Source organism: Rhipicephalus sanguineus, chromosome 7, assembly GCF_013339695.2.
Source record: "Rhipicephalus sanguineus isolate Rsan-2018 chromosome 7, BIME_Rsan_1.4, whole genome shotgun sequence".
NCBI classification, from domain to species: Eukaryota; Metazoa; Arthropoda; class Arachnida; order Ixodida; family Ixodidae; genus Rhipicephalus; species Rhipicephalus sanguineus.
Window position 1 is genome coordinate 138,218,969 of NC_051182.1, and position 72,089 is coordinate 138,291,057.

A 72,089-nucleotide genomic window follows, 5' to 3' on the forward strand; every position below is an offset into this window, starting at 1 on the left:
TCAAAGTAGGATTTGGCATTGTTAGTTGCCTAGTTTCTGAAGGAAGAAAAAAACTGGAAAGGGTGAGTTCCTGGACTCCAATCTCGAAGGTGATGCTTTACCTCCATGCAAATTCATCGACGTTCGAAAAAAAAAAGACAAATTCGCTTAAGATCTGCATATTTTTGTTGGAATCCTTCGGTATTACTTTTCATGTTAACTAGTTTATTTGTATAGGGAAACACTGCTCAATTACCTTGTCTGGAATCGGTGCACTGAGTTTGTGTGCTATGCTTAATTTGGCAGTTGCAGGGTGGTAAGGCATAGCCTTTCAGATAGCAGACTTGTCTACCATCTTTCTGGTGCTCCTGCCACGGGCTGAAGCCAATTAAATCCTTGTGAAATGTTTGCCGAAGGTTCAACGGTGTGCACACTAGCATGTCCCAACCGATCAGGACAGAAGATAGTCAACAAGTTTGGAGAAAATGTGCAAATTCTGCACGGTGCATTCACATTCCAGTGGACATTTGCTGGCTGGCGCATCCTCTTGCCAAAGTCCACTAAACACCAAGCGATGTCTGCCAAGGTGTCGAGCTTTCAAAGTGCAAAGAGAGAGTAAGCTTGCTCTAACAAACGTAGCAGTGGTTATGATAATGATAATGTGCATTTGTAAGTACATACTCTCATAGTGCGCTCAGTACAAAACAAGTAACCAACTAAAGCATGCAGAGTTTTAAATAGCATAGGTGTATTATGTCCGGTACCGCCTCACACAAGAAACGCCTGCTGGTGTGCCATACCCTTCTACCTATGAACTTGCAGCAGTTGGGGACTGTAAGGAGTCGGGTTCGGCGGGTCTCGTTACGGTAGCTGGCTCCCGCCGTCCGTTCCCATAGCCGAAGGTTCCCAGTGAGGAGGCGCGTTCTTTCAAGAAGGAACGTAGATTTATTTACATGGTTAAGAGATTGAAGTGAAAAGAGAGAGCAGAGCAGAGAAATAACGTCAAATGTCTTCGGCTTTTATAGCCCCGAAACCGTCACTGCAGAAGCACAGGCAAACCGGTGTCAGCGTCTCCCGCCAATCCGGTGACCCTGTCGTCCTGGCGTCCGGCCTCCCGAAAGGAGGCAAAGAGTCACACAATACACTCGCCACGCCCCGAAGACTCGTAGGTGAGAAGGTCGGCGGGAGGAGTTTCCAGTCCAAACGGGAAAGGGCCCGATGACCTCCGCTTCCACTGCCAGTAATACTTGGAAGAAGCGTTGAATGATGGCTGCCACGGGTGAAGGCCCCACCTGGGTTGATGGGAGCGTCTTCAACGGCGCAGTCCCACGCTGACCAAAACGCACGATAAAGCGGGTGTGTCGAATTCCGGAAAACACGCAGACCGCTCCCTCCGGCACGGGTTAATTTTCCCTGCTGCGGTAGGGTAGAAGGCAGATTGTGGCTGGGTGAGAAACTCTCCCGCGGTGCTATCTCACGCAGAGAACAACAAGCCAAAAAGGGGTCTCCGAATTCCGACGTCCTTTTTCTGGGAAATCCGTCCACGGCGACCTGCTCGCTCGCTCGGCATAAGCTCCTCCATGAAGAATCAGCGTTCCTCCCTGCCTCCGTTTGAGCGCCGATACGGGGGGAAGACAGCATTCTGGCAGACAGCTGCACCTCAATGGCGTCTGCCTCGATGAATTTTAAGGCGTGCCTCGAAATTTTAAGGCATTGCAGAAGTTAATTGCACTAAAGTTGGGGACCGTATTAATTGCCGTGTGACTTTCTTTCTAGAACAAATGGCTCGGCAGCTACAAAAGTGGGCTTGCTACGAAACCATATAATGCAGGGGCACTGGTACACTTTCATCGGTACTAAAGGTTTTGAAAACGCGCAAATACTTCACAAGCTTGCCCTCGGATGCGTGAACATTTCTAAAGACACCGTGTTTTCACTTATAAGGATTTGTGCACTTATAAGGTGGTATAAATAACATGGTATAAATAACGCATCGCAGAAAGTGTCAAAAACATGCTTGGAAAATGTTCCGATTTGTCGTAATTTCTGAAACATAGGGTAAGCTGCTGCATGCATATGTTTGACTGACTTCATTGTGCGTTTTGCATGCAGGACGAAATTAGCATTCTGGTAATTCCATAACCAGGTCACAATTGTGAGACATACTGTTGTGGAGGAACTCGTTGATTTTGCCTACCCGGGATTCCATAAAACACCTAAATTTAATTGCACTGTGTGGGACAATATCAACTGTTCAGTTGCACCTGCTTTTGGCTGTTACAAGTTTAGTGCTGTTTACCAATGTTTCGCTGCTGCGCTTATGTGTATTTTGTGGTTGAAATTGCTTTAATTTTAAAGGAGTACTGACACGATTTTGAGACATCGCAAAAGGACATTTTTGGTTTCCTTGGTATGCAGTGTCAACGATGTCCACACACCGGAGTCGGAGAACGCGTATCAAATATTTTAATTTGACTTTGAAGTTTTCGTCGCTGAGCATCTGCAAGCCAGCCACAGTGCAATGGACATTATCCTGGATGAGTCAAGACAGTTCCCCCGAGTTTGCAAGTTCTGCATCCTGCATGCAGCCTATATCGTAGAAATCACTGTCAGGGTCACTGGACGACAATTAACTTATCGTTGTTTATGTGCACCACGGCAGATGATGGATTTGCCGCAAGTACGTCGCGAGTTTCTGTATCCCCGTGACATCACACTGCTATGAAACATCATCGAGAAGCCGCCCCCTCGATATCGAAACCAAAAGTGTCTTTTTAAGGTAGCGATAAATAAAATATATACGATGCATTCCAGGCACCACAATACTCGTTTTAGGTTTTCTCGACACCAGTATTTTTATTTAGAGCATCAATCCGAAAATTTTTAAATTCATGTCAGTACTCCTTTAACATACCTTTTTTCCTGTCTGTACTCATAAGTAACCTCAACTCACTTGGTAAGAATCTTTAGCACATAAGCGACACAAGGACGAAAAGGGAGGGACAACGTCTGCACTAACTTTCAACGAAATGGTTTATTGCACACAAGGCACTAATAGACACAGTGGTGGTGCCCTAGCACTTCACCAAGATGCCATGCAGAGAGATATGTCTTTTTCTGTTTTATTTTGACAAAATATGTGGCACACTATAATCACTTCGCGCGCGAACTACTACACATTCAATACAATCAATTCTTTATTCGAGAAGGATAGTTGCGGAGTGCTAACACAATTGGTACCCACTTTTACAATTTTTGCAGCTTCTATCATCAGTCTCGTTAGTTCAACTCTATTAGCTGATGAAACCTTTGTGTCCTGAAAGAAAGGTTCATACTCTCATGCGCTACACTGTGACGCCAGCCATCCATCGTTGCATTTGTTCACAAGATTACAGTGCTCTCTTAACCTATCATTCATGCAGTGGCCCATTTCCTGACATACCACTTACCACATGAAAGAGGTATCTGATAAACGACAGCTTCTCAGCATGTCCTATGTCGTTTTGTGCAAGCAATTGTCTTCTTTGGTGCTTGACTACTAATTCTGCAAATCGATTTCAGCTTGCATGGAGCTGAAAAACTACTTGTACATTAGCACGTGATGCCATCCTTTCCATAACTGTAGTTGGATAGCGTAACAACTCAACAGGACACACAGCACATGGGAAAGGTTCACACACAACGCGTCGCACAAACAGAAGCGTAAGTCGTAAAAGGCTTAAATTAGGAAGTACCACTCCATTGCTCTAGTTGGCTGGTCCAACAGTGATGTCGCTCAAAAAAGAATAGCTGATGTGCCATACTTGCACAAAATTTAGCATTACATAATAAGGTTGGTGTCACATACAAATGTGGAAATAGTTTTCCAGCTCTATGAAAGCTGAAATCAATTTGCAGAATTTGCAGTCAAGCACGGAAGAAAACTGCTTGTAAAAAACGGTATAGGTGTGGTTTGCGGAATGTAGACAAGCTGTTGCTTATCTGATACCTCTTTTCTGCAGTAAGCAGTATGCTGGGCAAACAAGCAGCTGCATGAATGATAGGTTAAGCAGCATTGTAATGTGTGAACCTTTCTTGCAGAACACAAAGGTTTTGTCAACCAACAGAGCTGAACTAACGAGATTTATAATACTATTAGCTGCAGGAATTGCAGAAATTGGGTACCAATCGTGTTAGCACTCTGTCCCTGTCCTTTTCGGATAAAGAATCTGCTTTCTTGATTGTGCAATAGTTCGTTAGTTGATTAGTGTTACGTATGTCTTGTAAAATGAAGCGGAAAAATACAAATCTCTGTGCATGGCTTCTTGGTGCAGTGTGAGGGCACCAACACTGTATAAATGTTTGACTCGTGTGCAATAAATGATTTTGTTTAAAGTTAGCGCATGTGTTGTCTCTCCATTTTTCTCCTCGTGTTGCTTATGTGCAAAAAATTCTTAGTATGTTGCCAACTAGGCTGAATTTTTCCCTAAACCTCTGTCACCCTGTGCTGCATCGTCTGTTGTCTTTTGACCAAACTATAGCCTCTTGTTTGTTTTTTTTTTGTATGCAGGCGTATGTGCATGCTTGACTGAAACATTTTTTAAATTTAATATGCCTTTTGTGTGCAAGATGAAATTAGAATTCCAGATATTCCCTAAACCACAATATGATTATCACACACAGTGCTGTGGAGGAGCTCGTTAATTTTGCCTACCCTAGATTCTTTAGCATATCTAGATTTACTTCATTAAGTGAGACAATCAGCTGTTCAACCGCCACTGCTTTCGGCATTTACAAATGTTCGACAATTCGACAAAGTATTGCTGCTGTGCTTTGTGCGTTTGCCAAGTCAGCCTTCCGATTTTTGTTGTGGTGAATGGTGATACATGCCTGCTCGATGGAGACACCTTGTACTTATTGTGCCTTTTGCGTGCAGGTTTTGGACAAAGTCATCAATTCCATTGCTCTTCCTATGCCAAGTGGCCAGGATAATGGCTGAAATTGCTACAATAAAGGTTATGATCAACAACATTTGTTGTTGGAAGCGCAGTATAACGCATTCCATGCAACATTACTAATGAAAATGAGTCGACTTAAAATGCTTATGTTGTCTGGAGCGCAATGGATTAAGCGAGTGCCATGTCGGAATAAACAGCATTAACTCATTCTTTGGACAAAAGAACACCGATTTTGCTGATATGAAAAATTATTGTACACGGGGTGATGCTGGAGCTGTTTCGACAAGCGTACTTGTCGTCTTCGTGGCTGCAACTTTGAGACAAGTCTTGTCGAAATGTTGGCTCCAGTGACACCCTAGTCAAAGCGTTGTACCATGCCAGCATTTCACAATCAAAAGTTTTAGCTGTTCACTGTTAGCCTGTTGCACCCCAGTGGCACAATGTCTTTCTTTATGCCTCAACATAACTTCTATCAAAAGTGATAACTAAAGGGAAGTCTGCATAATTGGCATCGGATTAATTTCTGGAGCTTCTCTAGCCAGCAAATTGAGAACTCTTTCTGTGCTACTCTGTCCTTCTTTCCTATGTTCGCGCGCTGCAAAAACCCTGCCAGTATGATAATACAAAAACGGCAGAAGTTCAGGGGAAGATGGAGGCTTGAAAAGGTGAAAAATTCTTGGACATGGAGTGTCGCTGGAGTCAGCGTTTCGACAAGCAGTCTTGTCTTCTCAAGGTAAAGATTGCTGCTGAATGAAAGAATTCGATGCAGAAACCACTATTTGACACCTTTATTTTAGCCAAATGGCGCAAGAGTGTTTTTAAAATACAGCAAAATCCCCATATCTCCCGTGGAGCAAAGTTCTCTCGATTTTCTTTTCAGGCTGTTGCTAGGGTTACGTCCAGACGTAACTGTAGTCACCGCTATCGTTACGTCCAGACTAAAGTCCCTAGATTTTTCCCTGTTGAAGAGCAGGGAAAATCTAGGGGACTCTAGTCATGTGGCTTTCCACAAACGTGAGTACATTATTTTCCTGTTGCTCAGTGAAGGCCCTCTGGCCCTTCGGGCGCGGCAACCTAATCGTGGCTTCGCCCTCGCCTTCGCGAGTGCGGCCATTTCGCTAAACGCTCAGTGGCCGGTTGGCAGGGTCACGGTCACGCGCTACTGGCCGCTGTCGCGGCCACGCGCTGTTTAGCCCGCGCAGCCTGCCCTTCGGGGCAGGCGGAGGCGTACGTAACCCAAGAGCCGCGTCGCGCTTCTCTGGCAACAGACTTCAGCAACACCTGAGACAAAAAAAAAAAAAAGGCAGTGTCTCGTACGTCTCGTACGCCCAGGCACGGCCGGGCTAGACTGCACGCGCGCTCGCTTCTTACGGCATGCGCATCGGTGGTAGTACATGCCTCTCGCCGCTGCTTTGAGGGGGCGCTGCGACCCTGACCCTCCTCCGCCGCTCCGTGCATAGGCTCCGTGCAGCGCGCGCAACGCCGGCACATGAGTTCGGGCGCGCTTCTTCACTCACCGCGCGTTGAAAAACAAGCTGCCTAATCGTGATGACGCACAAATGGTTTATTTTGACTTCTTATATGCGCAACGTGCATCGAGCTTAAGCTTATCGAATAACGTATAAATGCAAGAGTCCGGGAGTACAGCTCTCCGCATCACAACGTGTAGACATTCTGAGGTTTAGAAATAAATATTTATTGCTCTGGGGGGGGGGGGGGGGGGGGAAGCACTCGCAAATAGTTGAACCCTTTCAAGTGAAAACTTTTCCGGACTTCACAAATTTCACAACCCTAAAATGCTTAATAGTCGCTTGTGTGCTAGGTGGAAGGCTGTGTCGTTTGCGTCAGTCAGTTGGTTTAAGTGATTGACGAGGAAAAGTCTTGGGAATTTTCGGCTATGAGATCTGCGGATCGTCGGGAGTGGCTTGTCGTCAACGCCTTCAGGGCAGCTTAAGATGGGAGCGCGTTGCAAGTAGGCTGGACTGCGGTTTCCAAAACTTCTAGCACATTCCTGCGTGGCAGGTGTTCAGAGGCCTTATCGAAAGAAGACCACTATCTTGACCAAAAGAGCTAGAAAACTCAGGCCTCGGTATGTAGTTCGTTCCTGTCTTGTGCTCGCAGTACTTGTACAGCTGATGCTGCCTGTTGTTGGTCGTCAGCAGCGCAGCGTAAGAGTCACATCCGAGGTATGTAATAATAAGTAAGCGACGAGGAGAGTCTGGAAAAGTGGCGAGCGATATGAGCGGTTGTGCGTTTGAGCGGTGCGAGAGCGGTTGTGCGTTGTTAGTAGTGCGATTTGAGTGAATATGCGTATGGACTTTGTGTTATGAGTTGTCACGTTGTAACCAAGTTGTTGAGAATTAAATGTAAAACTTCTTTCTCCCTTTTAATTGTGTGTCGTGCGTTGCGTGTTCTATTGTGTCCTATTTTACGGCCCAGCCATCCTGACGCTAACAAAAGGAACGCGAAAGAGCTCGGGTTCCCGCAATAATGTTTTCCAGGTGGTGTTAACACCTTGACAATGCACACCACCACTCTCGGGGCGTGCCGTCCGTAGGGTTATTCAGCAGCAAGAGTCCTCTCTTGTTTTTTTTACTTTCTTTCTCCCTATACGCAGTTATTTTCAACCTTAGAGATACAACTCACGTACGTGTTTCAAAGAGCTGTCAAGCTGCAGACTGCAGCTTTTAGCCCTGAAAACCACTCCAATATATTTGGAAAAACAAAGAATAGAAAATAAGGGGAAGGCTGTGCTCGTCAATTTATGTAAGCGACCTCTCTTAATTGCGGCCTCGTTGTCCAACGAGACCAAGGGCCAAAGGTATTTGATGCTCTCTGCTGCAGAATCAGGTGCACCGTTGTTTATCTCTCTCTCTGTCGTTTGCCAGTGCTCATGCCTCCTGCGTTATGCCCATGATGGTTAGCGCAAACGCAACACGGACGTAAAGAAGAAAAAACGACCGACACAAGCGCTATCTAACAACTGAATGTTTATTGGAAAAATCACAAATATGTATGTCTAAGAAAGAGAACTGCGTGAGCTGCCCTTCTATCGCTTTGATTGATGAGGAAGTGTCTTTCCTGGAATGGGCTAGTTTTGTTAGCATACACGTTTTTATCTGTCAATTATCTTTGGCGCATGTGCGGGTTTGTTGTTTTTTCTCTTTCTTTACATATATATATTTGTGATTTTTCCAATAAACATTCAGTTGTCAGATAGCGCTTGTGTCGTCGTTTTTTTCTTCTTTTCGTCCGTGTTGCGGTTGCGCGTAACCATCATGAGCATTTTCCAACTCGCCCATTCGCTACCCTCCTGCATTATGCCTCGTTAGCCGATTAGTCCACAGTCCACGGGCACATGCATAACTACACTATATGCGGCGAGCCGTCTGATAACATTAGTTTTTTTTTTAAGGAGACGATCCTCCCTCTACCACCCGACTTCCTGAATAAATCCTCTCCCCCCTCTCCGTCGAGAACCCCCATTTCGCGGTTTCACAATCGAGCAACGCTCTTGTGCCGAGTGCGCGGCGCAGGAGATGCACGGTCTAGAGTGCCTCGATGCGCTCGATCGCCTCCGCTCCGCGCGCGCATCGAGGCACTCTAGCACGGTCAGGGGTCGCAAGCGCCCCTACCGCCGACGGGGCGGCGAAACATACTGAGAAACTCTCCCATTGCTTTCGCGGCGGGTGAGAAGGGGAGCGACCTAAAAAGGCCACCAAAACATGCCCGCGTTGCCAGACCACTTTTTGGTGCTGTCCCTAGGAAATTCCAAGCGAGATGTACCTAGCCTAGTCCCGTGGCTCTACGTGCGTGCGAGACGTTGATCATGCGATTTAACCATGGAAATGCAGGTTGGCTTGATTTGATGGACGCACGAATAAGGTGCAACACTTGCTGCTTTCTTTGGGAAGGGCCACTTTTTGACTAAGGGGCACGCAGTTCGCAAAGTAGGAGGAATCAGTTTTGTTTCAGCTCAATGAGATCACTGCGCAGGCAATAGCCGCACAGTACATTAGGTTACATTTTTGTGTTAACCTTGCTGGCGTATCAAGCGCATGTAGTTTACGAAGCTGGGTTCTTTTTGGACCACGAAGTTTGAGACATGATCGGAACAGCTAGCGTGCTATATATTCATATGAGCTGCTGTTTGGGCCTTGTTTGTGGTTCCAGAAAAAGCCAGCTTTTCCCAAAAGGTGGCTTAGAAAGAGTTTAGCTTTAATATTCCGTGATAGTCGCCGAATAATCAATATTATTGCTTGTTTTAAAACGAATGCTTGTGGCGATCGAGCCACCACGCGAACGAGCGTCACGCCGAAGCTGGCCTCCCTACTTGGAGTACAGTATGTGTGTACTAGGGGCAGCGATGCAGATTGCTTATTATCTATCAGTGGGAGTTCCCGGTGCCTACGGAACACGTACATCGTGGTGATGATAGCCACCCTCAACGATATATGTCGCATATGCATGCATGGCTCCCAATCGCATGCGTACGGTGTCAAGCCGATATATGAAACAACATTAATTGTGAATAACTCTGTTGACAAGCTGTTGTTTATGAAATATTTTTTTTCTCATTGCTGTGCTTTTCACATATCCTATCATCAGTAAAAAGGAGTAGCCGGTGCTATACAGAAGCACCAGCATCTCCTAAATATCACATAATGAAAAAAAGTATTTGTTTACGCCAGGAAAATCAATATCAAAGGGCATCGCTAAATAGTTCGATATACCATAAATAAAAATGCATAAAATGCCTGTCTGAGCTTAATATAGTTGGTACATGTCTTGATATATCTCCAGTATGTGCAGCTCAATGAAACGAAGATTGTGCTGCACATACTCAGTAAATATCAATAAATATTCATGCGTCTCAGACTGTCCCTCGAGACAATTGTTCGTTCTAAATCTGCTGTGAAGCCGTTAAGTTTTCCCATTACTTATTATCATCAACCTGCCCGTGTGAAACGTGTACGTATCGGACGTCCTGACAACACTTTGCGCCACTGAAGCAACCTGGCGATACATCTTTCCAGCAACTAATTACAGCCACCAGGTAGCAAGCTTCACAGCGTGGCATTTAGTTTTCGTCGCATTACACCCTGTGTAGCGGTAAAACTTACAAGGCAATTCCTTCATTGTGGAGCGCAAAGAAATCTGTGCTGCGCACACGGCCCATGTTTTTGACTCGTACCCTGCTTGTTTACGCCATGTTTGCACTGCCCTTGTATTCAATGCACTATATATATAATTTACATTATATACGTGCTACAAGACGACAGATTCACTATAGTCAGCTTTATGGCATTGCAGTTGTGTATGCCACAAAGCAGGTACTGTGCATTGACGATTCGTTGTGCAGCGAAGCCCACCAGCAGAGAAATCGTAACTGCCACATACGTTACCTGATGCTTGTCTTCTTTAATTACAAAAAAAGGCGCCCACGCAGTCTACAGTCACAGTACCAGCACCCAAAACGTCTAATAAATGCGCAAGTGCATAGCAAAGGTTTCTTCAATTCTTCTACCACGCAAACGAATTGGCATGCAGCAAACCTCTACATTAGGGAACAGACCAAGCCATAGTGTCATGGAGAAACTTAATTATGCAACAGAGATTATTACAAAATACCATGAATCAGGTGGCCTGAATCGTTATCGCATAGTGAACTTGCTGCCAATTGCGACGAGGCGCCGCTACGGATGTCTACTTCAAACACCAGCTGCTACATTTCAGGTCAAATAATAAATGGCGCAGATCAAGGAGGTTAAAATCTCCTTGGCGCAAATGATGGATTTCTTAGCGCTGCTGATAGTCTTAGCAATCTGTATCAATTCAAGCGAACACTCTCGACCCAATGGACAACGAATATCCTGACGACGTCCGAAGAAGAGCCTAACGTCCGCGTCCCAGAACGGCGGTTCACGGGGCGTGCAGCGGACGTCGCGTTTTGGATGTCCCAAAAAGGTCTTCCGACAGACGCCAAGAATATATAGCACGTGGACGTTTTCAATAATCCAGGCGTGGATATCAAGAGGACGTCGACAGGAGATGGCCGTGCGGACATTTCAAAGCTGTTTGGATGCAAACCGCTACACGCTAGTTCATCTGACAATGCGTGAAACTGATTTTGCAACATATGGAAACCGCCGCTGATTTTTATCTTTCGGAAAATATGTGATTGAGGAAATAATTCATGGATAATTGTGCGAGCATGTATGCATTGCATTCGTGGCATTTCTCGCGATTATTTACGTGCTTAGGAGAAAGGTGAATGGGTGACGCACATACGTAAACGTGACTGCAGTTTCTTCCCACGAAACACAAAACCTCTAAAAAACGTCTTAGTTTACGAGGAAGACCAAAAATATATGCATTTTTTAAATATAGCATTAATTCGCCCTCAAATGTGCTTGCGTACTTTTTATTAGCATGTTCAACAGCTACGGCATACCCAGAGTCTATTTTGCCAAAGAAGTTCATAACGCCTAGTTCGAGACATTTTTCAGACATTTTGTCTGAAAGTACGAGTGCACAACGACTATCTCAATGATTCTTCGAATGTTTTCTCGAGAAGGCCAATATACAAAAACGGCATGTCAAAGAGCGGTTACCGTCGGTTTTACGCAAACAAATGACGCAGAACCATACCCCCAAAATAATTTGTTTCACAACGATGCCTCTAACAGCACACTCGCACAGCAGCGACAGACAACAGTAGTAAAACCGGCAAAACGCAGGCACGCACGCAGCGCACCCGGCGCACCATGCGGCGCACCGTGCAATCAGCTTCGGCGGTACTCATGTTGAAACGTGGCCTTCGCGATCGTGCTGTGCACCGGTGACTGCGGAGACGCCGTTGGCGTCGTCGCGTCGTTTTGCGTTGGCAAGCAGCTCGGCTGTCATCGTTTCGCATTTTGTGTAGCGTGCCAGCTTTCTGTACGGTTCACTGGCTGTTATCTGGCATGAAGTAACTGTGCTCATGCCATTTGCCGCATATTTTCCATCAGTGATTCGTGAAACAAGCTCTACTGTGTGTTTTCGCCGACGGTCCCTTACAACAATGGCCTGATCTGCTCGCCACCTTCGTTGCAGCTAGCAAGCAGCTATTCGGATAACCTACTTCTTTCGGTAAGTGAAATTAAGTGTGCCTGACTTTTCGTCATTACTGCTAGAACTTTTGACAGTTCTTGCTGGTGGTTGAATCTTGATCGAACGCGAAACTATATACGGAGACGCGCCGTTGCGAATCGTAAGCCAGACTTACTCGCCCTATTCCAGGTCGGTCATCTGTTCTTCTGCGGGTTACAGCTCGTGTGTGGGTGGGTGTATGCATGGGTGTATGCGTGCGAGCGAGTGTTTGCTTGCTTGCTTGCTTGCTTGCTTGCTTGCTTACAAACCATGCCGGCCTGTCGCTGACAAATAGTGCAACGATTCTACAACAGGTTGCCTCGCTTTGTGAGTAGTTATGATTGTCGTTAATAAATACATGACAGCATTTGTGCACATCTGTAATTCGAAATCTGTCTTTAGAATGACTTGATACTCAGTTATTTGTTGTAAATTATACCTAGCTTGCTTGCTTCTTCTTGTATGCAGCTTTTCTTCACCGCTGTTTGTACAAGACATGAGGCCCGAGACCACGCCAGCTTGTGTGAAAGCCAGCGCAGTTTCTTTGACGGGACCTGGAGTGCATTCATGCAGAACTTGAATTTATGTTGCTGCTGCGTCAATCAGCTTCACCTTGTGCGGTCACCTTCTGTCGTATTTTGTGCCACATTCGGTGCGCTTTATTCATTAATAAAGCCGCTTTTACAGATCATTGGATAATTATTGTTTCTGATAAGCATGATTATTTGTGCGCCATACACTAAACGTCATTTATGAAGTACGTGTTCATCCTCTGCATGTTCAGATTTATTATTTGTTCAGTAGTAAACCGATGTGAATATGGAAATTGGATATAAGTGGTGTGTAGAAGAAAAGTAAGGACACAAAGAAGCGCTTGTTTGTGTCCTTACTTCTATTGTCTGCGTCTCGATTTTTGAGCTGTATTTACAATGAGGCTTTTGGTCATATAGTGAGGCTTTTGGTCATTATCACGTCCAGAGCTGTACTTTCTGTGGATTTTTGGGCACCTTCGTGCCAAAAATACACAGAAAGTCCAGCTCTGCACGTGATAATGACCAAAAGCCTCAATGTGTCCAGCATATGGGTCATTCCACGGACGTTTTCTGGACGTCGGGTAAGATTTTTACTGAATTTGCATACGTCCAAGCACGTCCGAATATCCGGTTTTGACGCCCGGTGGGATTAACTCGGGATGTTCAATTCCTTTGCGCCATATAGTCCTGCGGACGTCCCGTTGAACGTCCCACGGTATTTGTCGTGCATCCGCCGGATGTACGTAATGTCCAGTAAAGTGGTCCGATAGACGTCCCAAAGTTATTGGTTGCCCATTGGGGAGGTAACATAATTAAAGCAGGGCATACACAGACATTTTAACGCAACGCACGCTCTCGAGTGCCTCAAGTTTCACCTCACAAGACCGTCGGACACATCGGATTCGAAGGAGATCGCGAAATATTCGATATATTCATTATTACAAATCGAAAATACACCTGTAAGCTTTAATATTCACACGTCTCGGACAGTCCCATAAGATGACTGATTCCTTTAAGTTGCTTCGAAGCCGTAAATGTTTTAAATCAACCACTTTGCGGCAGCGAACCCTTCTCGGCCACGAAGGGCTAGAGCTCAGCATGACGTTAAGTTTTCTTCGCATAACGCCACTGTGCAGCGGTGAAGCTTAACAAGGCAAATCACTCATTCTGGAGCGCACCGAGTTATACCAGGCGCTTACGATCGGAACACCGCTGATACCTCGAAGAGTGAAGTTGTTGGCTAGTTGGTTCAACATAACTTAAGGGAGCAGCGCGAAAGACAGGGACAGAAAAGGCACACATACACCCACACGTAGCGCTGTATGAGTGGTAGTATATGCGTATATGTGTGCCTTTTCTTTCGCGCTTCATCCAAACTGACAGCAGAGTAGCTGCTGGTAGTCTTAGCAATCTCAGTCACTTCTAAGCGAACACTCGCGAGGGAACACAACAAAGCATGACCAAAGGAGGCGCTGGCATGACACAGGTACACAAAATCTTTAAAGACGACACGCCATCAAGATGCCATCAAGTAACTTGTTTCAACTCGGCCTCTCGTGCTCTCGTCAACTGACCTAGGGAATTTCTGGGTACACCACGGCGCTAGTTTTGCTCGGCAGCACATGGTAGCCACCTGAAAAATGCTTACACCGCTAACATTGGCGATGTTTAGCGGCCGTATAATGTACTTTTATTCCGTGTTCCGTATTCCGTTTCCCTGTTACGTCACGCTTGAGGCGCCGCCCACGCCGGAAGCCGCGACGTTTTTCGAATTTAGCCAATAAAAGCGCTCGTAGCCGCCCATAGCTTGTTCGAGAAAGACAAGTGCGGCAGTTGGCGTTTTTTACGTAAAATTCTGGGGAAATCCCTAGTATTTTTTAGGTATTTTCGGGGGGGAAATTTAGGGGCTTCAGTGACTTTTGGGCTGAGGGCCGCAAAGGGGCCGTATAACTCTTTTATTTCGTCCGCGACGTGTGACAAAAGGAATAATTGTACGTAATGAAAAATAAATTTGTTTTATATGAGCTTTCTGATGCTAAGGTCAATGAAGCGTTATGCGAATAAAACGCAACAGAGACACAACGTATTGTGAAGAGGTCGTAGCCACATGGGTGTCACTTTTCATCAATCCAAGTCGCTAAAGGCGGCCAGTTGCGAGAGAAACACGTGATCGTCTCTGCGAGCCGTGTTTTTCCTGTTCTGTCACTCTATAAGCTGCGAAAAGAATGTGATCGTGACTACCGGGGAGTATTTTCTGGTCGCAGAGGGACATATCGGAAGCTGCGGAGAGCAAGGAAAACGTGGAATTCTAGCTGCAGTGTGAGTGACCAATGCCGAGCATGCCGTTTACCGCGTTATGCTTACTTGCTTTGGTTCTTACGGTAATCCAAAAAAAAAAAAATCGGTTATCAACTGGGGAAGCCTGTACTTCTATCGTCTGATATCTAGTAAGCTTCACCTTTTGATTTCGTGACGATGTGCGGTGAGCGAGCGTAGTTACAGCGTACATGGACGGGCACATTCAGTTGTTTCCCCTGTGCATTTTACGTACTACATTTCTGCTGAATCGAACCTGCACAGAAGGAAACGTGTTGCGTAAACATTTGTGTTAACATGCACACCACGGTGTTTCATTTGTGATGATATAACGAATAATTGATAAGTATAATTGTTGTAGACCGGCAAAGAACTGTATATATGCTGCATTGGTTTACCGCGTTGCGGCGAGAACTCTGAAAAAAAAAAAAGAGGGGAAAATTTACGGGAGCCACCTATCAGGCTGTTCCAGCAACGGCGGGCTGTTTGGTGTGTGTGGCTAGAAGTGCTACGAGTTTTTCGCCAAGTTCCGAAGTTTTTTTTTTTTTCCACGTAAAGGAGGCTCAAGTGTGGGGATTTTAACGATGCTACTTAAAGTGCTTGTACCGAGGTTAGGAAGAAGCGGAGTCAATTGGGGGTCACATTTTCATGGAACAAAAATAAGTGAAACCAACTCTTCAAATATATTTGACTTCTTGTGGTTGGGCCCTGGTTAAACGTATAATAACAAAGAATGGTTGGATTTTTTCTTCAGCTCAATGACAATTCCTTGTCATCGCTGCCTATCCGAATGAAACCGATGGAGCATTAGTTTGGTTTCCTGTGTGTTCTTGCATTAAGTGGCCTGTAGTACATTATGTGAATTTCTCTAGCTGCAGCATCCGGAGCTTGTCGATGGAGTGAGGGGCATGCGTTCGGCTACCTAATGCATCGCAGGCACCCTCTAACATCTCCTAGGCTGCCAGTGGGCCTGGAGTTCCCCAGTCTTCACTGCTGCTGTAGCCACCTCGTCGGCCATGAACATTAAGACTTTCTTGCCGTTTTAACTTGTCTTCATTTTTCTGTTCTTTGTTTCGCGTTTCTTTACTTGCGTGTCATCTTTTTGGTGTGAAAAGTGTAGTGCGTAAGTGTTTTTAAATCGATACTCCTCTTTCTTGGGGAAGTGTGAGCACGTCTGCACAAGTTGCTTTGACATGTGATCGTCAGCCTTCTGAAATGATGCACACAACACATATCATGTGGCGTCATTTCATGCGGCAAGCCTGTAAGCATAGCCTTTCTCTCCAGTAAAACTGACACTGCAAGATTTCGTGGCAGTGCTTGCTCTTCATAAGTTTTTTGGCATATGCTAGTCAGCTATCTGAAATGATATGCAGACCATGCTTGACTGTACACCAAAAGACTGTAGTTTCATGATGTCACTTGAAGTAGGAATGTATATGACACAAGTGTGTTTACAAGTTGCACTAAAGGATGATATGCTGTTTGCCACTCACAGGAGGTGCTTTATCACTGAACAAAATAATCACACAGTGCTTTTTGAAACTGCAGTTGACTTTTGCGTGGGTCACAAGCTATCAATCCTTTTGCAAAGTTATGTCCCTCGAAAACCAAGCATATACTCTTTTTTTGCAAATTAGGCCAGTTACATTGCAACATGCATTTTACATTTACGTATGTTGGCGCTATACTGTAAGAAAAAGCTTTGCTATTGCTATTCGGAAAGCATCCTGTCACTTGCACAGGCGTGTTTTGAACACTGTATCATTGGTTTGTCTTGCTGCTTCATGTAATACCATTGTTATGCAACTGTCCTTTCTTATAACATGGACAAATCAACCATCTTGTTAGGGGTACTATACTACTCTGTAATATATCTGAAATGCCTAGCTGTGCACACAGTTGCCCACGTACCTTGTGATTCGTATACTGTGCACATTTCATGTGTCCCTCTTTTTTTTCATCATGCGGTAGGAATGGGACGCAGCAATAAAACAGAGACAACATGTGCCCGAACTTAAACCGAAAATTTGAGGTGCGCAGACAGGTCCCTGCCACACGCGACCACAAAGGTGCTCCTTGAAACGCATATAACGCTTTTAGCAACGTAACGTGTCCATAGTAGAAAGGCATGCTGATGTCATCTATATTTGCATTGTAGTAGTCATTAATTACCCAAGCAGTACATGTGACACTGTGCTTCCTTCAGCATGATGTTTCTTGTAACTTGTGCATGTAATAATGTCAGTAATGCTTTAAAAACATGACACTGCAGTTTCACAATGTACGTTTTATTTACAGAAAGTATATGCCATCTTTGCAGTTCGGTGTGAACACGAATAAATTCTTTTTTTACAAGGTTCTGTCTTGAAGAGGACTGCTTACATATTCTTTCACATTCTTCTGCATTCACAATGAGCACACTTCTGAATAAAAAAAGGTACTTGAAATGCCAGCATATGATGAAACCCAGCAGATTATTATTACCAGGAAATTTACGTCGAAACGTTTTCTTCTACTTGTTAGGTACATCTTAGCAGGTAAGAATCGCGCTGCTGAACTTCATTCACCACATGGTCGGTTCCTGCTGACCAGCGAACACATCTCCATGAGGGTAACATGCAGGATCACTGCTGTACTTGCATTGAGATTCACGTTAAAGAGCCACAGTTGGTCAGATAAATTCAGTCCTCCACGGCAGAGTTGGCTCACAACTGTATCATGGTTTTGGCACGGAAAACCCCATATTATTGTTACGTCTCTTAGGCACATGTTTTCTCACTGAAATGAAACTTGCCTAGTGCTGTTGTCAGTGTTGCAGTTAGCCAAATAGTGGATTACCTATGCGGACGCTTGTCCAGGAATACATGTGAGTGTGATACCTTCCTTGTCTATGCAGTGGTTGGGGTATACACTGACACACTGCTGTGCTCACTATTGTAGTTCATCGCTGAAATCATGAACAATTTGTCACCTTCCTGAAATGCAAAGGCAAGTGCGACACCTACACATGTGCAGCAATGTGAGATGCACATTCTGATTCTTAATGGAGGGTACAGCACTGCTGAACGCAGCGAAAGCAGCTCTTCATTAGCCCAATACAAAGCTTCATTACAGACTGCACTGCAGCATGTGCGGTGTAGCACTTGCCTATTTAACACTGTTTCTGAGAGGACAGCCTTGGAGAGGTGTCAGGAGCCATGGTCCTGGTTTGTAGCCTCTGTGACTCGGTCACCTGCACAAATACAAGTGGTGTGTTGTAAATACTACTTCAATGTAAGGGATCCACAAGGCTGAGCCACACAAAGATAGCAATGATAGAATGATCTACATGATCTAATGCTATACACCTCACCAGTCTGACTTACCCGTACTATGCGAAGCATGACTACTACAAATAGGTTGTCAGGACAATGTGAGTCATTTGTCGATATTATGGAGCGGATAACCGATAGCTGCAAGATGGCACACATGCAGCGATCGACATCCTGTCAGTTGTCACAGTTACCAAGTACCTGGAGCTAATCGCACAGGGCATTAACCATAGCGCGAGCAAATATTCCGTTAGCTCAAACTGTGAATATCCCAACTTTTTGTTCTGCTCACCTAGAGGCCAGAAGGTACGGCCGCGGCAATCCGGGTCCCTTCGATGCGCTCACGCAGCCGCGTTGTCCGCCAGACGTGGGCGTCGTAGTCTGCAGTGGTTCACGGCAGGATTCCGATGTCTGCGTCGCAGATCTGACGAAAGCGTGAACCACTGTGAGCCACATTTCGCTACGCGGACATGCGCTCGAAAGGATGGGAAGACCGATACTTACTAGCATGACGATGTGGGCAGAATGTCCTTTGCGGGGATAAAATGCCGCCTTGTGATGGTCGCCCTTCGGTGCAATGATGACGGCAACGCTGCCGTTCACGCATCCGATGACGCCGGCAGCCGTAGGAAACATTGAAGGCCTCCTTTTCATCCGGCGTCCTCGGGAAGTGAACCCACTTGTTACGCATCCCGGCGTGCACGATTACCTCCGCCACAACATCGCACACAGTCTGCTCACCGCAGCTTGCATGATGACAATAGTATCCTCGCTTCCAAACGAGGCTTGAAAGCTGCCACTCGCGAAAAACCGAAGGCCGCACAACACCCACAGGCTGCACCGACAGCGCAGTCAGTCGCGCCGTCGCCGTCTGCCGTACTGCTCGGTGGCGGCCGCTCGTCAGCTCTGAGATGGAGGCGTCCGCTCGGACAACAGTGATCGTGGACAACGAAATGCGCGTTCAAGTTCAAGGAGAAGAAATAACACCAGAGGAGTACCACAACGAGGCCGGATGGACGCTCGCGGGGGAGCGTATGTCGAGGCTGCGCCGGCGGGCCCCCGCCAGTGGCATGCCCGACGGATCCGGCGGGAGTCAAGCAAGCCCGAAATCGAAATTCAACAAAAACGTGAGAGCCTCGGTCATCAAGGCCGCACGCATGCCAGCCATGCCGCTGGAAGAGAGCAAGATAGTCGTCAGACCCAGAGGGGGACTGGACATCGTCAAGACCGGCACCACCACCGTCGCCACGGCCATACTCGCCGCGGCCAAGATCACGAGCGAGGAAAGCGCGGCGGACACCATCTGCCCCAACACGCAACAGAATATTATGGTCGTCAGTACACCGAACGAAAACAACGCAGCAAGGTACGCTACAATCCATGAAATCTCTATTCAAGGCAAACTCTACGAAGTCAGCGCATATCGCACGGCACCTCACGACACCGTAAAAGGCGTCATCAAAGGCATCCCCACCGACGCGAACGCCGAAGAGCTCGATAGAAATATTGTCAACGAGAGGAACCCACTAGCAGTGGGCGCAAAGAGGATCGGCAGCACGACCTCCGCGATCGTGGTGTTCCAGGGACCCAAGGTACCGAACTTCGTCCGATACGGAGTCACCCTGATACCTTGCCACCTCTACAGGAAACAGATCGACGTTTGCCACCAGTGCGGCCGAGTGGGACACCGTAAGGACGTGTGCCCGACACCCACAATCAAGACGTGCCTGGCCTGCGGGCTCGCGAACCCCAAGGAAGACCATAGCTGTACCCCAAAATGTAAGCTGTGCGGGGGCGAACACTCGACCGGAGGCCGCGAGAGATGTCGTGTCTGTTCGGCGCTTCGCGCTGAGCAGACGCGGCACCCTTGTCCGGGTAGGACCGTTCGCTCAAAACAAAAAAATCCCGCTCTGCAACCCAGGGCGGGACCCTTACCGGAGCGGACGTACTGGATGATGAGGGGTTGATGAGTGTTATAAACTCTGGGACATGGTGCTTTCGAGTGCCAAGCTCCCCTTCCCTTCTGACAACGGTAAGTTCCCCAAGAAAGACTATCGTCTTTAAAAAGAAGAAACGCACAGTGGAACACAACGGCCAATCGCGTCTTGCTGCAGCGCCAAGGCACAAAAGACAGTGGCGACAACACAAATGTTCATGGGCGAACGTGTTCACCGTTATAACAAAACAAAATGCACAAAGCACAGTCGAACCATACGGCGACGGCGGCGTATTCGGTCAACGCGAGAGCAGTAGCACTTCACAAGCGGCGACGAAAATTCTACGGGGCCCAGCGGCCGCGTTCACCGTTTAAAATTCCCGCGGAAGGCACCCCGAGTAGGAGAGCGCGGCGCGGCCGTTGCTAGGACGAGCGTTTCTTTTCTCACAGACTCCATCCGGGTAACTTGAGATCTGGAGACTTTTCGTCCGCTTGCTCCTCGAAAATCCCTCTACGTCTGGGTACTACCTAGGCAACTGTTTATCCCTAAGAGACCCAGCCAACCCAGCCAGTTGGCTGTTTGTTGATGGCGCGTGTTAAACTTGTCTACGAATACGAAGTTTGTGCGCGCGCGGATGGTGATCTGCGGCCGAGGTGTGTTTACTTTCCGTCCGTTCCAGTTTTTACACCCATCGAACGCTTCGAGATTGCCCCCTGCTTTAGTTAAAGGGCCTCGCAATTTCTGAAGATGTCGATCTTGTAGACGACGAACTTTTTGCATGTGGGTAGTCTCCCCGAGTGACAATCCACGTATGCTGGCGAAGTGAGAGTCAAGTGCGCTCCGTGAGCGACACACTGGACGGTACTTCAGCAACTGTTAATCGTTACGTCTGGGCGTAACGCTAGACACCGCCTTTACATCGCGTTTGAGCCCTATGGGTATTAAATTTTTGAACAGCGATGGCCGCCTTCTTCAGCTTGAGTAAAAGACCCAATCATGATCAAGAAATTCGATGTGGATCAGGCCCGATTGTGATCGAAAGGGGTTGTGTGACACCGGTATTATGTTTTTCACCGCTTGTCTGAAAAGGCTGAGTGAGGCAATCGTTGTCATATTCTCAAAACGCTGCCTAATGCATCCAGCAAAGCTGCTATTGCCGTGGCAGTGAAATCATGCCAGCTAGACATGTATTCAAATGTGCATGGTCATTCTTTTAGAACTGACCTGTTTCATTGGGCTGTAGTTTTCCTGCAAATTATTCGATTTTAATGCAGCTTACGGTCAAAGATTCAGGAAGGATAAAAATTGACTGGCTCGTCCCATTTTTTTATGCGCAATGCAAAAAAAAAGTAAGAAATAAGGAAAAGTGCGAAAAAACTCTGAATGTCATGCTGCATGCCACACACGACTCGTAAAGGTTTGTAAAAGTTATAAATCACTTGCCCTACCACAGGTGTTGAAATGACCACCCTGCATGATCACACACTTTTTGATGCATTTATTAGCATGCACAAATTTTAATGGACAAGTGGCATCGGTATTGCAAATTATTTGACACCATGATGCTGTCACCACATGCTCTAACTAGGACTTTTATATTTTTCATATTAGTGTAACGTAAAAGTTGCCCATGCAGACTTGCAGGGAGTACTGAAAAACCCAAACGACATTACAGACAAGCACAAGCAAGGTTTGGGGCTTTGCGTAGGCAGAGTTGCTTTGGGGAACGCAACATATAAATCTGCAAGAATTGGGCACACACCCAACAGCCAGTATCAAGCATGCTCTTTACCTTTCCAGTGAGTTCGTAAAAACTTGCTTCGCAATAGGTAAGCAGATATAAACACATCACAAAATGGAGTAGAAGTTTTGTTTTATCTGTTTATCTGTTGTTTACTGCAGGCCTTGAGCCCAGAACAGCAGGGCAAATGAACAGAAGTAGTTATATATGATACTTAAGTTCCTGTGTAGTAACGCCCTCATATTTCAAGTATCATGAATTGCCAACTCACCCAATCAGCCATTCTGTTAGGTATATCTGGATGTGTGTGCATGTGTGTTGTGTGTGTGTAAATAAGTAATGAACATAGAAAAAAAATAGTTGGTTTAATAAACACATGAAGCACAAGGCTAACGAATACACAATAATGATCAATAAAAACATATCATTCACATGCACCAACATCATAAACAAATGTACGACATGGAACCATACAGGTGTATTACAGTTCAAGATACATAGTTCTCATTCTCTTTGTGGACTGGTGGTAGTTCGTCCCAGTCACTTGATCGTTGAAAAAAAAAAGTGTTTAAATGTCTTAGTGATCTCATTCATCTGATAGCTACAGGGTATAGATATGTAAAATGCAGCGATCATAGGCTAGTGAGTGCAATCCTTGCCCCCAGTTTGAAGAACACACAAAAAAAATAACCACTAATGCACAGGCCAACCCAGGTATAGCCAGGAAAAAAACAGAATACTTTAGAATTCCCCTAGAAAACAAATACGACACCTTAGAACAAGAAGAAACAAAAGACATAGAGGAAACCACAACTAGACCAATTTCTGAATCTGTAGTCGAAGTTGGAGGTAAAGCATCAATGCAAGAAGCAACATCTCTTGAACCACAAAAGACTGGATAAAGAAACAACAACAGATAAGTGGGTGGGCATAGATAAATAGAATTTGCTTAGCTATTAAAGCTATCAATAAATATAAGCCCAGTGACATATGGAATTATGATATCAAAGAGCAGTGAAAAAGGTGATGGCATCGAAACAGCTACCAGGTAACTCTATAGGAAAGACCGAAATGCATGCAGTGAAAGATAAGCATGGCAATATTAATGGTAAACTGAATGAGTGCATCACTTGTTACACCACTAAAACAAGATAATTTATGAGCTCGTGGCAATTTCTATTCAGGCCACATGGTTTTGAGAACACTGAAGAACTTATAGTTTTTGGTGCAAAGTTAAAAAAAGCAATTTGTACCATTCTTTTCCCTCTTAATAACATACTGCCATGAAACCAAGGCGAGTAAAAGTCCTTGATTACTTTATCAATAAAAACTGATTCAGTGTTTCAGATTAGCAAGCCTTTAATGTTGAAGTAAGGCCCGTATTCTGAAATGCTCCTTGCCTCAGCGAGGAGGCCATAACTGCTTCAGGACGCCTTGCCATGTATTCTATAACACTTCTTACCAAGGTTCCCTCACTGAGGCCTTCCTTGGTGCTCTCTTGAGTTAAGGTAGCACTAGAGCAACCTTCGTGCCTCCTTACCTCACTCCTCGCACTAAAAGGGTGCTTTTCTGAAGTACTTTGTCAGTGACACTGTGTCCGATCTTTTTTTTTTTTTCGATCGATTCCTTGTACTTCTGCACGAGCTCTGTAATTATATCCTTCCCATTGTTGATCAAAAATTGCTTGTCGGGCATGTTTTTTAATGTGCGGCTGAACAGCGGCCAAAATTTTTCATTAAGGTGGTGCAGCACGAAGAGGACAGGGTACACAGAGACGACGAAGATGGAATGCTTACTGCCAACTCATGCTTTGCACTTCAAAGGGTTAAACATTCTTTAGCGAGACCCGTATTACACCTTTGAATGCGTACCACCCTGTGTTTGTGACATCATATACTACGTCCTACCTTCCCGTGCAGGCAGTCAAAAACAAATGGTGATCCTCGTGCACACAAATCGTTATTGCAGTCACCGCTGTCGGGTTCCCAAAAGCTGTCGAAGCTCACTGCAGTGTCAAATGAAAAAGAACCACATGTCCTGCATGGTTTCCTACATCTCATTCGGGCTGGCTATCACAGGAAAATATTAGCAACTGTCTTAAAACGGGTGAAATTCAGTGAAAACAGCTCTAAATGGCACAAAATAAACTTCATACCAGTAAGCACACATAATGAGAACAGCTAAGATGCAAGCATTTATGACAAGAGAAATCGACAAGAAAGGAGACATGGTGAGAAAAAAATTTCCACACTCCATTAAAATTGGTCCTTGCCTTATTAACTGAAACGTCACACTTCCTTGTTTAGAGGGTACAGGTATATGTGGCTTTGTTGGTAGGTGGGCAGCTGAAATTTGAAAACAGCTACATTTTTCCACTTGTGTGAACGTAAAAAAAATGCTGAAAGTACACGGTAAACCATTCATCTGTGTCACTTTGTGAACCATTAAAGCAGCATATGTGGAATCGGCAACAGACAGGCACGTACACTCTTGCGACAGAGCATCGCAAAAGCAAAGGTCAAGGGATGAAGCAACACAATAGTCAAAGGTCACAGGTTCTCAGTCAGGAAACAAACCAAACAACACAAGTGACATTCCCATTTCTGTTGTTTTGATGTCAAGTACAAGAGCAACACATGAAAAAAAAAAACTAATTTCAGTATAACAAAGGAGCAAGCATTTGCAGCTACAAATGTTGGTTGTGTGCATCTGCTCTAGTCTGCAAATGGCAGTTGTAGGTAGAAGAAACTGCAGTAGCAATTGAAGGGGTGCATTCGTGGAATGGTGAAAGTTACAGTGCTGGGCTGAACTGAACCAAATGAAGTATCCCATGCCTATAGAAGTGTGTCACCCATCTAGAAGTTAAATGTACCATCTAATCTAATAATGGTGCATTTAACTTCACATTTTGCATTAAGCCAGTTATAAAGTCTCATGACCAAAGGAAAACTTGTCCTAAAAAGGTGCACCCTTTACCAACCACCAACTGTAGAAACAAAGTTGCAGGTGCATTCACACCACTGATACACCCGTGCGACAACATGAATGAAAGCAGTCATGCTGCTTCTCAAAACATTTCGCTTCTCTTTATTTACTCGCCATGTAGACGTATCCTTGTCATTGTATGTCCAAATATTGAACACTAGCAATGTGATGTAACCAGCAGTTGCAATTATTTCTTATTACCACCTGACGTCTAAGGATCCTGCTCGGCTCTTTTTTTATAGAAGCATGGACACTTTCATTACTTTGAGTGCACGTGCCCTAGACTTTTAGCATCAGCTATATTAAAACTCAATCACATGCGCGGGCAGAATAGCTATTGCAAGTAATACCGGTGACACGCAGGCACTTTTGATCGCAGTCAAGGTTGACCCGGACCGGATTTCTTGATCGCGATCATCAATCATTTCTGCTGCTCGGTCCAGACTAATCCGGATCGAGTTTGGCGCAGACATCAGTCAAATCGCGATCTAGGAGCTAGATATCGATGCGCAGATCGCAATTAAACAATTAAAAATGACCGTGTAGGTACACCTGATCCGGATCGAGCCCAATCCCGATCGGTCGTGATCGCGATCAATTGCCCCTGTGACACCGGTATAACGATTAGCGAAGTGCTTTCGTTCATGCCAACTTCCAAAAACGCACAATATTCTCAGCTACACTGATAATGGCAAAGAAAACGCATCTCGAGGCGTTCGACGGGATTAAAGACAAGGGCGGACGGTAAGTGACAGCGCGACTATGGTGGCTACCATAGCGCGGCAGGGCCACAGAACACTTATGGCAGGGCTACATGGGATCATACACACCCGGCGAGCACGGACGCGCCGTCCGCCACCAACGTCAGCAACAAAAACCTCGCGCGCCAACCCGCAAAGCTCTCCTAGGGATAAAAAGAGCATTGCACGTGTTCCTAGGTAGTACCCAGACATAGGGAGATCTTCAAGAAGCAAACGGGGAAAATATCCCCAGATCGAAGTTACCCGGATGGAGTCTGTGAGAAAAGAAACGCTCGTGTTGCTAGGCGGAACTCCGCAGCACCGCAGCGGCGTCCCTGTGTGCGCGCAGCCAATAGCGCGCCGCTGCCGTTGCCAAAAACGTACAAAATCCTTTTGTGTTCGACGGCTAGGTACCTAGGGAGAGAATCTCTAGGGATTTTCGATGGTGGCGCCGTCACATCTTGGCGGAGCGCGGAGCTTTCTGGAACGCCGCTTCGCCGACCGGTGTGACCGGTGTCGGTGTCGGCTGAGCGCGTACGTACGTCACTTGTCTCTGCGCCAACGACGATGACCGCGAGCAGACCGCGAGTCATGCAGCACATGCAGCTTTCGTCTTGACAACCACTGGACAACGTAGTCCGTGAACCGGTGTCCCGTAGCGACTTCGTCGTGACTGCCTCAGAGAACGTCTAGTACTGCCTTTGCTTGATTGACGGACGTCGAGGGCGAAACAGAGCGAAGGTGCTGCAATGCGCTGCCTTGCCACGACAAGTAAGTAGCGATCTCTGTTATTTCGAGTTGTGCTCCGCTAGTCTGAAATGTCGGCGTACCTGTTACATTTACATATCAGAGAGCGTGATCATATAGCTATGCTGCCGTTCTTACGTTGTGGATACGGAGCGTGATAAACATTTCGAACTGCGGCACAAGAGGCTCATCCGCGATCGCTGCGCGAGCAGAAAAAAGTTTTCTGCGAAGGAACCGATCGTGTGTTTTCATGCACTACAGCCGCTACAGTTCGACATGGTTAACTTGCACCAACTCGCCCAATGTTCGGCTTTGCGTAATTGATAACTGCTACTATTATTATCTCATCAACTAATAGGAACAGTTTCTTCGCGCATAAAAGAAGCCTGATTGCCACAAGTGTTCAGGTTTGAATGTCGGATTTGCTTGCATTATGAAGTGTCATCGCGCTCCATGTTTCCAAGGGATTGCAACTGCTTGCAAGAGGAAGCAGGCGCTCTTCGTTCGCTAGTTTGATACAAGTGCCACAGTTCACCAGACAGCACTTAACGTGTTTAGTGCGCTCGCATTTAGTGTTGGTTTGTAAAGAGCCTTCTACGAATTGTAAGCTGAATTGTAAGCGTACTGACGGAAAATATAAAATGAAAGACGAGAAGCGTTCACTCTTTTTTTGTACACCGTATCTCATGTGCCTGCTTAGCTGGCCTTCAGTAAGATTATGCGCCATGTAATGCTTATAAGGATTGTGAGAGTGATACATTTAAAGTAGTTGCAATAAAAAACCAATGTAAATGAAAAAGGTATGACTATATACAGCAGGATATATGCATCTTTATTTAAGGCATGAACAGCAAGAATGAGGTTAGCTCAAGCAACCAACTTTGCAAAAGGCCAATGGGTGCACAGTCTAGCAGCCTTACGCTTCCTGGAAGACCCTTGTGTAACATTGCTTGTCACTCACACCAGTCAAACTTGCTTATTGAATGAACATGTCGTAGGCTAGACTGCTCTGCTGTCTGCTATATGCTACAACAACATGGCAAACATGCTTTCTGTGTCCCCCGAATATAGGATTACAGCAACATGCAAGGGTGCAGCTGCCACTCTGGTGCAGTAGCGGTACTGTCCATAATGCACCATCCTTTCATAATAGTCCGAAGGTACTAGCCTACACATGGTGTTATCGACACTTGGCTCAAAGCACAACCAAGGCCTATTGAGAATGTAATTAAGTTTTACCTTCACCATCCATACTTGATGTTGAAAAATTTCTTCTGCCTACCTACCGTAAAATCCCGAGCAAGCGCCCCCTCCTTTTTTTCGGATATTTGAAATATCTGCAAATGGGACCGAGCCAGTGATCCCCCCTGCCTCCCGCCCTTTACACTGCTTCATTCAGTGTTTTTATTCGCTTGACAAGGGCTAATAACGACAGCGAATGCATGCTCATTCAAAAACGCATTTCATTGGAAGCACGTGCGGCTCTTCTACCTCCATATTGAATTTTGATCCGTGACCGAGCAAGGGCCCCCCTTCAAATCTTGTCCGATTATGTTTTTATGGGAGTGGTGCTTGCTCCGGATTTTACGGTATTCAGTTAAAACTCGATCTAACGAAGTCATGAGGACACTTGAATTATTTCATTAAATCAGGAAGTTTGTAAAATCGAGAAGCGGATTTTTTGGCTCTTTGAAATCTAAAATTGTAACATATAACAATAACCAAAAGCTACCAGGCCATTGCTCTCGTGATTAATCTAATTGCTGCACAGGTGAAAAGTACGTGAGGGTGGCTCTGACATGAGGCTCCCTTGTCGCCTATGTCCAGGTGATGCAAGCCAGAAAGACCATTACGTGAAGCAATGACGGGCGAACATATACGTGGAGAACGAACGAAGTGATTGTGCGAGCAGGCCAAGCCAGAAAGTTGCAAGGAAACTATTAGTGCCACAAAACCAGCCACCGCCGCCTCTAGCACCATCCGGTACGTAAGAACGCTACTGACTGCTGAGTCCATTGCTCCATGCATGGGCACAGTGGAGCGCCAGCCTCATCAAACTAATGCTCTAGGGCTAAAGCGTTAGAGTGCACGCTCGAAGAATTTTTTTTTCTCCTCTATATCTTAACTCTGTCAAGCAAGTAGCACACAAAGTGAAACTATATATCTTCTAGCTCAAACAATGTCCACTGTCCTTATGCAGCCAAAGCTTTAATAAAGTGCTGTGTGTGAGCCAGACACAATTTTGTATTCTTAATCTGTAAAGCTAACGATATTCATTTGGAAACATTGTTATTGCAAAAAGCTTCTACTTGGGATGCTGCTTTACATCCTTGAGAAACCTTCAGTAGTGATTTTAAAGTCCCTTGGAATTGGGCTATCGAAACCTGTACAAACCCTGTTACCTTCTCAGCCTAGAGTTATAGGGACACTAAAGAGCAAAACGATTTTTCTCATATTAGTAAACTACTCTTTCGCAATACCAAAAACACCACGCTTGCTGTGAGAAAACACGCAAAAACAAAATGTGGGTGGTGACGCCACCTTGAAGTTTCCGCACCATTTGCCGTGACGGCGCCTACTAGGGACTACGTAGATCTTAATCGGTAAAAATGAAGTACATTGTCCTCTGAGGGTGCCATAGACTGAACATACCAAGTCTGGGGTAATTTTGTTGAGCCAATGGTACCAAAATACCATAAATACACTTTAAAATCCGTTACGTCACGTGGGGAGATTTTGGCACGAAATTTAAAAAACGAAACTTTGAACTTGATTTTCTCCTCTATTAATAAACCTATGATGGCGAAATTAATGACATTAGAGTTCTCAGAGCACAATTTATCGATCTAAACCGATTCATTGTTTCTCTTTAGTGTCCCTTTAAACTAATGAACAGTTTTTGTGATTCACATTTATGAGAATGAATGCAATAGGGTTTTCAGCTGTACTATAGTGTGCAATATACAACCTTTATTTGTGCAGGTGCCCGTGCTGCAAGTACAGTCATAACCCCTGTGGAGGGGATCCGACCCCATGGAGAACGCAGGGGCTGACGAGCTGCGTTTAAGTATGCTTTGCTGGTGCTTTTAGCTATTTCAAAAGACACAAGAAGTGGCCCGACATCACTTGGCCATAGGCTGCTCTTCCTCATCTCAATGAGCATAGCTCTTGGAATGCTGGCTCCGCCAAAAAACTAGCCATAAAGTTCAAAGTAAAGTTTTTAAACCATGTACTTTTTGTCATCTCATGCGAGCTGCCATACACACACAGATGAATCTTTGTTGTTGCTTGGAGGTAGACTTCATGCTTCTCTCCCAGCAGCCCAGCTCTCTTCTCTTTCTATTATGTATTACTTTTCTTTGATTTATGCTTCAATGACCAAAGTATGCATGCTCACTCCCTGCGTGTGAAGGAGAAATGCACCGGTGTTGAAACAGCATAAAAGGATGTGAAAGGTTAAAGGACCCCTGACAGGTGAAATTTTAGTTTGTGACTTTTTTTTACTGTAACTTGTAGCCTTGTGTCTGGCGATGCTGAAATTGAGTGAGGCATAAGCGCTCTGACATATCGTATAATTAATGCTAGTGTCGGTAATTCTGGCCACTTTTAGCTTCATTTTGAAACACCCGCCTCAAGTCATAAGAAACTACTGCCCCACAGCGGGGAAGCACCTAAGACATTGTGTGCTAAAGGTTTGGTGACATTGATAGCGCAGTTTTCAAATTGGGGGCCCCGTGCGCGATAAAGTATGAAACGATGTGGGTGCTTCGGTATGAGTTAAGCCGGTTAAGTGCGTGTCCCCTCAGGAAAATTTAAAGCATTCCTGGCTTAAGCAGCCAAAACCAACCTGTGAGCAGCCCGACAACTGAGGGAGAGGGACGAGAAACAATAGCCTTGGTCGGGTGCCAGTTGTGGTATTGTGTGTGACCTGCCCATCTTTTGCGACGTCAACAGTACTGGCTTTTCTTGTGGAACGTCACATGGGGCCTTCATCTACGTCATATTAGTGGATATGTCGCGAAGTGTTGCCAACTCGGATGAGCACTCTCACTTACTTTAAAACCAAATTAAAATATCTTGACGGTAACGTTTGCCACTAATAATCGGCCAGAAGTGCCCACGTGTGCTGGACAATCAAACAACACAAACATCTCAAGGTTTTGATTTTGGTGTCAGGGGCCCTTTAAAGGGAACTAAAAGTATGCAAAACAAGCACAGACACCCAGTGTGTGTGTGCATTCCATTCCTTCCTCTTGAGTAAGACTGAAATCTTGACTGTCTCAAATGAAATAATTTCACTCTTCACACTCTGCAATTATTAGCTTAAAATTTTATTTAACTATGAAACAAAAAGGGGCACCAACCAGTCTAAACAGAATGTTTATGACGTTTGGACTTCCAGAATGGAAGCCTTGTTCACGATGAATACATCATAAGTGGTTTGTTTTATTTAGAAGATGAAACGTCATAAACATTTTGTTTGGACTGGTCTGCGTCTCTTTTTTATTTCAAATGTACCCTCCTAGCCAGACTGGATTTCGCCATGATCCCGACTTCAAATGTCATTTAACGTACCAAGTAAGTGCTCACTCAACAGCAACATCTTGTGTTGACAACTGTGTAGAAGACTAGGAGTGGTGCTGTCATCATTAGGATCTATTCAGTGTGTTCTAATAAAGGAAGATGTCGATGGAGGGCTTCACCATGGGGACAGCGGCTCATCCTTTTTTCTTCATTGTGTTTTTCTCCATAATACATTGAGAGCCAATCTTTGTGATTGTGAGACTTGGCACAGAAAGCTAGGGCTATTTCTGAAGCATAGTAGCTTGTAATGTTTTAATTGTCATAATCTTTCACAAGTGGGACCTTTCACAAGTGGGATCTTAAGAGTGGGACCTTTTATCTTTGTTTTCGCAGTCGCAAGTTGATTAATGAAAAAGAAAAAGTTCAAAATCAAACTTTTGAACTTCGCGCCGAACCCCACTACCGGTCAGTCAGCATGACGTCACTAATCGATTTTATTATTATTTTTTAAATCTGCGGCTGGTTTCTGCAGATCAAAATGTTACGAAGCCTCAGCGAGAGTGGAAAAGCTCGAGACTGATCTTTGTTCCACACCTTTAGCTCAGCCAAATAGCCCAGAGGTATGTTGCACAGTAATAAATTTTTCCCATGAAGAAAAAGTTTTCTATTTTATGCATTGGCGCCCGCAAATGACGGCTCGATTGAAGGCGATTTCGGTTTCGGTTTCTGACTGCGCAAAGCGCCACCTGTTTCCTGCAGCAAGTGTCATGGCGACTTCCTGTTTACCTTTCTGGCTCCAACGCGTGCTTTCAACTTCCAAACTTCTGCGCTGTTCTCCGTGACATTGTGAAATCTGTATGGATTTATACGTGGTGATCATATCTAGTACCATCCGGAACATCAAGCATCAATATTTGATACGCGACACTTTGCCTACTGGTCGTCAGCAGGTAAGCAAAACGCCACTGCATCCTGCACAAGCTTGCGCGGCCCGCGTGGTAACGCGAATATGTAGTGCTTCTACGGCTACCGCTGTCCTTGCATTTGGGAATAACGCTTTTCTGCTTTATTATCGCGTTAACTATAGCGACCAAAGCCTGCGTCTTTAATGGGGAAGAACGTGAGCTGCGCATACACGGACTTTAGAGAACTAGACGACGCATGTTTTCTGTTCTCGTTCTACACATGTCCTCAGTTCTCGATCGATTCCGACGATCTAGCGCAATTTTCTGTCCGGATTTTTAAAACTATAACGCATTCTTTCTTCCGCGTGGTCACAAACTGACACCACGTGGAAACAAATGAGATTGTTTGTACGAGTGAAATTGCTCCCCAAGAAAAGGTGGGCAGAAATATGGGCTTCAGAGCAGTGTGCATAGATTGCAATATTTAAAGTATAAAGACGATTTAGACAACCTGCTGTCACATGGAACTGGCAACACAGCATTTGTACAGAATCGTCTATCGTTCAGGGTATCATTAAGTTCTATCGCTCATCCTTTATAAATTAAATGCGGCCGCCGTGGCCGGGATTCGATCCCGCGCCCTTTGGGTAAGCAGTCGAGCACCATAACCACACCACCGTGGCGCGTCTCTTTGATGGGGTCCTTCCATGCCAAACGTCCCCGACATTGCACTCATACTTCTCAAGATTCTGTTCTAAGAAATTGTGGGCAAGCTTTTTAGTGCAATATTCGACCTCTTTCATGACAGAATCATTGCAAGAAAATTTTTTTCTCTGTCCTTAGGAGGGATGTGAACGTTGCCATAGTGGTTGCTAGAAAAGGAATGGTGCTTTCTTGTTGCCTCTCATTGTCGTCCGCTATTCTCTCTCGCGATATGTTTTGTGGTGAAGCAAAACGGCGAGTCTGCGTCCATTCTGACAATTTTTAAAAAATTCTACAAAGTATATCAACACAATACAATAACACCATATGCCAGATAGTTGCCAGTAAGTGTGTCAAAAAAAGTATGGAGATCAATCACCGAGAAGTTTCAAAGAATAAGGAGTGAAAACATAGAAAAATGTATAAGTGGGGGTGTCGCACCACCCATATACACACAAATGCGAATATACCACATCAAAGTCCAAGTGCCAAATTGCCAGACAAACCTTTTTTTTTTTCTCAATTCAATTCTGCCAAAGACAGCATCTGAATAGAACCACCTCCTCGCCTTTGTCGCCAATAACCGAGACCATTAATCTTTTCAAGCTGCCATGCATAACATTGTGTAACGTACATGTATTAACAACTCTCCTCTGTAACACTGGCATTGAGAGTAAGTTAAATAAATAAATGACTCGTGTTCAGGCACATGCACTTTGGTGATGCAGTCAAATTAAAATTGGGTGCTTGCACTTGATTGGAAAGTTTAATTATAGTGATTTTTGTTTTAAGTGAGAAAATTTATGTTGAGCATCTGCCGCGTCCTTGGACGTCAGCTCGTAAGTCCGCTTCACTGTGCTGCGTGCTTCCTTGGGGCAAAGGAAAGATGCAGCGGCCACACGAGTGGTAAGATCGTATGCTGCTTTGTGTATTTCCATGTTTTCACAAGCATTCATCGGCTTTCTGCAGTGCTACCGATCCACCATGTTTCAGATGGTTTGTTCAGAAATATACTGTTACAGTATAATAAAAGTACATAAACACTGGGGATACACTTTTTATTCTTTTTTGCAGCTCCCATAAAGGTGATTCGCACAGATCATGGCTTGAAGCCGTCTGCTGCTTCAGTTTCTTACGCTTGGATCTTCAGCAAAGGTGAACTTTGCTCGGGAGATTGCGGCGCCGATCGAGCGCACAAATATTCCGCAGGTCATCCTTTGGCCGCATCCCTTGGAAGCACATAAAATAAGCATCGTGAATGATGAGTCTACTGCTTCCTTGTCATACTTTAGGTGGAGAGCCTGTAAAAAAAAAAGTTATAGAGTGATAAATATCTAAAAGGACGGTGCCACCTTACAATTACGGTGCTGAAGTGCGTGCCAACAAATGCTGCACTTAAGTGCAAGGCTCATTCTTAAAAGGTGTTAAGGGCCGGTTACACTCTTAAGTCAAAAGCTAAGTATAAAGTTGGTTCTTGAATGTGGCAGTTAGTGATGAGAAAAAAAAAAAAACTGGGGGCAGCTACGCACTATGGCACAAAGACTGAGGAAACAAAGCTAGTGGTGTTCCCCTCCTCCTCACCCTCTTTTCCCTTTCCACCCCTTGCTATAATGTACTATATAAGAATATGCTATGCTTCCCCATCTCCCCTCCTCCTCACACTCACTTCTGTTTCCCTTCCCTTTCCCATACTATTGGGCACGAAGCCCACCACTTGAAAAGCTGGCGCCACCGTCAGCGTGACAGATAGGCAGGATCAGCAGCAGCGTTGTCTGCTTAGGGAGCACCTACATGTGCTGAAAACAAAATTTTAGAATACCACCTGTGCTGTAATTTTGATTAAATGAGGAGTTCTCCCGTTTCGGATGAGCACTTGACAACACTTGAAAGCACAGAAATATGAAAACGTGAGCTTGGGCATGTTGGTATTCCATCTTAACACCTATAGCGCACAGAAAGGACAGGAACACAGAGTTATGGCGCGGACACAGCGCTAGCAGACATAGCGCTGTGTCTGCGTCGTACTTCTGTGTTCCTGTCTTTTCTGTGCGCTATAGGTGTTAAGAAGCAATATGTAATCCCTGTCTTTGAAGGGTTCTTATATGATAGGCCAGTACTCGGTGCCACAGTGCAGGATACACGCACCGGAGCCCAGTGCCAGCTTTCACACGTGTCCACCGGGTAAAAAGCTGAGTGAAGGTTGGATTGTGAAACTTAAAAATGGTACATGATCTCACACTGCCATAGGTTGGCAAACTCACTCATGAGTCGACTCACTTGGAGAGTCTGGCTGCGTAATACAAGGGCTGTCCGTAAAGTAAGGTTCGCAGTAATTTTTCACAATAAAAAACATGCTTATTGGCATTAAATAATACATGTTTGGAAAGCTTAGACTTTCCCCTATTTTTCAACATAATCACCGTGGAGATCAATGCATTTTTGCATGTGGTGTACCATCTTATTTATGCCTACATCGTAGAACTCTACTGCCATGCCACGTAGATAGCTTAAAACCTCTTCTTTAAGCTCCTCTTCGGTTCTGAAATGAATCACATCCAGGTATTTCTTCAATTCTGGGAAGAGATGGTAGTCACTTGGGGCTAAGTCTGGGCTGTAGGGCGGGTGAGTGACAGTATCCCATCCACATTTGTTGATGAGATCAATCGTTACACAGGCAATGTGCGGACGAGCGTTGTCCTGATGGAAACGCACTCCCTTCGTGAGTACGCCTCTCCTCTTGTTTTGAATCGCGCGGCGAAGGTTCTCCAGCGTCTCACAGTAGCGGTTCGCATTGATTGTTGTACCAGCGGGCATGAATTCGCACAACAATAATCCCTCCTGTCCCAAAAAACACTCGCCATCACTTTGCCGGCGACAGTCTGTTTGAACTCTCGCGGCTTCGGCGACTCTGGATGTTTCCACTGGTGTCGTGTAGTGGACCCAGGTCCACTACACGACCCCAGTGACAATGAAGTCCAAGAATTTCTCGCCATCGGTTTCGTAGGCCTGAAGAAATTCGCAGGCTGCTTCAACACGTCTCCATTTATGGTTTTCTGTAAGCATTCCCTGGACCTACCTTGCAGAAACCTCTGCATACCCTAAATGGTCTGTCAAAATTTTGTCAATGCAGGTCTTGCTGACATCGGGGATCGTCTCGCAGAGCTCCCGAACCGTCACCCTTCGATCTTTCAGCATTGTTTCTTCCACTTTCGCAATTGTTTCGTCCGAAACCGATGGGCGTCCAGAACGCTGTTCGTCATGGACGTCTGCACGTCCGTCTTTGAATTTTCCGCACCATTTGCACACATGTTGAATGCTCATACACTTTTCCGTAGACAATTGGGAATGAATGTCCACCGGCGCAGTGTTTTTTGCACACAAAAAACGAATCGCAGAGCGTAATTCGCACCTGACAGAAGAAGCGAGTGGGAGCTCCATTTCTAATGGCTGCCAAGCCTGAGTGTCGCAGACAGCTCGCCGGAAGCGGAGACTACGAGAGGGAAACCACGCTGCGTGACAGAGACGCTGAATCCAGCGCAGCAGTGTGTTTGTGACTGCAGCACCTTGGGAACCTTATTTGACAGAACACCCTCATATTTTGGCAAGATTATGTCCGAGTCAGTGCAGCTGAGGAAAATTTTAGTGAGTCTGAGTCCGAGTGAGACCGCCTCCGAAATCTCTGCGAATGAATCCGCTCGTGCCTTGCGTTGAAAAGGTCGTGCAACTGACTTCGACGTTGTAATGAGTGACCCGTCGACCGGGTGGACGAACGATTTGACGCGGCTGCTGCGCCGAGGCGGACGCATAACCCCTCCAACTCGGAATTCAGTAGCCGGTAACGAGGAATATCGCTCGTCAGAGCTGAAAGCTGCTGACGGAAAGTTACGTCCATGTAACTGTAGCAGCATCGCCTATGAAGAACACAACGGTGACCGGCCTGCAAAACGAGGTGGACGCGCGAGACTGGAAGTCTCAAGCGGCCAGTGCCGAGCACTTTCGCGTACTCTGTCCCGCATACAACAAGTGCAACGCTGTAGAGGCTAGCGATACTTCGAAAAACAAAAATGTGTTTGCGCTAACAAATAGTTCAATGTCTTTACCGCCAGACTGTGATATTTTTTTCAGGCTGAGTAATACATGATTTGTGCCCTAATTAGAAATAAACAAACTCCGTTATGCGGCTTTTAATGTGCTGTTTCACATCACCTGACGTTTCGTTGTTTCAGTATTTCATTTGTAGCCGGTCGCGATGCCTCACACACACGCTCGTGCTCGGCTCACACGAGCATTCACAACCGCGAAAACTAAAGAAAGCGGACACGCGGATTTATACATTTTGCTGACCGAACAACTTGCACAGCTTCAACAGCGGTGCGCTTGATGTGTGAAATTGAGTGTAGTCAGGTCCGCTGAGGTACCACAACAACTTGGCTGCCAGCAGCGGCCTTCCATTTGGCAAAATACACTGTATGTACTTATTATGTCGGTGGCTTGGCGTCATTGCTGCCCGCGCTATCATGTCCCGACTCCACCGGCTACATCAACAAGACTGCGAGTTTCATTCCGCACGCTTCGTGGCCCTGAACCGCGCTGCCAGCAACATACTTCCCATTTTCCTGCAAAGCTGGCAATGTCGGAATTCTAGGTCGCCAACGTCAAGTACGGAAGCCACTGCAACGCGCTTTATGCGCCATCCATCGCAGGGACGAGCATTTTACATAAAAATCCACAGCATGCCTGCACGGCCTAGCATTTCCACGACTATAATGACATTGACACATGCACTGTGCATAGATATGTGACACGTGTGTTTGCTTACATCGCTCTGTTGCACATACCTTTCCGTTCTCGTCGCGGTAGCCTAGTTGGTGACACAACGGAAAACAGCACCTTCCAACCATCTTTAGCAACACATTTCCAGCACAATTCACAACATGCGGGCTGACTGCCATGTTAACGAAACGCCGCGCACCGGCAATCGCAGTAGGTAGTCAACCTAGTCGCAGTGTCATCTGCTGTGGCGCCCTAAACATGGTGGCTTGGAGTTGTTCGCGTGAAGGGCGCTATGAAAACGGTCTATACAGCAGAGGAATGAGCAATTATGATCGAGTTAAACAGAGTGACTGTTGATATGAGGCTGCTAGAAACCTGCTTTCACTTGTGGAGCTGATGTTCGGCCCTCATTTTCTGTGGTTGGTGCATGAAGACTTAAGATTGTGTTTTGTTCTGTCTAGCACATCTGAACAACCTTGTACCAGTGCATGCACGTGGCCCTGTTAACATGAGAGTGTGTTCACCTTTGCAGCTCGCAGATGATGGTGCAAGGAGAATGCCAATATCTTCGTTATTGTACATTTCAAAACAATTCTTCAACATATAATTCCCGTCCAGAAGTGTTACGTCCTTTAGTCATCCTACTGTGTTGCTCCTGAAATGCCAATAAAAAGCACAATGTGAAAATTTGCTTTGGTTTCTCTATTGAAAGACATTATTCAGAGTGCATGCCCAGACTCTAAAACATATTGACCAAGCATATTCACTGAACCAAGTGTGCAATGTGTCCAAGAACAAATAACTTCCAAGATTAGCAACATTTCAGTCCATAATCAGAATAAGCATTCCAACTATTTCTCAAGGTCATGAATTAAAATCATGTTTTGCGTCAAATTTGACAATAGCAGCATGCTTGGGCACAAAGTGCATGTTGATGTTGGGCAGCAGCTTGTTATGCGCAGTTTTTAGCAAATCTTTAACATTCATTTTTATGCACGTGGCTTTCAGTGACAATGGCCATACGTAGTAGTGTAATAGGGTTTATTGGAGAACAACGGATGCCCCACAGCGGTGGGGCTGCAGATGTTTACAGCCAGCCACTTTTGTAATGTGCAGAATGCTGAAGCAAGCAAATACATTTGTTTTCTCAACAAGGCCTGTGCATTGATTGATTGTGCCACTTAAAGGTCCCCTGACAACGCAACTTCAAAGCCAAAATCTTTTGTGTTACATTCTCCCGCACATATAGGCACCTCAAACCATGTATTACTGGTGAACGTAGTCTTAAACACATTTTAATATGGTTTCAAAGTAAGCGCAAATGCCCAAATTAGTGACAACTTGTGACCTCATAATCAGTATCATGCATTTAGTGGCTGCTCAGGCTCACTGATAATTCACCTGTTCTACGAGTATAGTCGACGTCAATGACAAGTTTGCAGGGCACACTGGCTGCTTACGCCAGTGGTATTTTAAACATTGCAAGAAATAAACAAACATTCAAATAATGGTGAGGATTTTTTCATTCCTGAGGGGGACTATGAAACAGGTGCCCTGCCGGCAGCTGTCCTTTAGTAAACAAAATTCGGCAAAAGCACCCTCGTCAAGTCACCTGCTCAAGAAACTCAACCACCTGAACGGAATGGAGTCACTATTAACACTTTACTTATTCTCATGCTGGTAATAAACTGCTTGTATCTAAAAAAAAAAGATTTGGAAAAGTTTACAAAGGCAAACATTTCCAAGTCACTGTGGTATACGTGTAAGGTGATTATGTCAGCGTACAGCTTCATATTTGTTGTGTGACTGTCAGCTGATATCGTGGAATATCTCTGCTAGGAACACAATGGTGAAGTTGCTAAAAGAAGTTTGCCACCTAAACATACGGAATGAAAATACTGCTTATGGAGATTACACGCAGCAGTCTATAATGCAACGTGTTACTGCTGCTGGTCCTGGAACAACTGTAACATAAGCATTACAACAGCTGTAACTTGCAACAGTATAGTCACGGAACTTTCGGTTGGCAGCGAGCATTCTGTGTTGACATGGGCTGCGTGACAGCGTTTATCACAAAATTTTTTTTCTCTGACACCATTGATGCCCTAGCTGAGTTGTGTGCCACAAATATAGCAAGTGGTGACTTGTAAAGCTTGTAAGGCATCTGGTGAGCAGAGTTGCTTCAGCTCATCACTGCAGTGAGCATCGGGCTCTCGCTATCCACTCAACCTTCAAAATTGGATAGCACGAAATCGAACAGGTCCTGTGCATCTGTCCGATTTCGCGCTATCCAATTTTGAAGATTATGAACCAACTAGCCCAGCAAGATATTTTGTTTGTTATCCACCCAATGCCTGCAGGATCCACGTGTCTGCGGCTCTAGCTTCACCCCTGAAGACACAACCACTTTGCCCGAGTTGAGGCTGATCAGCGATCGCTCTCATATACTTTTTGTTTGTTTGTCTGCATGCTTTTGGAGCAGATCTCAACCACTCCACACACTTGGTCTCTGTTGCCTGACGGCACACGCTCAATGGAGCTTGACCTGTCGAGTGCGCTGCAGTCGCCAGCGACGGTTGGCTGTTTTGACAAGTTGAGGAGGCAAAGCAGGGTTGAGGAGTGTGTCACTATAATTGCTTGCAGCTGCCTGGATACGCAGTGCGTGACTTAATTCATGGTGCGAATGATTTGATGATGATGAAGCCTAAATTCTTACAAAATTTCAAAAACAGTTTCAGGGTCCCTTCAAAGTCAAGTGTACTTGGCTCTTATCCTATTCGAAATTACCTTCGTGAATATTTTGTACAATGATGAGGCTGACATGTCTAGTTTAGTTTCTTTCATGTCTTCCTTTTTTGTACTAGTAAAACATTAGTGTTTTACCAACTCTCTGTTACATTCGAATGTTTGCATCTTGCCGTATGACCGTGGTATTTGTATGGCGTCACTCTCTGCGTACCTTTGCAAAAGACGGCGGCCGAGTGAACCGCTTGGGCACTCCAGACAAGTGTGATTCAGACTGTAAGACATGTTTCGGTACAAAAAACTAGTACAAGTAATCGCGAAGTTAACGAAACATCGCCCAGCGCACCATTAGAATAAAATGCTAAGTCGCTTCTTTAGCTGTTTCTTGTTTATAAGTACCAGGTTTTCAAACGTCCCAGTCGCCAAACAGGATTATTCATTACCGCAGTACAAAGAATCTAAGAACTTGCCTAGGATTAACAAGTGAATGCCCTTACTACTAGTTGATGAGATATCAGTAGCAGTTATCACTTACGCAAAGCCGAACATTGGACGAGTTGGTGCAAATTAACCATGTCCAACTGTAGCGACTGTAGTGCATGAAACACACGATCGGTTCTTTCGCAGCAAATTATTTTCTGCTCGCGCAGCGATCGCGGATGAGCCTCTTGTGCCGCAGTTCGAAATGTTTATCACGCTCCGAACCCACAACGTAAGAACGGCAGCATAGCTATACTATCACACTTTGATATGTAACCGGTACGCCGGCACTTGTGGCTATTACTCGCGACAGAGACCAGCGGAGCAAAACTCGAACAGAGATCGCTACTTACTTGTTGTGGCAAAGCAGCGCATTGCAGCATCTTCGCTCTGCTTCGCCCTCGACGTCCGTCAATCAAGCAAAGACGGTCACGACAAAGTCGCTACGGGACACCGGTTCACGGACTACGCTGTCGAAACGAAAGCTGCACGACACGCGGTCATTGTCGTCGGTACAGAGACGAGAGACGAACGCGCGATACCGTGCACACGTGGAACACAGCCGACACCGGTCGGGGGAAGCGGCTTTCCAAAAAGCTCCGCTAAGAAGTGACGGCGCCACCATCGAAAATCCCTGAGATTCTCTCCCTAGGTACCTAGCTGACAAACACAAAAGGATTCTGTACGCTTTTTACCCCCGTATTCACAAACGCTCCTCGACTCGAATCTCGTCCTTCACTTGAACAAGTCGAGCGCAGCGCCGCTGTTCGAACGAAAATGACGCCGCGCTTCTCAAGAATCGCTGCAGATAATCGCTGATATGCAGTGATTTGTTCCGCCTAGAAACGGCGCTCCCATCGACTTTCTCAAGTCAAGGTGGAGCGTTGAGTGAAGGGACGTTCTAGAATACGGGGGTTAGACGCTCGCTATTTGAGTGTTGTGCCTCTGTTGCCAGAGGCAGCGTCAGCGAAGTCAGAATGAGGCGGAGGCGGAACTCCACCTAGTTGTAACTACGGCCTCCGAGATTGCGCTCCAAGAGAAAAACCTGCGGATGCGCAATCTCAGATTCCATGCTCTGAGTAACGTTTTGCTCTACCGTGCTCGCGGGAGTTAAAGTGTGATTTCTTTTCTTCAACAGTATTGCGTTTATCTTGCGGTACACTAGTAAATTTTGAAATATCCGCCTAAGACATGGAGGAAGGAAAAACTAAGGAGAGGCCCTATCGTATCCCAGTGTGGCGGAAGTGACGTCAGATTTATGGGGCAAACAAGCCGATATCACCGATATGGGGCAAACAAAACAGCAGACGCCCCGCGGCGTGCTCTCTGCGGTGGTTCGCTTCTGTTCGGATTTGTAGTCCCGGCGTAAACTTAGCGCGTATTGTGCGGTTCGCACGCAGTAAAATGTTGCAAGCAGACGTTTACCAGGCTGTTCGTGCGCGGCAGGCCCGAGCGTTGCGTGATGAAGTTCTTCGAGGAGCGTTTTTGTGCAACAGTACAGAAAGTACCGGTAGGTGCCGTAATCAAAAACATTCAGCCCCTGCCTCATCGTATTCGAACTCACCTAGCAGTGACTTACGCGTTCTGCTGGAGGTTAGGCCTTTTTTTTCCTTCCTTGTAGCCCGATTTCCAGATCTATTGCCCGATTAGCGGTTCTTTGCTCGTGTATATGGAGTGAGCGCAGTAGCTATTCGGCGCAACGCCAACCTATAGTTGACGTAACTTCACGTCGAAAAGAAGACACAGCTGTATTGTATACGCGATCGTGCACGTAAAGTTTGTAATTCCAGTGCGCACACAACACAAGCACGCAGCGAGCGCACACCGCACGATACATACATCACGTAGTCTCATAATAACAACAAAAGTTTATTGCCCTTTCGTTGAACGACCCAGCCTCTAAAAACGTACGCTGCCTTCAGCGCATGTTATGTACGGCGCGTCAGACGCCAAAAACAAAAGTTCACGTGAGTCCTGAATTGACAGAATGAGTAGCAAGCAACAGAGCGCAGATCCGAGAGCTTCGCACGCAGATACCGTGCCTTAGTGATCAGGAAAAGTGACACCCGGTACTGTCCGCAGCGCACGCGATTTGCACCGTGTATACGCAACAGCTGGGCATTGCGTAGCTTTCCTAAAGAACACACACAAAGAGCAGCATGCGTGAATCGACTACGCCGCTTGCACGGCGAAAAACAAACAAAAAAAAAGGCTGCAATGTTTCGCGATGCGCGCATGCGCTTGCAAACGTCGCAACGGAAATCGCGAAATGTTTCGCTGCGCCTTCGCTAAGAGGTGATGCGGGTGTTTGCGATGTGGGGGCTTCACGAATGTGACGTCAGGGCCGTCAGGGCCTCTCCTTAGTATTCCTTCCTCCACGACTCGAAGGCGAAAGGCATCCTCTTTTTTCTTCTCACTCCTCGATCGATCTCCCCTTTCTGAAGGCATTCTCACCTCTCCTGGTGTGCCCGTCTTTTAAGTGCCCGTCTTTAGTTTTGGGGGTCTCGTTCTGGCAGACTTTGCCAGTAAGGTCCCTAAATTTTGGCTATTACTGAAGTAGCGACAACTGCCTCCTCTCCCAAATCCCTCTCACGCGCAGAAAACGTTGCGCGCAGCCGGCGTTTGCCGCCATTTTCTTCCTGTACGAACCATTGCTAGGGCCATTGCATCAGCACCCAAGAATGCACCATCAAGTGAACTTTTCAGAAATCTCAACATAATAATGCCTTTAATATTGCCGGAAAAACTGCTTTCTCGATGTACAGGTCCATGCCGAGTCCTTTGCATGCCGAGACAGTGCATTAGAATACTGTAGCGATATCGCACACGTCGCACGCTTGAAGCCCTACCCCAGTGACATTGACGTCTAGATGCGCCGAGATGGCGCTTCTGCTACCCTACTTCTGCTGCCGGGGATTGTGTTACATGCATGTTGCCAGTCTCTGGGAGTGGGACCATGCGCGTGTGCGCCCGACGAGGAAGACGAAGGGCTGAGCCCGTCGCCGCTCGTGCTCGGAGCTCAACCAATGAGCGCTGCAACCGCTGTTTTAAATACCTCTTGTCTACAACCTCGTTGAACCGGCGTCTCCTCATTCACGTAACAATATGGTTAGGCAATAAAAAAGCGCAACATTAGTACACAAAATAATAAATAAAAACGCACCGCTTCACTCATCAGTTTTATCAAAACTCTGAGTTCACACTCGGCAGGTGGAAGAACTACATCTTAATCACATGGTTTACGGCCGTCAAACAGTAATGTCTGCCAAATACGACGCAATCGCTCAGGAAACTCTTCCTATCGGGGAGTAGTTACCATATAAAAATATCGAAATACCAACTGTGGGTAGATGTCACATTGATTATGTTCTTTTCTTTTGTTACATGATCATATTTGAAAATGTGATTTGGGATTGAATTTTATATGTAAGCATTGTACTCGCAGATGAACTCGCAGAAATTTTTGTAAATCATTTCAGTGAAAATAAAGCATTCTTCTTCTTCAACCTAGAAGACTTGCAAAGCCACCATGACAATATGCCAACGCGACGAGCATTTCTCTCCCCACGGGCCAACACCGTCCACCACGAAAGCAGGTGAGCTGCCAGAGCCAAAGTATATACAACAAATATTCGGATTGTGAAGAAGCCTTCTTTGTAGATGCCGCCGGACCCCTCCACAACCGCGCCACGGCAGCCGTGGTAAACAGGGGACAGGTCGTGGACTGCGTCTCGGCTACCGGAATCGACATTACAGCCATGGAAGAAGCCGCTATAGCCTTAGCCATGCGTAATACAAAAGTCCATCTTTGTCCTCACGGATTCCCAGGCGGCGTATCGTAATTTCCTAAGAGGTCAAGTCGGTCGCTAGCGCATTCAATACTGCAGTGCAGCAGGCTGCGGCCACTCGTCCAGAGGGTCAGTGGATACAGCTGCTATGGGTACCAGGGCACGCAGCAGTTCGAGGCAATAAGCTTGCTCACGCCTCCGCCCGCGAACTCTTACACCGGACCTCCGCTGCTTCCTCCACAGTGCAACTTCTCGCTGACCAGGACGACCCCCGACCCCTCCTTTCCTATAGCTATATACTGCAACACATAGGCTGACTAGACGCACTCTACCCCCACCTGATCCTAAATTAGGTAAGGCAACGCAGGTCGTGTGGCGACGATTGCAATCATCTTTTCCAAATCCTTATGTATTGTCCAAAATAGATCCTTCGGCGTACAATCCGCAATGTAAATTCTGTCCCCAGACGGTCACCTTATTCCATATGGTCTGGGAGTGCCAAGACAAACCCAAAATATCAGCCAAACATAATCCTGCATTAGTAGTGGGAGGCGACCCTGTCCAGCTCTGACCCAGGGCAGCAGCAAGCCCTGGTCGACCGAGCCCGAACGGCGGCAAGAGCCAACTGTCTTCCGGACTAGGAAGTCCAACCACTAGATACTCAACTTGTTAGAAATAAATGTTTTAGAACGTTTCCGCGCCCAGTGATCTTGAATCTCTGTTACCCAGAGCTTTATTCGGCAAGCTGCGAGTTTTGCGAGGCTAGGGAAACCATATGGTATACACGTTATGGGAATGTGACAGAGGCGGGGTTCCATACGGAGACGTAGCCTCGAACCGAACGCGCTGGGAGACTGCATTGCTCAGCTTCGCTCTCGAGGACCAACTCTGGGCCGTCCAGCAGGCCGAGGCAGCCGCCAGAGCTCAAGGGCTCGTGGCCGACGCCTAGGTGGGGATATTCGCCCAAATCCCCGAAGAAGTCGCTGGACTTTTTAAAAAAAATAAAATTGTTCTTTCTCTCTCTTCTCTCTCTCCCCGCTAATACTCTAGCGGCGCGACCGGCCGCGCTCCCGCGTCCTCTTTTTACACGGATGCCGCGAGATGGCGCCACTGCTACATTTCCTAGCAGCTTTGGCTGCGTCGTCGGGCCGTCGCGGGTCCCTTCAGAGTTGTAGCTGCGGTTAATTCTAACGCATATGTTTGCTTCCTGGTTCTTGCAAACATCAAACAGCCAGCTTGGTCACTGTGTGGCTCAGCGGTTTATTTTGGCCAAGTACACATATTTTTTTTCATATTTACCGCACACGCTCAGGACATTCGCTACACAGCGATCGCTCATTATGTGCATACACTTACGGCTCTATTTCATTATAGTTGTGGCGCAGGCTTATTATATAGGAGTTCATGGGAGACTGGCAGAGGACAGTGCTCAGATCGAAAATAAAAACGGACACCTCTTTATTAATAGTGATGATTAAAAGATGACTAAAAGATTACAGCTAGGATATATATGCAGGAGGAGGTCCCGAAGTCAAAGACTGGAATGGGACATTATTTTCAAACTATAAATAAAAAAAATGTTACAGCAGTCTATATATATATATACACCGAGTACAAAGAACAATAGCTGGTTTTTAGCATGAATACTATAATCAAGGAATATAAATTGTGCAAATAATAAAGATACAGGAAGCGTTGCACGATTGTGAAGATTAGTAAATAGCGCAAATGACAAGTACAAAGGATAATTCGTAAACACATATGCATGACACAAAAGTATAAATCATGTGCAGGGCTAGGCAAAGATACTTTGAAATTGTATCGCGATACGATACAAGATACTGAGGCAAAAAGTATTGGAGATACAGATACAAGATACTGCCGCAATAATTGCATCCGATACGATACTTGGCAATTGTATCTTAAGATACTTCGATACATTCTCAAATTTGTTATTATAGATCCATATAATGTAGCAGCAAAAGCTTATACACGAAAATGTATGCTTGAAAATTTCCTAACTGTGACCTATTTTGTTTCACTTGAATGAAATGTCTGTTAGTATCTTAAAAGTCTTGCCCTTCTTGCTCAAAGTACACTAGTTTCCTCCCAGAACAACGTATTGGGGCTTGTTTTAGCTTCTTCACAGGACAACTCTTCATATTCTTCGCTGACAGCGGTTCTTGCTTATCATTTTTGAAATTGATGGGAGTCGCTGCCCAGCTTGCCGACCAGCTAGCAGGTTGCCATATAATCACAATAACATCAATAAGAAGCCTTCGCACGACGGCGCATATACCGGTGTGGACTTTTACCTTGTCCGTAAAAGACAGTTTGCACAATACCGTATTATCCGGACAGGTGTGCAGCAGCAGCAACGCTGGTAGCGACTTTTTTTTTTTTTTTTGGGGGGGGGGGGTTGGGGGGGGGGGGGGGTTGGAACGCATGGTGTGGGGTTTGAGACCGTTCGCTAGCGGCCTGGCTGGCACACATGACCGTCTCCGTGCCATTTGTTTTTATTTTCTAAATAAGTATGATCGTGAGCTCCACAGACATGACTGGTCTCAAGCATAGGTCGGCAAAACAATTGGAGCTCACTCAGACTCACTCAAGAAATACAGTTTGCTCTAAGGGCTCACTCGGACTCATACCCACCAAAATTTTCCTCAACCGGACTCACTTACATTCAGACTCGCTAAACGTTTTCTCAGCCGGACTCACTCGAACGCAAATTTACCAACATATTAGTCAGCCGGACTCACTCAGACTCAGACTCACGGCTTCACCTGAGTCTGAGTAAGCCTGAGTGAGTCGACTCGTGAGTCCGTTGGGGTAAAATTAGCTTTTCGATCATGTCAATCTTCTTTAACGCCAATATCTCTCATAATCAGTGCTCTACGATACACCTTTTGATCTTGTACCTTAAAATACGAGTCATCATCATACATCATATATCATCATTATCATATATCGATCCAGTAAGGACATTTTTTATGATATACGCGACTCACACGAGATATTTTTATCAAGAACTTCCCATGAAAGAGTTTGCGGGGGGAGGTCATGGCAACCCTCCCCCTAAATGTTCTGATCAAATGCCTCTGATCAATAAATACTGAGGTGGCGCATGAATGCTAGTGTGTTGAGATATGCGTGAATAGCCTTGAGTATAAACGTAAGCCGTTATAAGGCAGACAGTAATGCTGAAGATGAGTAGATAGGATCATAAGTCGGCAACAAAAGGTGGAGCTCACTCGGACTCACTCAAGAAATATATTTTGCGCTTAGGGCTCACTCCGACCCATACTCACCAATATTTTCCTCAAGAGGACTCACTCGGACTTAGACTCACTAAAATTTTCCTCAACCGGACTCACTCGGACTCAAACTCACCGCATGATCTGAGTCTGAGTCAGTCTGAGTGAGTCGACTATTGAGTGAGTTTGCCGACCTATGGTCTCAAGCATTTCTTTCGTGAGGAACATGTGGTCACCATGTGCTGAAACATAACCGTGGAACAAAAACTCTATATTTCAATCCGCGTCCAGATTTCACTCGTTGTGTACATCGGTATTGATGTTTCTCGAATCCTGACTCCAAATGCCCTTCAGAAATAACCTATATATGAGATATAGGAAAGGCTTCCTTTCAAATGGCAACGTCATTTTGTTCAAACTCTCTCCGACCCCACCATCTTCACTGTCCTGGCCCTTGGAACTAAATTTCGCGACTGCGGCCCGCCGGCTATAAGCTGAGTTTGAGACCCCTGGTGTGTACGCAGATGACGTAAAACTGCAATGAATTTCCATGTTCTACTTAGCTATTGGCGTATGGGATTCTTTGTTGATATACTCACTAACGTGCAATATTTTAGCAATTTTTCTTCAACGAGAGAACATGTGCAGCACAGAAATGTCTCAGACCTATTGTATAGTTGCACAAAACGTCGCAGGACACCGCCGTTATTCGCGCTATTGCCGCTTATAGCTCCCATTACGTGGCGATTAGGAATACGAAAAATATTTAAGAAGGCCTAAAACAACAAAACAAATATAAGTAAAATAGAGAGGTGGTTGTGTATTAAACATTCACATTGAATGAGTACAGAAAGACAATACAGACGGCGCCCTTAATAGCCATGAGCATCAAGTATCGTCAACTTACCTGTTGAGACAATAGAGAGAGAGAGAGGTTTATTTGTAGAAAGGCAGAGAGGTCGGCCTGAGCGATATTATGCTCTAGCCTGCTACTCTACACCGGGGGTGGGGAAAGGGGAGAAAAAAGAATGATGGATGACGATGGTAAGTAAGAGAGGTGAGTATGTACAGTCCCGTCTAGGTGGTGCAGTGCTATAGCCGCGCATCCAGTCCAGTGGCTTGTAGGAAAGCTGCAACCGCTCTTATGACCACAGTTGTGCTGTTGGCGTCAGGCCATGGGCCCAACACAACCTCATCAGTTAATGGCCTATTATGCACTCCTTCAGTCGAGGAAAACACAAGTATGATTCACCGAATTCGTCTTGGTGTGGCCTTCACAAGACGTTATGCACATATCATCGGCCGCAGTGACACCGGTCCCAACTGTGATCACTGTCAAGTGCCAGAAACACTTGAGCACATATTTTGTACCTGCCCAGCATACGCACGCGAACGACAAAAACTGTTGAGACAATAGAAAATTCAGTGCCTATGGAAAATTGCCTGAAACAGCTCTTTGGGACGCTCATGAGTAAAACAGAGCATTCAGTAAAACAACGTTTCTCGAATCCCCTTCCTAACATCTTTAAGATGGCTCCTAATGATTTCCATTATTATAATGCAAACTCAATTTCGCTATTTTCTTAAGCGGTAAGCAGAATATTTTGTACTGTGTACTCAAGGCACGCCCACATAATATATTTGTTTTCAAAATCTCCTTGGCAACGTGTAAATGTGTAAACAGTAGCAGAAAGAAAGCACACAGAAGAACAAAGCATAAATCTTATTTTGGGAGCGCGTTACAAAAGACATACTGCAGTGACCAGACCGGACAAACAATACAGATACCTAATAATAATAATATCTGGGGTTTAACGTGATTATGAGCGACGCCGTAGTGGAGGGCTCCGGAAATTTCGACCACCTGGGGTTCTTTGAAGTGCACCTAAATCTAAGTACACGAGCCTCAAACATTTTCGCTTCCATCGAAAGTGCAGCCGCCGCGGCCGGGGTTCGATCCCGCGACCTTCGGGTCAGTAGTCGAGCGCCATAACCACTAGACCACCGCGGCGGGGCACAGTGCAGAGACCTAGGTAATGTATGTGATGCAAAATGACAGCTAAGAAAGCACTTGTGCTAATAATCAAATTATGATTTCATAAATTCTTTGAATAAATGTAGATGGAAGTGAAAAATACGCTACACCAAGATATTTTCTGTTGGGTAAACGCTTGATCTATTAGATCTAGCATCAGTACCAGTGGTGCTAAAGTTTTTATAATCTTATTTGCATATAAGTTAATTCATTGCATGCAAGTCAAACTTACATCCACGAGATCATTCAAATCGCTGATATGTAAAATCCACGCGACGCAAAGCAACCCCATTCTTTCACGCATCACATTTCGTTACGGAGCAAGACGCAAGAGAGTCTTCAATAACGGTACTGTAACAACATCAGAATTTGCGCGATAACGCCGCACGCAGTGGAGTACGCGGCGCACTACAGTGGCTAAGAGCAAGTGTCATGGCATTGGCGCAACTAAGAAGAAAAGAAATCGAGAAAACAAGAGGTACGTGGGCAGGGCGTAGACGTCCGCGTGTTTGTCTTCCTGACCTTCTACCCTCACTCAATGACTCTGGCGTAAAAATAAAATGACGTCACTGCCCTTAAATTGCTGGTTGATAATAAAGTTTATTCCTCCTCCTCAATGCCCTTAGACTTATTCAGATGGCTTAGTGGCACCAGTACCAGCTTCAGAAGCGGAGCTTGGCCAGCAATTATTGTTTCGCGCGGTTGTGTCGCGATAAAAGTGTCTTGTATCTTAAGATACACGATACATTATTGAATGTATCGGAAATACAGATACAGATACTCTTCTTTCGAGAATTATCGCGATACAGATACAAGATACCCATAGAGTATCTAAGATAGTATCTAAGATACATGTATCTTCGATACTGCCCAGCACTGATCATGTGGCATAGATATACTGGAAAGGACATTTTCATGACAAGGATTGTAAACAACAATATGAACTGTTACAAAACAAACAGGTTAAATCAGACTATAGAATAAATGATAGGACACTGAAAGTATAGTGATGAATATATGGGCTACACATTAGTATTGGACGAAAGAAAATTTTCAGCCAATGGCGTCGGCGGTGGGGTGCAAAAGAGGCACTTGCAACCCCCCCCCCCTTCCCCCCTCCAAGACACACCAGCGCTTCCCCTCCCCCACCCCGATGCGACACGGATTTGCAACCCCCAAAGCAAAATCCTTCCGACGTCTATGCTTTTAGGTGTTTCTTAAATTAGTGAATTAGAAGTGTTTTGATGCCTACAAGAAATGTGTTCCAGAAAGCGACATGATAGAAATGGGCACGCCGAAGAGAAATGATAAATGAGGAGATGAGAAATGGACGGATGCGACCAGGAGTGATAATGCAATAGCAACTTTATTAGAAATCGCGAGAAGGGTACCTGCCGATCATTGGGGTCAAGAACAGCGAAACAGTCAGCATTAGATACAGTTTCTAACCACGATTTGTTATAAAAACCAGTTTTGGTGTAAGAGCTGGAATAAGAATAGTGGGTAGATATGTAGTGCGCGCAATGACGGGGAAGGGGTCAGTAATGTCAATTTGTAAAGACCCCTGCGTCAGATGGACAACAAAAGATTAGACAATACATGATCGATTACAGTGCTGCAGCCGCCAAGAACTGAGCAAGCAGGGACATTAATAAGACATATTCGTAACTAGAACCATGGAAACAAGATAAAAAATTGGCCGCGTATCTGCGAGCTTCGCTGCAAATGTCGTCTAAAGACGATAGAAGAGGCGCTGCTTGAGATATGGACGCCATCTGGCAATACGTCGGGAAACATGAGTGCTGTGTTGCGGGCTGGTAGTCCCGGCGCAGCAGCAGGCGAAGACCGGCGGTGACCAACGCGACCGGCGGGGACGCCAGCCAGCCCGAACACGCGGTTTGGCGCGAAGCGCTGTAGCAGAAGAAACGTCCGCACTCAACGAGTACTCTCCACACACTCTTTTATTTACACGTCGCCCGGGTAAAACAGGAATGCCAGAGCGGCGCCCCATGGCATTCGTACAGTGCAATACAGAACCGAAACCGAAACACAACAATGAGCTCGTGCAGAGAGCACGGAGGAAGGCAAGTTTCAGCGAAGTCGCATTTTCAGCGCAGCTTAAAAAACTAGGGTCTTCAGAATTGCGTATCTATGTATTTTCTATTAAAGGAACACACCACCTAATACTTACCTAGTGATGTTGCGCCTCAGATATGCGTAATGTTTGCTTTCTGATCGATAATGTACACAAGTATGAACCTAGTCAGCCGTTCGAGGTAGCTGGCCCTTGGGCAAGTGGTTCGACTTTGGTCGAGTGGCTGAATCGGGTGACGTGCCGACAAACAGAAAGACAGACAGACAGACAGACCAAAATTTTTCCGTTTAAGTATCCCAAGAAAGACTATCGTCTTTAATAAAACTCACAGAGTTCAGGGACGAGTATCGCTATTCCCGTGATTCTTTCCTTTGGTACTACCGTCACAGGAACGCTTGCGATACCGTATGGGATTTTATATGTGAGACAAAACGAATTCAATGTTAATGCTATCTAATTTCAGCTTATTTTTCAGCCATGTTGGTTTGCAACTGGCGTAAATCATGGGGGATGGGGGGGGGGGTCAGGGGGGCTCCTGACCCCCTTGTGTTCAGGCTGGGGGAGACACCCCTTGCAAGTGCCCCTTTGAGATTTATCTTTCAAACGCCATATATTTGAACTGCTTGAGAGTTAAGTATAGTGTAATGAACTTTTCTTGGGGGGGGGGGGTCAGGGGGGTCCTGACCCCCTTGTGTTCAGGCTGGGGGAGACACCCCTTGCATGTGCCCCCCTTGAGATTTATCTTTCAAACGCCATATATTTGAACTGCTTGAGAGTTAAGTATAGTGTAATGAACTTTTTTTTTTGGGGGGGGGGGTCAGGGGGGCTCCTGACCCCCTTGTGTTCAGGCTGGGGGAGACACCCCTTGCAAGTGCCCCCCTTGAGATTTATCTTTGAAACGCCATATATTTGAACTGCTTGAGAGTGAAGTATAGTGTAATTAATTTTTGTTGTTAATGTCTGTTTATTTTGTAATGAGTAGGTCTGTGCTCCCTCAGCTGTGTGACTATCGCAACTGCCGCTCGACCGCTTTCGGAGAAGACTCAATACAGCAATACAATTACACGAGCTAGGAACCCATGCTCGTTTTTAAAATTTTGTTTAAAAGTATGACTTTAGTTTTTATATAAACAAAATTAAGAACAATATGGCCGCCATGGCAAGATGTATGTCCCCCCTTGTGATTTTCCTGGATTTTGCACCACTGTAGGTTTGTAATTATTATTTTCCCCCTTGAATATACCAATTAGTTATTTCGTAAATTATTTCTAAATATATTTAGAATATAAAACAATTTCATTTATAAAACAAGGTACCGCTCGTTTCTGGCAGAATCCCCGCGGTGGGTTGCGCCAGCATACTGAGGAACAAACAACCAACGATATTACGCGCAAGCGTACAAATCTTATTTTATTATTGCTATTTTTTTACATATTTGGAGCGCCAAAATTTCCTATCAAATTTATAATGTTTCTATTCTGTAACCTCCCTTCTAAAGTACTATAACAGTATATAAAACCACTCAATTCTTGGCCAATCCCCCACAGTGGGTGTGAGCCAAAGTTGAAGGTGAACAAGAACAAGAATATTCCCTGCAGTTCAACCTCTGAGAGATTATGTTTAGGAAGGGGGGGGGGGGTGCAAATTCCTGGATTACTGGCTCTTTTGACGCGATAGCGTTAAAGAACTCGTGTCGCAGAAATTCCGGTGTCGTTCGTTGTGAGCGAAAGATCAGCGTTCTCCGTGAGCGAGAAATCGAGAAAGATGCAAATAATACAAATAATAAAAATCTGTTCGAGTGAGAATCAAACCCAGGCCTTCCTGCGTGGCAGGCAGATGTTCTACCACAGAGCCACGCCACTGCTTGAAACTGCTTCGGAAAGAAAAACACGATATGAATGTCATGTAGTGGGGGGAGTTTGCTTATAATATTGCCTCGTCAGAAGCGTAGAATCGCGCCAGGAGTAAAAAAAAAATGCGAACTGCGCAACGAGCGGTTGTTTGACAAAGCCCTCAGACATATTTAATCATCAGCGAAAGCATCAACAAAGTGAGCAGCTGCACATGTTCGCGTGTTGTAGTGGGTCCTTCGCTGATTCGCAAAAGGAAGAATTGTGGCGTGGTGGGCATATAGCAACTGTACTCGCAGTAGGCATTCTACGGTAGTTTGAAACGGCCAATGTTACGCGCACACACGTTCGTTTATAGCGGCACGGTTGAGGCATCCACCGATAGCCGAAGCCAAGCTAGCAATTGAGAAGGAGATGTGTACGGGGCCCGGTTACGCTATCGCGTGCTGCTCTTGAAGACGAAGCTCAAGCGTCCTCCAAGATTCTAGTATTTTTGTTTGTTCGACACCTTCGTTTACTTTCGACACTCTAACATACTTCTTGCTGCCCGATAAGTAGCCCGATCGTCGGTCCATTCCCACTTAGTAGGACGTGCCATAAATAGAGAATCATCATCAACAACAACCCGCGCTTGCTGGCGCGAGAGCTTGCTCAGCCCCTGCGGCCTTGCGCTTGCATCTTGATTCTGGAGCGACACCTCGAGCCGACCTCGAAGAATTCTCCGCGATATTTGCTGTTCCACGGCGAACACCAAGCGCTGCTGCTTCTAATAACTGATCGCTCCTATAGCAGGGACGCCCTTGGACCGTTGGACCCTGCCGGCCTTGAGCAAAAGTCCGCCACCATGAGGTCCTATATGCCCGGTAAGTGATTTCGTCGTTTCACTGGCTTTATACGTGTAGGCCAGGGGCCTCAAACTCACATGAGCTAGCGGTACCGCCGTCACAAAATTAGGCTCCCGCAAGGGCCGGGATGGCGAAGATGAAAGGAGTGGGCGGACGGAAATGGATGAGTCTGAACAAAATGTCGGCCAATGTTGCCGTTTTAAAAAGTTCTATAAATGTTGGTTTGAAAGAAAGCCCTTCCCATATCCCATACATGGGTCATTTCTGAAGCGGATTTGTCGTCACGATTCGAGAAACATATTGATGCTCAGAATCTCCAAAATGACTTACATGCGGGGCCCCGATTCTGGAATACCCAGTTTTTGTTCCACTGGTTCGTTTCAACACATGGTGACAGCGTGGGATGCCTCACGAACAACAACAAAAAAAAAAAAGAATGCTTGAGACCATGGTCATGCTTGTGTAGCTCATGAACATACTTATTAATCTCATAAAAATATCTAAATGTGACGAAGACAGTCATGTGCGCGCCGAACAGCTAGCGAAATGCCCGCGGGCCGCGTGTTTGAGACCCCTGGTCCAGAGAATGCCTGCAATGTTTAGCAGTGAAAATGTTCCGGATTTGTGTGGTTTATAGAAGACAGTGGGGTGTTAAATTCCCCCCACCCTCCTCCCCACTCTAGTGCACTTTAACACATGACGAATCTATGCTCATGACGGCAAACAGCGCAAGAAGGCGAGGGACTGTTTGAAAATAAAGGACACTGTAACTGTAGGCTAGGCTCTCGTCGCAAATTTTAGTTGCGGACCGGAAGTTGTATGTCGTCGTCCGTGAACGACAACTCAATATTTCCGATCGGCATGACGTAGCCTAAATAATTTGCTGAATCTATTCACTATTGCACAAGCCAGAAGAAATTTTAACAGTGCTGTTACCATGCCCGAGCTTAGCTGCCAGAGAATCTCCTATTTTGCATGCACAGCCCTTTCACTCCTGAACAGCCACGAGTGACGTCTTTCATGAGTAATTTAGAAGAACTTCCTTCTGGGCGAGTTGGTGCCTAAGTTCGCTAAACTTGTTACTTCTGGCGCAATGCTCGAAACACGAAGAAAGCACAGAGAAAAGCGAAGGAATTGGTCCGCCTGTGTCAGTGACGCATCATTTGTACTATATAGCCCTGAGTTATCCTGTTTTAATGGACAGCTCACGTGATGACATGTTTGACGTCGCTCTTTCACGCCGCTGCGCATGCCTAGACATTTACTTGTTTTCCAGCTTTTGCCGTCAATAAGCAGTTGGTAGCTGGCGTTCCTATGTCTCTTTTCTCTGTCATTTCTTAATGTTTCAAACGTTTAGCAAACATGCGTAATTCGTCTCGATACTGCGGTAGACCACTTCGTAGTTTTCCGAGTATTCGCAGTCCATACACAGGCTTTGACGTAGTTGGGCTGCTCGTTTGGAACCCTTTCAGCCAAGGCTCACACCTTCATGGTCTCTCGTTTTTTTTTTTTTGCTTTATTTCTCCCTCCATTCCAGAGATGAGTGAAATGAGCGTCAGTAAGTATGTTAGTTCCATTTTCCCATACTAGAGCTCCACCGTACTGCACGTAATAGCCACGATCGACGCATGTACGTAGAAACAAACGCACCATCGGCCAGTGGCGTAAATCCAGAAAAATTGCAAGGGGGACACACATTTCGCCATGGCGGGTATTTTTTTCCTATAAATGTGTACTTTTTAAATTAAAATCAAGCTTTGAGATAAAATGGAAAAATTAGCATGGGTTCCCAGCTCGCGTAATGGCATTCTTCTATTGAGTCCTCTCTGAAACCGGTAGAGCGGCAGTTTCGATTTCAATATTATCACACATCTGAGGGGTATTGAACGCAGGTATACACTACAAAATAAACAGGCATTTAGAAAAGTTGAATGCGCTTTACTTAACTTTCAAGCAATTCAAATACTACATGATGTGTGAAAGATAAATCTCAAGGAGGACACTTGCAAGGGGTACTCCCCCCAGCCATAACACAAGGGGGACCAGGACCACCATAGGCGTGCGCAGAGTTTCCCTTCAGGGGGGTGAAGTTTGATGTTTCATCGCACCCCCCCCCCCCTGCATCGGTCGAGTCCAAAAGACGACGTGCTTCGGAATGGATGAAAAAATGAAATGAAAATAAGCGCTGTCATGCTTCTCACAATGGCCTGCCAATGGGGGTGGGGGGTGCAGAGCTCTGCGGGGTGACCCGGGACATTGGCATCGCCAGAACAAAAGCCTCCGAGATTAAAAGGAGTACGGAGACCCTACCACAGTGCTTCACAGCGTTGCCGCTAGGGGAAGGGCGCATGCGCTGTGGCACCGTGGGAAAAAGGCAAATTGTAACGTCAGGGCTGCCATTCCATCGGGACTTCATCAAATCCCGTCGTGCATATAGTATCCGTGGAGCAAGCAAAACCAGAGTCCTTCAATCATACGAGTTGGGAAACTCCCCATAGGCCCCATATGTATCAAAAGCCGGACACGCCATTGGCCGAAATCGCGGGAGTCTGCTGATGGTCGCTCCCCATAGGCCCCATATGTATCAAAAGCCGGACACGCCATTGGCCGAAATCGCGGGAGTCTGCTGATGGTCGCGTCACCTGTTGACCAAAAAATGAACTAATAAAGGCTCGCGACGACGCCATCGCTGCGTGCGGCGTTGAGCAGCTTGCGAGGAGCGCACGCAGGGGCGGCGCCGCAGCGATGTAGTGTTTCGTATTGCTGCTGCCAGATGGCGGGACAATCTGGCAAGGGAAGCCACAAGCAAGATCGCTTATGAAGGACGCCTACGCTTCATGAATGATCACCGGTGGGCCCGTCGCATGTTCCGCTACCTGCACTTCGTGGGGCTCAGAACGCAGTGGTTAAGTAGAGTCTACTTTCTCCGACGCAAGTACGGAATGTTGGACTGCTCAACACTCGAGAACACGGAGCGCAAGTTTACCGCGGCAGTTCGGAAACGGATACGCGAAGAGGAGAGCGCACAATGACAAATGTCGCTGCAACAAAAGAGTACACTCCAGCTGTACCGAACATACAAAGAGGCCATTGCCCCGGAATCTTTGTACGATAACAGTGGTGGAAGTGGACTACTGTTCGAGGCGCGCGCGGGAGCGCTTCGCACGCTGGCATATCGCAGCCGCTTTGACCCGAACATCGATTCAACTTTATGTAGAGCGTGTGGAGCAGAACAAGAGACAGTGGAGCACTTGGTACTGCAATGCCAAAAACTCTCACCCCGCCCGCCGGAGGCCACTACTCTCCCTCAGGCACTGGCCCTGACCGAGAGGAATGCAAAAGCCGTTGCCACCACAAAGACAAGGCTCCAACAGTGGTGGAAGTGGTGCCAGAAGTGAACTCTTTCGTGCCTTCGTTCTTTTTTTTTTCTTTCTTTTTGTCGTTCTTTTTCTTTCCTTGTTTTTTTCTTCATACCCAGGCTAGAACACACCATATGTGTCCACCCGCTACAAAGGGCAAAGCCACAAATCATCATCATCATCACCATCGTCATCGCAAAATTTGCCATGGGAATGTTCGGGTTTCGGAACACAGTTTCGCAATGGTATGATTGAAGAACTCTGAGCAAAACGTTCCAGAGAAAGCTGGCAACCATAGCTTTTCCTACGAAATTTACAGTCCACTTAGCTAACCCTTAGAAGAGCACAGGCAAAAGCGTATATGTGCTCTCAAGAAACATAACTAATTTACTTTAACATTCTCAGTCGCTTGCATTGTCATAACAGGCTAATGTCATGACAGGCCGCATGATGAGGTCGTCATATGACGCCATAACTCGGTCAGGTGACTTTTCGTACCATTCGTGTTCCCGGCGGCGAAAGTCCGATTTTTTTACTTGTATACCAGGATTTCGCCTTCATAAACTAGGAAGGGATCATTATGTCGCGCATGAAACATTAACGTACTTTAAAGCGGTTCACACTTCGTTTCAGTGGACGCAGCGGGGCATCCGATGGCCATTGGTAAGTGCGCTTGCTCTTTTTACTGGCGATATCCACAGTGTATAGACTTCTCGGCGAGTAAATATAACGCTTGTTGCCATCTGTAATCGCAATGATCCACGCAATATGGACTCTTGCGACAGTTTTGAACGTCATGGCAAAGGCAGCGTTCTCCATTAGGGGGGCGGGGGAGGGGATTTCACTGCAGCGCCACCCCCTCCCCTCACCCGCGTATTAGCACGTGACGTCATGAACGCAGCTTCTGAAAGGAACTAGGACTCCACGATGGCGGTTTTGATGACAAAGAAGTTGCGTCTATGTGAAAACGACGCGGCAGGAACGTCTCTGGGCGTGAATAATGAAAGAACCTGCATGTGACGGTTCGATAACATTAATGTGACATCGAAAACGTCGCGTCCCCACATGCTGGTGCTCCAGCACCGCGCTTTCAGTGACGTCAGTGCAAGCCATCTATAAGAAACCAAACTTCCTAATGGGGGTATACAAACAAGAAACTGAAGCGATGACCTGCTTCCCCCTGACAGAGGCCTGCCTTTTGGTCCCCGCGGTTTCCGGGAGGTATATAATTGTATGGAGTAAAGTGCTCATGTAATGTAATGCATAGCGTTTCCCACAATATTCACTAGAGGGAATTCTGGCGCTGCGATCGTTCAGCCACCATGGGAATTACGGGTATATAGTACACGGATTTGCCTCATCTTCGTGCTTGCGGCTTCGAACGCGCTTGTAGCTTCGTTTATTGTTGTGTTCATGGCGTTTGTTTCGGATATAAGAATGGTTCGTTGTGAACTTCTTGGCGCGATTTGAATTGGTGAACCTAAAAGCTCGAGGCGGTGAAGTGGAACTGCTGAACGTTTTCTGAACTTCGTCTTGCGACAAAGCGGATACAGGCAGCACGGAGCCAAACGGAGCCGAAAGAACGAAGCTTATAGACAAATCCGTGTTCCACCTATCATTTTCCATGCTGGCTGAAGCGCCATGCGTTGCAACTTGCAGCTCCCATAGACACTAGCGCCAGAAGAAGTTGATAGGACAGCGCCCGTCCTGTCAACTTCTTATACTTGCGTTCCGTCAACCGTGCAGTTTTATTTCAGTTTCAATCTCGTACCAACTAGCCCCCCCCCCCCAACGCACATTACTGGCGCCAGAGTTCCCTCTACTACAGTAAATATTGTAGGAAACTAATGACATAATGAGGTCCTCGACAGCCATTATCATGGCCACAGCCCTCAACTTTAATGACGGGAGAAGTCCAAGTGCGTAAAGTTATTGGGCCGACTAGGCACCCCCTTATATAATTAGAGGGAGGGGGGCAAGTCAGTTCAAATCTTTCTCCCCCCCCCCCCCGTTTGTGCGCGCGCCTATGCATCAGGGCCTTTATGAAAACGCACGGTGAACATAACAATTATCTATTACGATCTCATTCGCTAATTATACAACACCACAAGATACACCTTTAACGTTACAAGGGTACCGGCTAGAGGGTGATGGCCCGAGTATGCGTCCTCACATTAAAATTTATATGTGTGCGCGAAATCGGCAGATGATCATTGCTCTGCCTTTTGTTTCATGTTATCTCCACCGATAATCTGGAAAAAAGAATTACCCGTTACTTGTAAGTATTTTCTCATGTCATTATGATTCATTAATTTTATTGGGTTTTGTTTATTTTGAGGCATACAATGTTTCAAGATGGCGTAGTAGGACCCTGTGCATACATCTGCCGGGAGCCGTGACTGACAGGAAAACTCACAGGGTACCTATGGGAAATCGTTGAGCGAAACAATGCACAGTGCGGGAAGAAACGTTGTTTCTTCCCGTACTGTGCAGGACAGACGCTCAGTTGTAACTTCAGTTGTAAGTGAGCGTCGAGTGTGTCCACAACTTAATACCTATTGATGGACTAGTTGGTGAGCCATGACATCGATGAAGCAGCGCACAAAGGACACAAAGACGCACGCATAAAAATGACGGCATAAAAGAAGAAAGGCATAACAAACCAACCAACACAATAAATCTCGTTCTACCGAAACCCAAGGACCTTCCACCAAGAGAGAGAGCGCAAGGCGTCGTCTACAAAATCGAACGTTCCGACTGCCAGGCCGCATACGTTGGCGAAACAAAAAAACTCGACCGAAAGAATTAAACAGCACAAAAACGTCAGGACGTTCTCAAGAGAACGGAACCCCCTTGCAGAACACTCGGAAGATGCCGACCACAAAATTGCCTTCGAAAAAAAAAAATCACAGCATATCCACGGAGTGAATGATGATGAGTGGGCGAAGCTGCGGAGGTTCATCGGTAAACCGTGAATCTTCCGTGAATTCTGCCCAGTACATCATCACCGACGTGAGATCGGGCGCGTTTATACTAAAGGTTCGATGAGTTATGACGACTTGCAGCGCACTTTAATTTTACATGTACGCTGTGAATTTTCATTGTTTAGAAAACCATTGCTTAGAAAACATCTGGCGTCTTTCGTTAAGCAGCTGGCGTCTTTTCGTTTTGCTTTAGAAACATCTGGCGTTCTTTCGTTTTGCTTTTACAAAACATCTGGCGTCTTTTGTTGGTTTATTTCATCAATCAACGGCGTTTTGAGCAAAATTTTTATTGTTTAATCACGCACAGGAAAAATCTCACCAGGCACTACCTTGGAGGTAAAGAATGGCTGCTAATGGGAATGAGAGACAGAAGAAGTTGGCTTTTAGCTAACGCTGCGAATTTTTTATTGTTCAACAACGCACAGGAAAAATCTCCCACCGGCACCACCTTGCAGGTCAAAGCGTAAGACTGGTTACATACTACGCTACGAGGGACGAACGGGTGCCGCTATAAGAAGCTTCGCCCCTAAAAACGAAATTTTAACAACAGAAACTAACCAACAAAAACGGCTGTTACCGGAGTCGTGGTTCATCCAAAACACCGAAGGCAACTTGAACCGTTGCAAGGGAAATCTGCCGTCAGTATACATTCACGGACTAACCACAGCAAGAAAACCAACTCAAACAAAGTCGCGAGTGAACTAAACCGTCCTCGGCCGCCCCCAGACCCCAGCCCATCAATCCCATGCAACCACAACCCCCTCAACACTCTCACCACCAAAGAAGCCGCGCGTATTGAGCCGCGCCTTCCCTCATTCTCCTCAGCTGGTTCGTGAGAGAAGTTAAAAGTTGCGCCTCGACACCTCCGCTGTCACTCCCCCTGAAGAAGGAATCGAGTTGATTCCGAAACGTCGTGATCAAACCCATTTTTTGGTAGGAGCCCTTAGAAAGTCTTAATTGTTTATTTTCATGAAGTGACACTGGTGACACTTCAAAGTGCTTCGGATAGTCGACTTTCTCATACAGACACACGTTTGTGTGGCTGGTTTTAGGTCGGAAAGTTGAACGTTCTGGTAGATTTCGTCAGGGATTATGACGTCGCTGCTCAGGCAAACTTAATGTTTTAGGTAGTAACGGCGAATCTTTAAGTCATAGGCGTAGTATATACATTATCCGAGAAAAAGTGTTACGGTTCGAGCAAAACCAGCTTGCGCGACTGTCTTTCACAGGTGATGGGGCAGAGGCGCCGCGGTTCTGTGGACGGAGCTGGCATTTTTTTTTTTTTTTGTAGCGTTAACTACACTGGCCGAGCCGGAGCAGTTTCGCGTGCGCGTACAAGAGCCGTGCTGGGCATGCGCGAGGAGCCGTGATGTCACACAGCTGGCGCACCGGAACGCTAACGCTATGAGCCCGTGGCTGCGGGTGGGCTGATCGCGCCTGACGCGTGTGCAGCGTCGACTGACCGGGTCGACGCTGCTGCCACCACATGAACGCGCAAACTGCGCCACGGGCTATAGCGTCCCTCTCCGTCGGGCAAGGCCTGTGACGTCACGGAGGGAGTGCGCATGCTGCCGTCTCCATAGCCCCAACGCCGGCGCTGCGCCGGGCGTTGGGGCCATAGAGACGGCAGCGTGTTACTACACTGACCACCCAGCCGTATTTGTGGCAATAGAGAAATGGCGTTGAGCAAAAAATAAATATACATGTGTCACATAATGCGTACACCATGTGTGTGCCATTGAAGCAGCAGTAAACATGAAAATCAAGCTGGATAATCAGCTGAACCTTAGCTCACGCTACGTACACCCTGGCATAGCCGAGCTAAGCCACTACAATTATTTATTAATGTGACCGAGTAGAGCCTTACTTCTTATAAGATTCCAATTTGTTGCTATCGCATTCACTGCTTCATCCTTGCGGCGAAACTGACTTTTTTCACTCTTTCTCTCTCTCTCTATCAAGCGACGACAACCATGAAGCAGTGAGTAAACAGAGCGCTGTGTCTTTGTATCGGAACGTACTCTCACTACTATTTGATTGTGTAAACCTTGTGTAGTGTCCCTTTGCCGATGCAGTTATGGCATCCCTTTTGCAGGGATGACGACACAAACGGTCGCTCGGTGCTCATTCTGATCTGTGCCTTTGTGTTCATCGTGGTGGCCTTGGCGGCAACGTTTATAGCATACACGAAAAGTAAGGGTTTCTTTACATATATATATATATATATATATATATATATATATATATATATATATATAAAGGAAAGAAGTGTTAATTTCAAGGGCTCGTTTTCTTTGTTATACACAACATTATTGAGAACTAACAGACAATAATGCCAAGGAAAGTATAGGGGATGTTTTTAGTAATAAATGTAAGGTAATTGTGAACAAAGAAAAGTGGACGAAAAGATAGCTTGCCGCGGGCAGGGACCGAACCTGCGACCTTCGAATAACGCGTCCGATGCTCTACCAACTGAGCTACCGCGGCGGCCATCCCCCCGTCCACTTTATAGGGTATATGTGTGCATTTAAACGTGGGAGCGTCAGTCAGCGCCGCCAGTAGCCATGACGGCGAGTGTGGAACACTCTTTTTCTGCCTTGTTGGCGTCACGTAGCACGTGAACTTATTACGAGCTGGCAGCTGACCAATAATCCCTCGCATACTACCTGAAAGCATCAAGTCTGCCAGAACGAGACCCTCGCTATGAATGAAGGAAAGAAGTGTTAATTTCAAGGGCTCGTTGGTAGAGCATCGGACGCGTTATTCGAAGGTCGCAGGTTCGGTCCCTGCCCGCGGCAAGCTATCTTTTCGTCCACTTTTCTTTCTTCACAATTACCTTACATTTATTACTAAAAACATCCCCTATACTTTCCTTGGCATTATTGTCTGTTAGTTCTCATTATTATTGTGTATAACAAAGAAAACGAGCCCTTGAAATTAACACTTCTTTCCTTCATTCATAGCGAGGGTCTCGTTCTGGCAGACTTGATGCTTTCAGGTAGTATGCGAGGGATTATTGGTCAGCTGCCAGCTCGTAATAAGTTCACGTGCTACGTGACGCCAACAAGGCAGAAAAAGAGTGTTCCACACTCGCCGTCATGGCTACTGGCGGCGCTGACTGACGCTCCCACGTTTAAATGCACACATATACCCCATAAAGCGGACGGGGGGATGGCCGCCGCGGTAGCTCAGTTGGTAGAGCATCGGACGCGTTATTCGAAGGTCGCAGGTTCGGTCCCTGCCCGCGGCAAGCTATCTTTTCGTCCACTTTTCTTTCTTCACAATTACCTTACATTTATTACTAAAAACATCCCCTATACTTTCCTTGGCGTTATTGTCTGTTAGTTCTCATATATATATATATATATATATATATATATATATATATATATATATATATATTATATATATATATATGTGAATATACGACAGCGTATCTTAGTCGCTAACGTTCATGTATTGACCAAAATGTAAAAAAAAACAAACAAAAGAAAACATGACCTAAATCTGAGCACAAGGGTGTTCTTGCATTTCGGGAAACTAGATTTCGTGACTGCTGCACGCTATACTCGATGACAGTTCATCTTGTCAGTGGATACGAAGGCAACAGTGCCAGGGCTTCCGCACATTCGTGCTACTGCGGCAGCTTGCGGGTGATTTCGGCTTTCGTAGCTCGCACCGTTAACGCGTTTAGAAAAAAAAGAAACATGCACGAAAAATGTGAATGGGAGAGACATTTTGATTGTTCAGTGTGCATTGCAGTGTCGTATCACGAGTAAATTTTTCTTGGAGGATTAATCGGCGTGTTTACGGCAGCACACTGACCCGCACACGTCACGGCGGACGCCATGTTTACTTTGGAAAACGGGCGTGCTGAAGACTTGATGCTCTCGAAAAAATAAAATAAAGAGGAAGGCATTCTTTTCAAGTGAACAATAACTGTATTTTACCTACGACTTTCCGCAACTGTCTGTGTCTCATAATAAATAAAGAAGCATTTATTTCAGCAAGGCAAATGAGAGTATTATCAATAAACTTAGGTAATCTTTTTTGGCGCGCATCAGATGTGCGTTTCCGTTCTGCAGCTTCCCCAGTACTGTCAAGGAAAGTTCTCCCTGAGATATAGTTGAGGACGAGCTTGAGACCCCCGCTGCACCTGAATGAAATACGGCGAAGCTGAGTGTTGTTCAAGCTCGCCGTATACCGGCTCCCTTATTTTGTCTCAGCGTCCCGGACATCATCAGAGGAGACCACGGAGCCGACGCCCGTCTACGTCAAGCGCGAGGGCGGCAATCTGCCATTCGTGACGTCCACGACGAAGGCGAAGCGAACAAAGGAGGAAGAAGTGGCCGACGACTCCCTCGACCACGACCAGTAAGCCAATGTGCCGAGCCACGTCCTCCGCCCGCTCTGCGCAATGACATCCTGGAAACACCACTACATGCGCAGCTGACGAGGACACAATTAGGCATATGAGAGGAAGTAAATTTATCTACTGTCCGGTCCACTGTTAAAGGGAACACTCTAATGAGCACCTTTCATTTTGCTAGCCCTTTAACAGGAAGTCGACAGGGAAGCATTGTTCATACACTGCACGAGTCTGTCAAAAAGAGGCTGAACTGTCAACCACCAGTAGTTTTATGCAAATCTAAGCCACTATGTTTTTGCAAGAGAGCGAAATCCAAACATGCCCTGCACGCAAGTGTTCCCTTTAACAGTTGACCGGTCTGTACAGTCATAGGCGTGCGTCCATGACCTAGGTTAAATCATAGGCGCACAGGCATAGTCATAGGCATAGGCATGTAGGCTTAGTCATAGGCGTGTGCCTTAGGTGGGCACATGAGATTAAAAAGTTTGCGCGTATAACGTGGCCGCTATACGCGCAAGCACAGGACCGGTTTCATTGGCGGAAACATGGGAGAGGCTTTTGCTATAGTGCCTAGAATATACTAGGCACTATTCATAGCTTGCACGTGACGTCATGGACGCACAACATGGCTCTTCGAACATGGCGGCTTAGATGACGTCAAGGCAGTATAATCTCGCGGCGATTAACCCGCTTCAGTGAGGTAACGACGTCGCTGGAACGTTATTCGGCCCCTGTGCTTGATTAACGAAGGAACCAGCACGCGATGTATTGACAACACTAAGTGACATCACAAAGTTCGCGTCCCACCATGTTGGTGCTCCAACCAGGGGCGTAGCCAAGGGGGTTGGTTGGGGGGTTCAACCCCCCCCCCCCCCCCGAAAATTTTCAATTTTGCTTGCGTATATAGGCACGCACACATATATACACACGCACGAACACACATAAAGTATGGTTGAACCCCCCCCCCCCCCCCGAAAAAAATTTCTGGCTACGCCCCTGGCTCCAACGTGGCTGTTTCAGTGACGTGAGTGCAAGACATCAATACTTTGGCAGTGAGCGGCAGTCAGATGATGATGATTAATAGGTTTTTTTTTTGGCACAAGGGCCACTTTTGGCAAAAAGTGCCAGGCACAAGGTGGGAATGAGTTGATAATGAGATGACTCGTTTGGTGTAAAAGGCTGTACAGAGGCCTAAAATCGATCGTCTAAACATGTGTAAGTTATAAATGTATTAAATTTATGGCAATCTTAAATTGAGCGGCAGTCAGGCTGATGATGATGATTATGATGAAGATGTGCGCGTGCGCAGTGTCCTCCATTGAGGAGCCCCTCGCCCCCCCCTCCCCCCAATCCCTCTTTGGTTGAGTCCAAAGGAAAACGAGCTTCGCCATAGATGCAAAAATGAAAATGAAGCGATGACGCGTGCTTCTCACAACGGCCTACCATTGGTCAATATCGGTTGTCCTTGGTCGCCAGTATCGTCAAAAAGCATGCCTTTGTCATAACCCTGCGCATTAAAAACGGCGTGAGAGGTAAGACAGAGTAAATTAGGAGGGAGGGAGGTGGACACTCCCCACTGCCCGCCCCCCGTGCGCGCGCCTATCTTTACAACACCTACGGATTGAAAGGCGAGTACTTAGGGCTAAGTAATGCATGTACTTAGAGGCATGCGGAGGGTTTTACCGCAGGGTTTACCGCAGGGTTCACCGCAACACCCCACTCAGCCTACCCCCGGTTGGTCGAGTCCGACAGGAAACAATTAAAAAAAAAGCTTCGCAGTTAATGGACGAAAAAAGGCAAATTATTCAATGACACGCTTCTCAATACGGCCTGCCATTGGTCCCCATTCTTTGCGGCGGTCAAGGTGGGAAGTGGACAGTTCTTGGAATGCAACATCAGGCCGCCATTATCATCAAAAACCTGCATGGCCATAACCAATATTACACAATGACAGAATAGGTCCGACTGATTAAAGGCATTGGGCACACTTGGCGCCCCTTTCAGATGATTATAGGCCCTTATATCGGTGGCAAAAGTTTTGTTTAGTATCCCTTTAATACTTTCTAAAACAGCTGTACCGGCCTGACGTCATGCGTGTACCCGCCTCTTGTGATGCAGGGAAGTCGCTGGAGTACGCCCCTTTCCTGTGCACGGTGTCGGAGGACGCGCCCTTCACGCAATTCGTGTTCCCACCTGATGGCATGTGTGAGGTCATCTACTTCGACGTCATATACCTATACTTCAAGAACATGGTCGACAAGCCTATGACGCAATCCCTTGTCAATTTCCTCAACGCAGCCAAGAGGCTCACCAACAAAACTCAGTTCGGCATCGGCATTTCTTATTAGTACGTATGAAGTTGTATTCTAGTGACTGTTAGACGAAGAATACAGTCGAATATCGCACGAAGTAGCATTGAGACTACGAATTAGTTCGTTATATCCGATATTCGTTGTAACAGTACGATAGGCATTGTCAATCTAACTCGCCAAAAATCCTACATATAAAAACGCATTACCGTGTTTACTCGAATGTTACGTGAGCTTTTTTTTTTTTTTTTCAGATCTCTGCTACAATCAGATCTCGCGTTACAATCGAATACGGGAATTCAAGCTGTCTAAAAAGTGCAATGATGCACACAACTGCTTAATTTTTGTTTTATCAAGTTTTTTCTCCCTGGAAAGTCACCCCTCGCGTTACAATCGAGTAAATACGGCATTCTAGGCTCCGTACCCACTATATGCTATAGGTAATCTTTGCCTGTTTCCTTGTGGTATTTCATACTGGATACACTGGCACCGTTCTCTTCATACGCCTTAGCTGACGCAATAAGTCAAATGCGCTCTTTTTCTTCTTTTTTTTTTTACACTGGATCACCAAAATATTTTGGCAACTTTTTAAACTACATTTTTAACCAAAACTTTGAATGTCCCAGCCACTTTTTTTAAATGTGATTGTGAATTGTTTTTCAATATAGGTAGCATAATATATGTAGCATAAAAAGCATAGCTATGCTTTTTATGCTACCTTTCAAGTTTTTAGCCTTGTGCGAGCCAAATATTTCGTTACAGCCGATATCGTGATGGCTCTTGCGTTTCTGTTTCGTTATTAAAGTATAAACGACACTGAAATGAAGCATGTAAAAAAAAGTTTGTATTTGGTTCGCTATAACCAATAATTTGATAGAACAGTATTCTTTATAATGATGTTCAACAGTATTTATTTTACCGTTTTAGAAGCTTTATGAAAAATTGTCAGTTTGTTAAGCCCTTAAAAATGATACGACTGTATTTATTTATTCGTGACTGCACCAAAAATAGATATCAAAGTGCTACAAACTGCATCCATAAGAGCTCACAAAATGGAAAAATTTTATGTGAAAATGCATCTCACGTAAAATTTGTTAGCTTTTTGTAGGTGTTTAGCGAAAGCCTTTACTGCGAAATTGGAGGCATAATACTTCAAAGCGGTGAGGCATCAACTTTGTCCGCTTTATATGTGTGCTAGATGCAACATGGAATATAAGTTGTATTTTTTTTTGTTGCATAGCTGTGTTTTGTAAGCTTAAGACCTTCGCTTAGGATATTTTGAAAATTCTTAGCTTGTTCTTTACGTCACAATATCGACAGCCTTTGTCTTTACAAAATCATTCCCTCATTTGGTAGTCTGTTTTTTCCCCTGTGAAACTAATCGACTTTGGTGTGGCGGTTGTGCGTATAGTGCATTTACCTTTTGTGCCAAGACTGGTTTCTCTGTGCAAAACACTTGCGAAAAGCTGGAATGCTCCGGCAATTCGGCAAAATTGTGTCTGCGATCGCCGTCCCATTGGTGACAGTTATGACAGTTGGTTTACAGTTCATCCGAAAGTACTGCAACGCTGTTGCAACGGGTTTACTTGATATTAGGATTTTAGTCTGTCCGGCACACCGCTATACGCAAAATGCTTTGCGTGTACCAGAATACCGGGTGTGAACTGCGCATGCGCACGCCCGGTAAACATGGCCGCGCCGCCGAAAGCGACTGCCGTCCACCTCGAATCTATCAAGTGGCCATCTTATCTTCGAACTGATGCTTTTATTTGCTTTAGGTTCACGTCCTTAAGCTTCGAAAGCAAGGTATTCGTGTCGATTCGGCACCGTTTTCGAGAGCCATACTCAAATAATCAATGATGTAGGCTTAGCGAGTGACAATGCCGGAATCTCGGAGGTCATGTATGTGTTTGTTAGTTGTTTTTATCGTCCATAGCTGGCGCAACTTGACGTGGCGGCAGCTACAGCACACACTATCCGGTAATGTGCTACGCCTTCGCTTTACGGGAATACCGGACAAACTAAAATCCTCTATTCTTGTCATCTACGCTGTGGGTATGCTCGACCATCTCGTGCCCTCTAAAGTTGTTTTTCCCGCATGGCTTTCGTGCCTCTTGGAATATGGCTTCTTTCGAATGAAGGCTTGCCGCGTTCCGTGCGGTTTGCCGCATGACGACTTGCCGCATGACGATTAGTCGCATGACGACTTGCCGCATGACGACTTGCCTCATGGCGGCTTGTCGTGTCATGCCTCTTTCGTTTCCTAAATGTCTCAGGCCTCGTACTACTAACGGAGATGTTTTTAAGGCGATGGTGTACATGGCCAGGCGAAACCAAAATCGTTCCATCCTATGTGCGCGAAAACTTCTAGCGAGTATGTGCCACAGAAATGTGGCAAGCGCCACTATATATACTCACCACTAGTCTACTCAAAATGAAAAAAGTCGTCCGCGGGCGCACAACGAAACGTGCCACAGAAATTGGGCAAATTCCACTAGGTTCACTTTAGTGGTCCGCTAAAAATGAAGGGAACACACGTGAGGCGAACGCCAATTAGGATTTATGGACAGACGCAACCAGTAACTGAGAAAGACTCATGAATCGTCGGTATTGACCCATATAAACACCGTCGCCGCAGGTTTCAGCTTCGCTAGTTGACCATCTGTACGGAGTGCTCGGGCTGTGATTTTTTTTGTTACAAAGTTCTTTATTCGTACATTAGTGCACGCGCAAACAGTATAATTAATTGTGCATATTTCTTGGTTTCTTATTCATTCTCTCTTCTCCTGCGCAGCAACTACACTCTGATGAACGACTATTTGAACGCCGAAGCTAAAAAACATATAGTTTACCGATATCTTGACATTATCGAAGAGCACAAAGCCAACAACTACGCCATGCTGGACGTGTTCGGAAGGTTCCATAACGACTTCATCGTCGCCTTCTACATGATGGAGGTGAGTTTGTTGTGGTTGTTACTTTGGACAGTGTGTTCGTGCGGGCCTGAGTGCGTACTCTATGAAAAAAAAAATAGAAGACAATTATGAGTAAAAAGCACGAAGCATCGCCACAGAACGAGTTCTTTTTTTTTTTCCATGGAGGTCTTCACTCATCTCGGCCCGTCCGGCGGCGATAGCGAGTGCCTATAGATCAGGCCACCATAGCCGTGGTCGTTCAGCCATCCAGCACATGACAGTCTGATGTCATGTTAGCAGCTGATAGAAGACATCAAAACAACACGCGTGGCGAAGCACCTTGGTTGCAGTCCTACAGTGACGAGCGCGCGTGCGACCACGGGTATGGCGACTGCCGCGCTAGCGTCCCTTGCGGATGACGTGACGTGATACCTCATATACTCTCTAAATAGAGTACAGGGTAGCACAGGAGTAAATAATCCTCAGTACTATTCAGAGCGTTGCTTTACTCTCCCAATGTCAGATGGAGTGCAATGCATTGTTCACTCCGTGCGAAGAGAGAGTTAACTATCCTTTTTACTCCGATCATCTGGGGGAGTTGAATGCCCGCTCTACTCTTGTTCTAGAAATGAAAAAAAAAAGAGGCATGTACCATTGGCCTGCAAGAAGCTAGCGCGGGACATGACGCTGCATCACTTGCAGGTGGCTGCTTTTAGATATGACCCCAAGGTCTCGGCATCAAATACAGGCCGCAGCGGCCGCATTTCGGTGGAGGCGAAATGCCTCCGGTGGCTTGTACCGTTATTCTAAACCAGCCACTCGCCTGCCGTTCAGCGCTGTAAACCCTCCGTTCAGCTTAGCAAGACTTGTGTTTGGGCAAGTTTGCAAGCGCCTGTCCTGTGTGCCTCTTGTCTATGTTCCCGTTCCATAGCGCCCATTTGTTCCGCATCCTCCGTCCAGCACTGTAATTCAACGAGTTAGCATTCGATTTAGAACTCTGTCGTGTGGGCCACAGGTTCATGCTTTAGAAGCGCGAAAAACACGGGGACGAAGCAGAGATACGCACAGGAGAGGCACTTACCAGAACTGTGGGATCAGTGAAGTATAATTATGACATGTAGACAGAAGGCCAGAAGAACAGTTCTGGAAAGCGCCTGTCTTGTTTGTATACGTGTGCTTCATTCCCTTGTTTTTCGCGCTTCTTTAACCGATTACAACTAGGCCAAACAGTTGTGGGGCCACAGGTGTTTTCATAACCCATAGCACCATTTGTTCCTAAAGGGTGTTTTAGGTATAGCATTAACCCTTGCGCAAACGGAAAGCTTATTTGGGAAGGTAAAACAACCTTATACACCCCCGTTTTTGCAAATTCTGTTTAGGTGAAAGGGTGTTTTGGTGGCTTGAACTATAGCTTTAAGGGCTCGTTCACACCGAAGGCGGAGCGGCCGAAGCGGGCGAGCGGAAAGCGGAGAAAACCTCCTCGCCAGGCGACTGAAGACGGGCGGAAAACGGGACGGCTATCCCGATCGCTCGGGGACCGATTTTTTTCCGCCCGCCGAAGCTTTCCGCTTTGCCGCAGCCAATCAGAACGCCCTGCGGCGGTGGTGCAGGTGTATCTTCGAAGTAAACATCCGGTTGAGATAACGCAAATGGCGTCCACTATGTTCGAGCGAACGGCTGAGTTTTACGCTGAACGTTTAATTTCCAACAGTTTGTCGATGCAGCTCGGGCGCATCCTCAAGTAGCTGCAGAATGAACGCATGTGTCGGGCACATCGCACAACACCTGCAACTC

The 72,089-nt window shown here is 46.0% G+C and overlaps 1 protein-coding gene and 2 long non-coding RNA genes across 4 annotated transcripts; 2 read left to right on the forward strand and 1 right to left on the reverse strand.

Annotated features, from left to right (window-relative positions):
* Positions 1 to 19,121: 19,121 nt before the first annotated feature.
* Positions 19,122 to 20,177, forward strand: LOC119399070 (uncharacterized). The gene has a single exon (XM_037665887.1). It carries the CDS (start codon positions 19,122 to 19,124, stop codon positions 20,175 to 20,177), a length of 1,056 nt encoding a protein of 351 aa, XP_037521815.1.
* A 5,983-nt stretch (positions 20,178 to 26,160) lies between these two features.
* On the forward strand, positions 26,161 to 29,592 carry LOC119400065 (uncharacterized). The gene is made up of 3 exons (XR_005185007.2): positions 26,161 to 26,384; positions 28,188 to 28,343; positions 29,343 to 29,592. It is a non-coding gene; the product is annotated as an uncharacterized LOC119400065 (long non-coding RNA).
* Positions 29,593 to 33,532: 3,940 nt separating this feature from the next.
* Positions 33,533 to 41,077, reverse strand: LOC119400066 (uncharacterized). 2 transcript variants are annotated; one of them, XR_005185008.2, is made up of 3 exons: positions 40,843 to 41,077; positions 37,789 to 37,919; positions 33,533 to 33,792 (listed from the first exon to the last, which is right to left on the reverse strand). It is a non-coding gene; the product is annotated as an uncharacterized LOC119400066 (long non-coding RNA). The 2 variants fall into 2 exon arrangements; XR_007416958.1 differs by lacking the exon at positions 40,843 to 41,077 and adding an exon at positions 40,545 to 40,659.
* Between the last annotated feature and the right edge of the window lie 31,012 nt (positions 41,078 to 72,089).

Coding starts and splice junctions, on each gene's coding strand:
- LOC119399070 (XM_037665887.1), top strand. CDS start 19,122: ATGGAGGCGTCCGCTCGGACAACAGTGATCGTGGACAACGAAATGCGC.